The 56756-nt window shown below is 38.2% G+C and overlaps 2 protein-coding genes across 4 annotated transcripts; one reads left to right on the forward strand and one right to left on the reverse strand.

Moving 5' to 3' along the window:
* Positions 1–347: 347 nt before the first annotated feature.
* On the reverse strand, positions 348–36815 carry LOC102301639 (zinc finger protein 638). Of its 3 annotated transcripts, XM_005952145.3 has the most exons (32): positions 36744–36815; positions 26679–26708; positions 24793–26583; positions 21575–21636; positions 20826–21089; positions 20518–20705; positions 20024–20223; positions 19646–19780; positions 18794–18892; positions 18637–18698; positions 17119–17779; positions 15557–15706; positions 14847–14975; positions 14168–14206; positions 13640–13768; positions 13429–13555; positions 12512–12682; positions 12400–12434; positions 9136–9291; positions 8904–9038; positions 8443–8481; positions 8205–8345; positions 7385–7473; positions 7248–7271; positions 6435–6567; positions 4144–6279; positions 3995–4055; positions 3231–3344; positions 2870–3148; positions 2430–2546; positions 2207–2328; positions 348–2125 (listed from the first exon to the last, which is right to left on the reverse strand). In XM_005952145.3, the coding sequence occupies exons 3-32, from the start codon at positions 26308–26310 to the stop codon at positions 2051–2053; spliced, it is 7590 nt and encodes a 2529-aa protein (XP_005952207.1). In that variant the 5' UTR covers positions 26311–26583; positions 26679–26708; positions 36744–36815; the 3' UTR covers positions 348–2050. The 3 variants fall into 3 exon arrangements, with proteins under 3 accessions (XP_005952207.1, XP_005952208.1, XP_042072769.1); XM_005952146.3 differs by having other exon boundaries at positions 13640–13765; positions 24793–26708; XM_042216835.1 differs by lacking the exon at positions 36744–36815 and having other exon boundaries at positions 26679–28130.
* Positions 36816–47893: 11078 nt separating this feature from the next.
* Positions 47894–56675, forward strand: LOC102301345. The gene is made up of 11 exons (XM_005952144.3): positions 47894–48039; positions 48129–48301; positions 48421–48561; positions 48925–49063; positions 50752–50932; positions 51442–51583; positions 52096–52239; positions 53511–53557; positions 53640–53672; positions 54979–55055; positions 56182–56675. The coding sequence occupies exons 1-11, from the start codon at positions 47926–47928 to the stop codon at positions 56290–56292; spliced, it is 1302 nt and encodes a 433-aa protein (XP_005952206.1). The 5' UTR covers positions 47894–47925; the 3' UTR covers positions 56293–56675.
* The last annotated feature ends 81 nt before the right edge of the window (positions 56676–56756 follow it).

Raw genomic sequence — 56756 nt, forward strand, 5'->3', positions numbered from 1 at the left:
CTGTCACTTATTGAGTCAAGCATGAGCAAATAAGGTGAAGTTACTTTTGTCATATGAGGTCATTCTGAAGAGCTTACTCTGTGCTGCAATAACCCGATGGATACATGGAAAAAAAATAACATTTTATTGTTCAGTGTGCAAGTGCATTTTCATTCTGTTACATTTGAAACACCTGAGTAAATGTCATAACAAAAAAAAAAAAAAATAACATTCCAACTTTTTCTAAAGACACACTTAACATAAATATTTATTTATTATTTCTGTTACTCCAATAGAAATAATAATTTCTGTAAGTCTTCCATTAGGTATTTAGCCCATTTATGCAAATAAATGCTATACTTTTTTTCTACACACTACACTACAATCAGTCTAAAAAGTTGCAGTCTACAAGGCAGATGGATGAAGGCGTGGCTCATATCGCAACCCGTATCATAACACAAAATGTGAATCCTCACGTGGAATTGAAATGCATTTGTTTACTCACCACTTCCTCAGTGGGAGACCGCAGCCTGGTGGCTTAATGATATTAAAAGCTGTAAAGTATCTCCAACATGGCTCCCTCTTCCAGCACAAATATGACAAAATTATACTCGAAAAGTGGAAAACTTATTACCCAGCCAGTCTGCTCAGAAATCATCTAACAGTGAACTCTGACAGAACATCCTCCCACACACAGACACACTCTCTCTTCCCACATGCTCACTCACACTCACACGTGTGGGGTGTTGACCTTGAACTAAATCTTGCATGCCTAACATAAGCGGAGAACACTGCACTGACATGAGTGACATGTTAATTATTGTTTCTTATTGTTATATGTTAATTATTGTGTAACCCAAATATTTTTTCTTTTTCGCAAACACTTTTGAACAAGTTAAGAGACATTACAAAGTTAACAAACATGGACCCCAAGATTAATTTACTGTAAGAAGCAATCTTAACAGCAAAAATTACAATACTGGCAAGATGTATTTTTTCTTAAATCACATTATGACATATCATTAATGTCATCTGAAGGAAAAAAATATTGACCTCACGTCACCACGTTCTCAAGTACAAGTTACATTCACAAAGTTGTGTGTCCATGTCGGCAATAGCCCATCAACCTTTTACGGCAGATTACTATTGCTATTAATGTTACAAACATAAATAATTTTCATATTTCGTAACATATGCTTGAGCCTTTGCTCAAACTGTAATCCAAATGATTATTTAAAAGATAACAGTGTCTGTAATTAATACTAATTATTATTACTGGTATAGTCATACAATGAAAGCAATCAGAATTATTTTTGACCAAATATAAATAACTGGCATAGAAACAGAACCAGCCACCCTAGGCATGTAATCTCTCTAGCGTGTCCTCGGTCAACCCTGAGGCCTCCTCACATCTGAAAACATCTTTATTAAATGCACTCATATTTACACTGTACGTATAGCATTGTAAATAAATCCAAAATAACTTTTGAACACTCATTCGTCCATTGGTCTCTCATCAGCATGTGCAGCATAATAATCAGATTTTGCTGAGCCAGAGTGTAAAAAAATATCTATCTTATTATTTTCTTAAGTAGGCCTATTTTCATTTAGAATACATGGTTCCTGGCCATAAACACACACACATGAAACCATACTTTTATGACAATGTGGTTTTAAACATAGGCAAGGTTATTTACCATAGACACAATTATCTACTGTTAAATTCAAAATGGCTTAAAGAAGTTTAAGGCCTGTGTTATTTCCAGGTTTTCCCGAGACTAGGAACAGAAATATTTTTTTTGGCATTCACTGATTGTAAACTCTAAATCCTTCATGGTCAAACTGTCGACACTGTTATACACTGAGGCGCCTAAAGAAGAACATCTGAAGTAAACAGTCAGAACTGCAGCGCCGTGCCAACAAATCAAAGATGTCACTCCGCAATTTACCTACTTGACAGCTTTGGCTTCTTATCATTTTGCCCTTTATTTCTCAAAGTAAACAAAAATCTAGCTGTCAAAGGAGATAGCGGCCATATTTAAGCATGGGCTAAACAACTACTCATTAACAATTAGACCGAAGAGGAGTCTTGAGACTTTCTCGTTGATGTTCTTGAAGCTGTTTGTCCAACTGTCTGGTGATGTTTCTGAAAAGAAAAAAAAAGGTTATAAAAGGGAAGCAAAACATCTTTTTATCCATTCAGTTTTGTGTATGTGTTTTTGCATACCTGCAGGTTATTGTAATGTCTCTGGCTTCTACAGTGTAGGTCTTTGGCAGTGCTCTCAGCTACATAGAAAACTGAGCACAGGCTACATAAATACCCCGTTTTAGGGACAACATGCTCTTGACCTGATAAGGAACAGAAAAAGGAACAGAACGTTACAAAAAAATAACTGAGTAAATCTCTGGAACTAAACAGATTTTATTTATTATTTGTGTTTGTTTCTCACCGAGTGGGATGCTGGGGTTAAAAGGCGGCAGGTCCAAGTTATCAGTGACACAAGGAGACTGAGAGCGAGATCGCTTTGCTTCAGGTTCGACAAGATCACTTCTTTGTTTCCCAAAAGCTGAAGAAGAAGAAGAAGAAAAAAAACTGTCAACAAATCCTTTAAACCTGTCAACAAATTATTTTGCAGCTATTGCAGAAACTAATTCAAAGGTATTAATTAAAAAAAAAATTGCTTTGTACTGTAACGCTGAAGTATTAACTTTTTTTCCAAACAAAATGACAAATTTCAGTTGTTCCAAATCTTCTGATTATGACAGAAAAAAATACTGGCAACCAGGAAAGCTGCAACTTTATAATTTTATCGACTTCAAAATTGATTTTTAGAATGATGCATTTAAAATCAGCTCGGTGTGAATTGTGAGCGAAAGCAGTTCCTTGAACCTTTACGGGCGGTCCTTCTCTGTCCTTGCTTCTCCTCTCCTAGTCTCTGGCTATCAGCATAGTCAGAGCTGGACTGCTTCCCAGCAGATGTGGTTTCCATACTGGATTGTCTATCTGCTTCCTCCAATTTCCAAATCTCTGTTTGGCCTTCACTTGACAATCCAGACACCACTTGGTCCGGGGATGATAAGAGTGATAAGGAATCAAGTGAAGAGGGAGGCAGTGATTCTGTTCTCTCATCTTTTGTGCTTTCTTGCTTCAATCTAGTAGATTTTCTCACTACAGGAGAAAACAATAAATTCCTTTAGTTTCATGTTGGTCTGACATGACTATGTAACAGATGTAGTTGTTTGTGTGTTACCATGTGTCTGTCTTGTTCTCTTCTTGGCTTGACCGCTTGTCCTGGTTGTTACCACTTTTTCTTTTTCAGCAATCTCCCACAGTTTATCAACCGTTACAAAGCTCCCATTCTCCTCTAATGCATGAAATCAAATAAAGACTCAAATTAAACTTGAAACCTTTTACTTTCATAACAGAAAACACTGTCCTATAGGTGTGCCACAGAGTACTACTCTGGGACTACTATTTTATTTCTGTAAACAAATTATTGTTAATTTTCAGTGAAAATAATGTTTAACTTTATGCTGAAACTGTTATGTATAGTGAAAGAAAGTTTCTGACTTACATTAACTCTAAAAACAGAAATGTTTCGTAGCTCCCAAAACGTTCTCTGAATTTCAATTGCAAGTTACTTTTATTATAATCTCATTTTTCTTCATTTACTTCCATTAGTTTCACATTGCAGATGGCAATAAGAAAAATAATAAGAATAAGCAATACTTTATTTATTCCATATCTGGTAAATTCTTTAAACTGACTTAAAATGCAAAAGTAAAGTAAGATCTTCAAGAAGATCTAGTCTTCCTTTTGGGCTAATTGCCTATGACTTTCCATTAATAAATATGTCAACAATAACCCAGTGTTTAGATAATTAACAGTTATTCAAAGTATCTATCTGGAAGTTTTTGAAATTTCCCTGCAAAAGAAGTCTGGATTTAAATACAGAATATAGCAGACCTGTGCCATCATCCTGTTTGCAGTAAGCAGATCTTGAACTTTTCTCACCTTCATATTTAGTTGCTTTCTCCTCCCCGTCATCACCTGCTTCATCTATAGTCACAAAAGCCTACAACAAGACATGCAAAATATTTTGCATTAAAGTTTAAATTATCACTACAAATAAAAAAGAGCACATGTTTAAAGATCAACTTTACCTCTGGGTTTGAGGACTCCACTGATTGATTATCTTGGCAGTCTGACACAGACGGCAGAGTGCCTTTTTCATCATCTATAGTTGACTCTTCTGTACTCTGGTCTCTGGTAAGCTGATCATCGGCTATCTCATCCTCAACAGAGTCAAGAATTTGATATGTGTCCTCTTCAACAGCTACTTTATCAGACGGATCATCTTTCAGTGGATTTCCTTTTATAGTTACTTTCTTTAGTCTTCCCCTTTTTGCTTTTTCTGTGAGCATAACAGAATCATCCGAGCCCAATATTTTATAAATATCGTCCTCCTCATGTAGGTCTCTTATGAAGTGACTTCTTCTTGTTGGCGTGCTCTCTTTTACAGGTCCTTTCTCTTTTGTCTTTGGAGTTTCCTCCTTGTTTGGCGCCAGTGAATCTCTGGCAGGTGTAGGTCTGCTTCTTGTTTGTATCTTGTCTTTTTTCAAGACTTCTTTGGTTGTTCTTGTCATGATGGTTAGTGGGCCACTAGAAGCCTTGTTCTCAGTGGAGTATAAAATCTCATACTTAGCATCCTCTTTTCCATCACGTTTGTTAAAAGGCTCTGTTAATGTCTTTTTATCATTGTTTCTTCTGACAGACCTTCTTCTACCAGAACTTTCTATAGAAGAGTCATCCTGAATCGATTTATCTTCAACAGAATCTACTATCTCATAGACCATCTCCTCAGCTGCTTTATTGACCTTCTTGACGGTGCTGTCATTTCTCTCAGTCTGGGTCTGTTTCTTTGATGATTTGCCCTTCTCTTCACCCTTAGATGTTCTGTTTTCTGGTCCACTCCTCCTTGGGGATCTATAAACTCTTTTAGCTTCATCATTTTTCTTTGTTCGTTTTACATTCTTGTCAGCTTCTAACTCTGTGTCTGTGGTCACTGGCTCATCTTCCACAGAATCAATTACCTGGAATGAATCATCCTGTTCTTCTATGGCTTCTGTTTTTGATTTAGATACTTGGTCTCTGAGAGTTTCCAGTTTCTGGTTGTCTTCTTGTATTTCAATCTGAGCCTCAATTGAATCCAAAAGCTCAAAGCCTTCTTGTTTAGTGTCATCCACTGAGGAGCCTCTGTTGTCCTGCTTTTCTAAAGTTATTTGCTCAGGATCTTTGGAAACTTTAAAAGATTCTTCTAAAATCAATTCCTCTTTTTCCCCGCTTCCATCTCCACTGGTCCTTGGAGTTTGGTTCCCACTTGAACCCAACACTTCATTTTTATCAGCTGAATCTTTATCAGAATTGTCATCTCCTGTCATTTCCTCAGACAGCTTATTTACTGTGGAACCTTCATCTTTGACCAGATGACTGTCCCCTTCAACTGTAGTTTTTTGGTCTTCTGTAACAATTTCTAACATATGGAGAGAAGCATCTGTTTCCATTTTACTGGAGCCCTCTGTGCAGACCTCATAGTTTCTCTCAAGCAGTCCATGTACTTCCACAAGTCCAACTGAGTCAGTTTCCGTGTCGTTATCTTTGTTCCGGTCTTCAATTATCTGCTTATCACTTTTCTCATTGAGTGAATCAAGGATTTGGTAATTTTCATCATCCCCCTCATCCTCTTGATGTTTGACATTATCCTTTTTCCTGTCTTCTCTTTTGTTTTTCTTCAACTCTTTTGTGTCATCCTTAAAATCGGTTAGATCAGTCTCTACTGTTGCTTCAACAGCTACTGTTGATGCCATCTTTGATGTACAGGTTTTATGATTTAAGGATGAGGAATTTAGCGTTTCTTCTGGAGATTTGAACTTAGGATATGTTTTCCGATCAGGGGAGGCAGGAAGTGGAATCGACAGTGAAGAATGGGTCTTTCTGACCCTAGAAGAAAAGGTGCTTTTCTCAGTGGTTTCAGTCGGCTCAGATAAAGAGGAAAATGAAGAGGCAGAGCTCTTAGAGTCTCTTGAGGACCTTGTTAAGGTCTGTTTTAAGGTAGATGACGCATCTGAGCTTCGCCCTTCTCTTTCCTCTCTGGAGATCTTTTTAGCTAAAGAAGAACGTTTGCGGTTGACATCTTCTTCTGCTATGTCTTCACCAATTTCATCAATAACAACAAAGTCCTCCATGTTGAAATTTTCATCATGTTGCTCTGAAGATACAATTTCATCTACAAAATCATCCTGTCAATGAAAAGAGAGCAAAGAACAAACTCTGAAGCACTAAAATGGTTGGCTTAATAATCACTGCTGAAATACTTTGTGTAACTTCAACATCCTACATCTTATATTGAAATGCAGTTTTAAAAATAAGAAACTTTGCAAATGTTTGCACTAACTTTATCCTCGCTCTGTGTACTGCTTCCTTGAATAGTTCTTGTGAAATTGTGAAATTCAACAAAGTGAGTGTCCAGGTCAGGGTTGGGTGTGTTCTCACTGAAGTCTTGTAGACACTCTTTGAGGCTCTTCAAACTGAAATTAAAATGAAATAAAAAAAAAAAGAAAAAATTATAGTAAAAGCTGTTTAGTTCTCAAAGAATGACTGACTATAAGATGAATTAGTGAAGCAAGAAATGCAACATCCAAGTTCTCAGCTAGTATTCCTGAACAAATAAGAGGTGCGACTTTTTTTTCTCTTTTCATTACTGATTAAATGAATCAGTTAACCTCTCCAAAAGTTGATTCTGTTGATCTGGACATAGCGTTTTCAGAGGTAGTAAAGGTTTCGTCACCCAATCTTATAACACTTTTATACCACTCAGATGAACAGAATCAACTTTTGGAGATTGACATACCTGGATGATTGAGCAGGCATCAAGAAATCATTTAACCTACTTCCAACTGCGCCAAATTATATGAAAAACAAATTTTACTAGACTTTTCTGGTGTAATGTTGTGTTGTAATGCAGTGTAGTTTTTAAAAACATTTGTTCAACCAACAAAAAACTAATGGTATTTAGTTATCCACCCACAGTGGCTCAAATGTTCACTGAATATTTGATGATTCATCCTCACGTGCCTCTAACTAAATTTGAGTTGTTTTTTTGAGATGAACCAGTAATCATACTGAATACAATTTATTACTACTGCTGAGATGTTTCGGCTCCCTAAACAAAAAGACTTAAAGAGTAATTACAGGAAACAATACTCACGATTCAATGCGTCCAACTTTGCTCCTGTATAGGAGAAAAAAAGGAATGGGTTAACTCAAGAATAAGTAAAGACAAGCCCAATCTTATAGACTCTTTTAAATACCGTATTTGTATTTATCTTGCCCTAACAAACATACCAAATCTTGTTCATAGCTATGTAGTCTTTTGAGAAGATATTCTCCAACACTTTTGTTACACCACTGGATTCAGCCATTTCAATGTATATCTGAGGTAGAAGAAGAGAAAGAACCAAAGGAGGAAAAATTAAAACAAGAATAAAATATATGTCTCTAGCCAAATAGGAAGGTATTACAAACACAGGTTTGCTAAAGTAGGTAGGAACATAACATTTGGCAGACAGTCCCGTATTTTTTAATTCTTTAAGAATTAAAATGGATGAATGAAATTTAAGAGCAGCAAAATTATTTTGCTCATCATGTTTTTTGTTGACACATTATTCTTCCTCTTGCAGCATTAAAAATCAGAACTTTCAACAATCTTTCATTTTGTGCATGCTGTCACAGCATTATTACGTTGAGAAGAACTGCTGGTCTCTTATGCAGAAAAAACGGACAATTTCCTAAAGGTGCATTTGCAGAGGTGTTCAGTACCACAAAACCCTTTGCACAAATTTTTCCAAACCAAATGGATTCAAATTGGTCTCAATAAGATGCTAATAATCCTTAAGCTTACGTACTTTTGCCTATCAAAAATGTGTAACAATTAATTAAAATATGATGAGGTTCTAGGTCACATTTATGCACCCTTATAATGTAGTTCGCATCACAGGTTTCACCAGCTTTACTGATTTACCTTTTTGAAAATTACATTTAGGACTTTCTGAATATTTTACAGCTGGTTTGAACAAAACACAGCAGAAAAAGATCTGCAGACACTGTCAATCGCTGTGCTCTACACTAAAATGTAAAATAAATGCTACTGTTTGAACTATTGTACCCTGTTGGCAAGCGGCAGGAATCTGACAAAAGAAGCAAAGGATGCCACCACATCCATGACCATTGTGACAAGGGACATCAGCATTTCAGTGGTCTCCACACACAGCAGTCGCTCCTCCAGAGAGTCTGAATCTGGAACGTGCTGAAAAACAACCAAGAGTTGTTGTGAAGGATGTGGGAAAAACAAAAAACTGCAGCTTTACATCAAAACAGATTTATTCAGGTGACGAGAGACTTACAGCATTGCTCCATTGCATCATGGTTCTGTACATTGTCTCCTGAGAAAAAATTAAATGACAAATGTTAAAATTTTAAAGAAAAATGTTATCGCGTATTGTTTTTAAATTCATAAATATACAACCAAACTTGTGATCAGAGTAATTTCTAAAGGGTGAAGAATAAATGTAAGATTTTGTTTCATAATTAAACCTTATTTAATGCCGATTCGTGCATTATGCATTTATTGACAATTACTGACACTTATCGACGGATTATTAAAGTTCAGTCTCTGACAAAAAAACAAAAACAAAAACTTTAATAAAAAAATAAAACAAAAAAATAAATATCTTGGTATTAAAATGTGACAAAGTATCATTTAAGTAGGATCAATTATAGTATCCAAAATTCCAAAATGTGGGTTTGCTTGGGAAAAGCAGGATGGTATCGTGTTGATCAGTTAAGCTTTCTCCAGTTTCCATACCTGACTGGTCCCAGGATGCATGTCCTGTAACACAAAATGGATGTCGAGCACCCGGCCTCCAACAGAAATTGGATTTTTAATGTGATCTTGGACAAAATCACAGCACGCATTCCAGTCACTGAAAAACACAAAAGCCTGGAGGCAATTCAAGAAGGAAAGATTAAAGACCATGACAAAGTTCTATAAATGTATAAATATCTGTTTGTATCAGTCTGCAGCTGCTACTCCTTACCCTCCTCTGCAGAGGTATTACTATCAAGTTGTAGAACAGTACAGTATCCAGGAAATAATGCTGCACCAGCATGGTGACGTCCTCGTACTTGTAGTTTTCTTCTGGCAAACCAGTCAACATGATTGTGGAGAACCTGGAACCTTGAGGCTGAGCTTTCTACAAGACACAAGATTCAAAATCAAAAGAATCTTGAGGGTTAAAGGAAAATAAGAACTGTAACACCTGTACAATATACTGCCTTTGATGAATGGGTTACATTTCCACCCAGTGTGTGTTTGCACATCAGATATAATTTTGCTAACTTCCTATGCACAGTGGTTGCCAATGGTTAGTTTGGAATATTAAAAGTTACTCGCTCCAAGTTTGGGTCAACTTTAACAATTCAAGACAGTAATTTGCCATGTGAGATAGCGTGCAGGTTCTGTAATATGAGAGCCATAGCCAGCATTAACTAATATAAGCCCTGGTCTCCAGGGGAAAAAAAAGTGTATTATCCATATGAGCATTGAAAGGTGTTGGCTGTTGCCACCTTGTCACAAAATAGTACTGTGTCTAAAAAGTCTGTTATTGCTTTAAACGTGAAAAAGATTTTTTTGAGATTGTTTGTAGTTTATACTAATGATGGCAACTTTTCTGCAAACACTCGCCTTTGACTAACCAAGTGGTAATGACGCTTTAAAAAGTATCATGTAAACTTTAAACAGAGACCATTCCTTTCAAAGTAAAAGTCCTGCCTTGCAACTGCAACCAACATGTTTCATAGTTTCATTATGACTACTAGTAAGGGTCAAGTGTTTGTATATACTCCACATATACTACAGGCAACTGTGGCAATTCATTACCAACAAAAGAAATCACAAGGAAGTATTTTTTATGTGGCACTTGTGGAATTGAACAAATTATTTTACCGCTACAATATGATCTACAGCATTAGCATTGCCTTAACAATATAACAGATAGCTTTAAGAGGGCCTTCAGATGTTTAAACAAACAGGCAACATATTAACCTTTATTCCAGGTGCAGTTATAACTATTTGTACAAATTGAGTTAGAGCTATGGAAGGATTGCCTACAAGCTTACAAAACATACATGACTCAAGTTATTCATTATTATCTTTTATTCATTTATATCTTTTTTTAATTAAGCTTTGAGTAGTAGCATTTGATTAAAGCATTTATTCAATATATTCCGTATATAGTTTCAGTTAGATTGTTATACATATGAGAGTGGCTTCTGTCTGGTAAAAGGTTGTGAGCTTTAGTTGGTGAGGTGAGAGGTGAGACAGAGTGCAATTGAGGTCGAGACACACACACACACACACACACACACACACACACACACACACACACACACACACACACAGTAGGTAGAATCATATTTAGGTAAGAGTTCAGATATATTTCGCTTGTAACTGCATTTTGTGCCTGCATAAGTGACACTTTGTTGCAGGACGTGCGTCTGATGTTCCAGATATAAGCGAGAGCAAGATGAGCTACAGGAAACACCTGGCGTGGAGACGGAGACAATGTTCTTTTCAAACTGTGTCAAAAGTCATTGACAGAACGTTTGTGGTTTTAACTTATGCATGTGTTGTATCTGCTTAACGCAAGAGGGGGCGTAATAATTAGGGCTGGGTATCGTCACTGATTTCTAGAATCGATTCAATTCCGATTCACAAGGTCCCGAATCGATTCGATCCACGATTCGATTTAATTCGATTGATTCAATTCAATTCAATTTGAATCTGGGAAATTTTGACAGTCAGAAATATTATGATTCAGATCAGTACATTTACATATTTTTGTATCAAGAAAAAGGAAGCTGACACACGCAAGACTTTATCAAAGGTGTGAGCATCACAGCAGATGCCTTTGTGTCAAAGTACCTGAGGATAAAACACAGAAAAACATGAAGGTGATTTTCCTGGCCTGGGATTTTATAAAAATTTTCTGCAGTACATCAAAAACGAAAGAAAACCATTAATCAACACATGAACATTGCCTCTGGAGTTACAGCGGTTTTATTAGAGACACGGCTAAGCGTTTTGCATAATTTAAAAAAGTTTAAATTTGTTCAGTATTGAACGGCAGAAATTAGGTTTTCTTTTCGGAAGTATATATATTAAAAAAAAAAAAAAAACGTCGGCCGACAGCGCTGTAAACAACGGTAGACTTGTGCGTAACAAGCAAGCAAATAATGCAGAAAATAGATTTTTAGATGGGAAACTGTTCTTGAAGTACAGAGAGAGAGGGAGAGAGAGCTGTGCATCGTGATCAAAGCAAAACAGTAAAAGTCAGAGTGAATACATGACGATGTTTATGTGAATCTTCTTTTGCTGCTGGTTCAGTCAATATTGTTTGGAGAGAGATAAAACTAACAGCTTTAGAATCGGCACATAAAGGGCGTAAACACAAAGCACCGACCCGCCGACAGATCAGAATCAGCGAGCTGTCGGCTTTCAGCCCCGACCGTGAGAAAGGCGACATCTAACTGATTCTGAACCGCGGGTTGTGCTGTGTGTTTAAGTCTATGTGCAGAATCCCTGTACCTGCTCTCATTTATTGTCTTAGCTGTTTGGTGGTTGTTGAAATTTTGTGAGATTTCACCAGATTCTGGCATTTCGGGCAAAATAAATTTATATTAAAAAATCGATTCAGGATTTTAATGAATCGATTTTACGTTATCCAAGCCAGAATCGATTTTACGTTATCCAAGCCAGAATCGATTTTAATCGATAAATCGATTATAAAAACCCATCCCTAGTAATAATACCCTGATGCTATAAAACAACTGCTTGTGTATTGTTAGGAGGAGATCGACGCTGATTGTGTAAGTGTTCATCTCCCCACGTGTGTGTTCATTAAAATCATCGTTTGACCTAACCCTCCTGGACCAGTGTTGTTTTGTATCCCTCCTCAATACTTGAATCCATAACACACTGTATACTTTCCTGTGACTGATTCTACTTAGCAACTGTCTGCAACCTCCAGGAACATTGACCAACCAGTGAGGCAATACACATATTTCCTAGGGACCGATGGATACCAAGGGTTCCCTATCAGTCTTAAAGCCTGTGTGACTGAGGCCTTAGACAGGACAAGCTTCATTAACATCAGGAAGTCAGGAAAGATCAAATTTTTTATGTTGTGTTAATCCATTTTAAAAAAAAATCAAAAAGAAAAACAAGAGTTTGAGACTTGTTAAAATGTGCACATTTAATATAAAATTAAATCAAAATTGATGATATGAGAAGACAAGCTTACCTCAATGTCATTTAGTCCATTGACAGTCAAAAAATCTAGTAATGAAAAATGAATATAGTCACAGTCACTTACACACTGGATATAAATTATGTGTTTCAACCGTTTCTCTCACCTGGGATGATGAACCAAGGGGAGACGGTAGGGAACACAAAGGGATAAGTGGTCATCGTGACCCAAAATGGTGAAGTGCTGCCCTGTGGAACACCAAAATTTGCTGTTGGGACAACTGCCCCTTCAGTAACATTCTTGGTGTCTGGCAATGCTTTGGATGCCAGTCTGGGTGCTGCACAAGCAAAAATAAAGTGACTGTAAAATTATCTGAAGAATTGCAAAAACATTGGTTCACAATAGCTGTGTTTTAGTTTCCTTTGTGACAATTATGCTGCGATTATTACCATCACTCTATGGCTTTAGTTTGTTGTTGCTGCTGCTAATCAAATGGTTTCTTTTCCCTTAATGCTCATTATATGTAACTTCAAATTCAACTGGCAAGATACCAAAGACCAAACTCCCTCTGTTGCATCTAGAGGGAGATCCAGAGTCAATTTAGGCGACCGCACACAAAAAAAAAAAAAAAAAAAAAAAAAAAAAAAGATAAAATGCCTTTAAGTATATTATATATTAAATATCTCAGAGTTCTGAAGTTAAAGTTATATTTCTGAATTTGAAAAGAAGTCTTGATTAACCCAGTTGTTGTTTTTTTCAGCAGCCCTAATTCTCTTTTGAACTTATCAATGTGTGCACATTTATCATTGCTTTTTACTTTCAATTAGGCTTGGGTTAAAATATAACAAATTAATAATTATGAGCATTACGAATGAAAATACTTGCCCAAATGAATCACAAACACAAAATAACTGATAAAAATTTGTAAAACATTATTTTTAACAGTAAGCTAAATTTTTGCTAAACTTTATTTAACCACATGTTACCTATGTTTATTGTACTGTGCTACCTAAATTTGTTACAACTTTTGCAAAGTGCAACTTATGTGTATTTTTCTTATTGTCATAAAAAACAAATACTTACGTTGTGATGTGCTTTCAATTCGTGGTATTTTCAACCTGTACACCGTGTGGCAAAAGCCCCGTCTGAGGAGGCTGTACCAAACTCCGAGTCGATCAGCATCATAAATTGAATTAAATTCGACAAACACCTGGATAACACATAAAAATATTGGAGATAAGATGCACAGAATTCGCCTAAACATGAATGTCTAGGTAAGTGTGTGTGTGTATACCTTGTTGAGGAAAGGCAGATAGTTTTTCACAGAATCAATCTTTTTCAAAGCTTTTCTGAGATCCTTGGCTTCCCTTTGTGAGATGTTCTTGATGTAGATTATTGCTGATCCATCATCAGTCATCTCCTGCTTCGAGAAAAGGTACATTTTCAAACTAACCAGAGACACACATACATCAGTACTACTTCTCTCCAACTAAACACGACTGCTGATGGTTTCCAAAGGTTTTAGCACAAATAAAATATTTTTACGTTCCCATGATATCGTGATAGAAAGATCAAAAGTATTTCATACATTTCAAAAACTTTTAATGACAAATAAATCAAATGCATGCAAATGCATGTAAACATGTATTTATTTATTTATTTGAAAATTAAACAAATTGTATGAAAAACAAAATTTCTGCCACTTCTAAAACTTTTATCCATGGTTTTATAGATTTAATGTGATAAATTGTAAACCACCAGCAGTAATTTTAATTCACATTTAAAAAAAAAAAAAAGAGTAATTTAATACTATATTACTTACATAAGGCAATTTTTTCATGATAGATTTATAAAATCCAAACTGAAAGAAACAAAAGGTAGATGGTGGCAATGGTAAATATCCAGCTAATGTAAAAAACGAACAAACTTCAGATTCAGTGCATTGAAAATACAATTTTTTTTATTTATTTTGTTTTATTTCACAATTTTAAATTGTGAAATAAAACATATTACTGACATTACTTTCTATACTACTTTCTGATTGTAATATATTAATTGAAATCTATATGGCCTAAACAATGTTTTTTGTTTTGTTTTTTTTATAAATGAGATGGCTGAGCTATTACCCTAAGTTATCAAAGCATGACAAAAATCTTATTCTTAGGTTGATTAGGTGTCTTCTCCTGTTTTTACATTTATATCTTTTTTTAAACCAGATTTTCGGACTCTCAACTTTGCTCAGGCACTACATGAACCCAGACTGAAAAGGTCACACCTAGTTCTACTGATAGACACCATACATTTGTTAATGAAATTTGATTCTGCTCAATGCTTTGAAAAACAGATATAAAATTACTTTCAGTCTAACTTCCTTTAAATAAGAACCATAGAACCAAACCATGGGATGAAGGTCACGGATAATTTATATAAATGCTTTGTTTTAAAATTACATTTTTTAAATGTTGCAATAATAATTAGCAGTATTTTACACTTCTGCTTACTGGATTCATTGGAAGGGCGTAGCTCAAGGGCTTCAAATGAAGTGCAGACTTATTGAGAACAAAGCTGATCTTCTTTGTGGCTCTGATGATGTTTTGCATGTCTTGCACAGTAGGCATGAGCACAAAGGCCTAAAAAGAAAATTTAGAAAACACATTAATTAGTATTCTAATCAGCTACAAGCTCTGATAAAGGAACAAGGAGAGATACAGCCAAAAGAAGTGAAAGTAAAAAAGAAAGTTTCCCAAGTCCTATGAAAAACTAAGTAAACCCTTGGTGCTTTTATAGGAATTAAGAGTACAAGTAGCACTCAGGTGCTGCTAAACAAAAGTGTTTGATTAAATCATATCACTAATTGGAAGCATTTCTATAAAGTAAAAGTTTATAAAGATTTTACAGGTAGAAGTAAAGAAAAGAAAAGACGGTATTGCAATGACAGCGCCAATGCCCAGACCTTAATCGGATCGAAATGCTGTGGAGGGACTCTAAGAGAGCTGTGCATAAATTAAATTTCTATGAACAGTATTAAGGTTGTAAATAAGAGTGGGCCAAAATTCTTCCAAAACAATGTGAGAGACTGATAGTCATAGAGAAAGTAACTACTTCAGGTTATTTCTGCTAAATCATAGGGTTTACTTCATATATGAAAGGATTCCTGTGAAAACTTGTCGAATGTCTGTATATGCAGAGCATTAATAAACCTGGTGCCTACCATGCGCATCTGAGGACTAACGTAGATGTTTTCGTCCAAATATTGAAATCCGAATGGGATGAGTAGATTGGCAACCTCCTCTTCTGTGTAGCAGTCAGCATATTCATCATATTTTGGCAGGTAGGTGATTAACAACACTTTATTTGTAAACTGGAAAAAAAGTGATGGTTTGGGTGATTTTAGATTTTTAGATTAAAAAAAGTTGGCATATTAATTTTTTTTTACATTAGTACAAAAATACATAAATCCAGGTCTGTTTAAAAAAAATAATCACTCCCATTTGTAAAAGCTTTACATTACTTGTACACTCTTCATTGTTTACTCTTATGTTGTTTTCCATCTCCGTATTGAGTAAGTAATGAAGGGATATTGTGACGTAATTATATAGACCATAAAGTTGGGGTAGGTGTAATGAGAGTAATGTGTTTGCAGTAATGAGTAGAGGATGGAAACGCTTTTAGGTTTCACGACAGAGGTAACCAGTGCTACAAAAAGCATCTGCAAAGATATAATAGTGTCTCAAAGGTCAAAGGAGTGTTACTCCTGGGACCAACTTGGAATTTGCCTGCGTAATGTAAGCTACATTGGTACATAAGGTAGATTGTACTGGACAAGACTGTCTATGTCAGTCTGTGAATCTAAATCTATCCCTCTAGAAGACAATGAACCTTTCATAATGCGATTGTTAAGAGGACTATAAAATATTTAAGCATAATACGAATTAAATGACACCTGTTTTCATTTAATTGGAACACAGGTGGATAAATTGACTAAAAAAAAAGCTCAGTATTAACGTTATCTATAGTGCAACTGGCATTAATTACAGTGCTTAAGGATTGATGGTGCTGAAACATCCAGTGGCGTCAGCCTTATTGATGTATGACAATGTAGGGGTAATACATTAGACTCTAGACTTCAGCTTTTGATATTAGCAGATTGCCAGATTTTGGATAGAAAACGCCGAATTGGGTGATTGTTTGCTTTCCAATTTCTTAGGTTTTATTACTACTCTGTTAGTAGTTAGCAAATGTTTGCAAACAAGCTGCTATCTGTCATTCAAACTGCACCAATCTGCTACCTATAGGGAAATTGTAAAGAGGTTTTGAGTCAGCACACTCATTGCAGCTGATTTCACCAGGGACCACTCACAAAGTAGTAGTGGAATAAATTTCCCTTGTGAGCATGTTTTATTTATTTATTTATACTATCTGTGCTCAGTGGTTATATCATATCCAATATAGCGGACAACTCTTAGGCTGTCCAAATGATCTCATTTGAGAAACCTGATAACTCTTCTTTCAGAAGCCCATAATACCATGATAAGTCCCATAATAATAGCCCATAATAAGTTGTAAGGTCTTTAAAAACCTGTTGATAACCTGTATATTACTACACTTCACACTATTTAGGGTATTTTCTTTGAGTGTCATCTAAGAATGACGAGAGTGAATGTGATTGAACCAATGTATTAAAGAACGAGATGCAACTCCTAACATATTTGTAAAATGGGAGCACATGTTTGAAACTTCGTGATGAATGTAAGTGCTTTAGAGAAAACTTACATTTGGTCTTAGTGCTTTCCTAAAACCTGAACAAGCTGAAGTGAACTTTGTGTACATTTCATCCAGCTTCTCCCCAACAGTCAGGGAGGTAACAGTGGAGTCTCCTGTATTTCCAGACTTCAGTGGTTCTGTGTCTGTTGCCTCAACATTGGCTTTGGTGAAATCCTCCTGCTGCATCATCTCATTGGATGTTAAACTTGTTGTTGCACCAACCTTGTCTTTGTCGTCAGATACCACTGCAGATTCTTGGGCTGCCGTAATCGAGCCCGTTTCTGCTTCAGAAGCCACCACTGAGCACCAGCTTAGCTGAGAGATGGTTTCTGTGACTTTGTTTGGTTCAGTAACGTTCGTGTTTGTAAATGTTTCCACCTGGCCTGACTCAGTAGGTGCAACCACAGATTCAATAGCACTGGTTTCACATTCACTGGACTCAACTGTTTTTTCAGAGCCACCATTGTGAGGCAGAACTGAACTTCTGAATGGAAGTTTTGAAGCTGCTTCTTTTGCCTCAACCAACTCCACTCGTCTTATTGCAGGCACATTACTGTTTTTTGCTGTTTTCATTTTTTTTGAAGAAAATGAGACCAACAGAGAGGTAATCCTTCCTGTGGAAGTGGATTCAGTGGTTTGAGGTGCAATAATACCAAACTTGGAAGATTCACTGTGAAGGAAACATGTAAATGGAAAAAAAATGAGACAAAAATAGAGAAATACAAGGAAATGTTTTGAATGATACGGTCAACTCTGTCAGACAGTCCTTCCTTTGTAAGGCTTTATATCCAAACATATGATTTGCGATCAAACATTTCTGGGAATCAGCAAATAAAATAAAGTATACCTGATTTAAATTTGTTTGTTAGGTGTGTATGGACTGCTGATTTCAGATTACTAAGTGGAAGTCCCATTCAGTCCACTTGCTTTGTGCCTCTGCTTCACTACTCCGGTGTTTTAAAAAGTAACAATTAAAACCTAAATTTAACTTTGGGGAAGTGTATGAAGTTGCAAGGAGCCACATCTAAAAGTCAGAGTTAACAGTAAAGAAATCCCCAACTATTGGATGGCCCCCCAATGAAAAAAACACAACAGTGGGACGGAAGAACTTCCTTTTAACAAGAAGAAACCTTCAACAGATCCAGGCTCAGTGAAGGGCAGCCATCTGGTGCTGTTAGGGCTGAGGTCTGATTTGTAATTTTTAAAGACTGATAACTTTTTGATGGCACCTTCTTATACCTGCAGAGTTTATGCTAAACAAACTGTGATCTAAGTTAATAATACTGATTCCTTCCTGTGATTAAAATAAACTTTAAGCACTTTTGGACTAAATATTGATTGTAATAAGGTACAAGTTAAAAAGGAGGTACAGCAACTACAGCAAATTCTAATTATATTGAATCAAACAAATTAATTTTTTCCCCTCTCACAGAGGACACAAAATGCCACTGGTATAGATGAATATTCATAATTATGGGGGGAAAGAAAAAAAAAAAAAAAAAAAAGTACATGTGAGGCATGTCTTACTGCTGAGGGCGCTTCTTTTGCTCTGTTGTACAAGTTAGAAGAGGTCTCTTAGAAACAGCATCCTTTAAAAAAAAAAAAAAGATTTATTTTGGATTACTCTGATTACTGATTGTGCATACTCTCAAATTAAAGACAAATAAAGATAGAGGTTAAATACCTTTCCTTTCACAACAGCGACTTGCACTCCTTTCACACTGAGTTTCTTCATTTTTCTCAATTTTTCAGCATCTTCCTCCTTCTCAAAACACGCGACTGCCTATATATAAACATCCAAGATGATCGCTTACTACAATTATGAACATCAGCTCACAACGTATTCACTAACAAATTCCTAAATTTAAAAGGTCTTTGGAAATCTGCTTTCTTTAGTTAGAATTAGGCATTGTTACGTTTATTCACTTTCTTTCTTAAGTCTCAAGCCTTTAAAAGCCACATCCAGTGAGTTACTGAACTGCTGTTTTAGCCCTGCAAAAGTAACTTGCACATGTTGATCCAGAGCAGGAAACGATATTCCAACACAGAAAATTTAACCCTTTATTGATTACCTGTAGAAGTAACTTTACGTTGAATATCAATAACGTTTTGTTTGACACATTCTGAAACAGATTCGACAACTTCAAGATGGCTCTTAAATTCTGATTGGGATTTATACATGCAAGTCATTAACCAGCTTCATTAAGAATACTGACTGCTCAGCACGACACTCTAGACCAAACAGCAGTTCCTTGTTAATGACGTCAGTGCAAAGATGTTTAGGATAAAGATTTTATGCCAAGTAGCAAAACAAAAGCAAAGTAGAAGGGCACTCCATCATCTCCAATATCAGTATAAAAGCAATTGCAAATTTATCATTTAGTGGGTTTCTTCCTCTTTCCATGCTCCGCCACTTCCCACGTAATTAAACTTTGATACCTATCACATACTTTGTTATTGCTAATGTGGAAAGATGAAATGGTACACTTTTACAGCAAAAAGACATACACACTCTTTTTACTCTAACTGTACATACCTGCAGTTTGGCCCTCAACAATAGAACTGACTTGGTTTTTCCAAAAAAACCCACAGCAGCAACCACATCATTGTATGAAATTGAATCATAAACCCCTTCCAGCCTCACCATGGTTGGAGGTAAAGGTTTATCACACTATGAAAACAAAATAAAACAGAAAAAAGACAAAGTTACACCAAATATAGATGTGATCATGACAGGATGAATCCAGCTGTTTTTTAAATATATTATTTGTTGTAGATGAACACATCGGTGTCCAGCCTTTACAAAATCAGCAACAACTCCTGACACATTGTTACTGATCAAGGCATTGAGCAGTGACTCACATAAACAAAATTACCATATGTTAACTGCCTGTAACCAAACAAACACACCAACCTTAGGTTTTGCAGAGAAAATTGCCCATCTCTTCTGGAAGATAGGTTTAGCTTCGGGGGTCTTGGAAGTCAATTCCCTTCTTGCTGGATGGCAGGATGACAATGAAGGGGCAGCAGTTGATAATGGCTCATCCAGTAAGACAGGAGCCAAATTTTTCACCACCATCTCCAAGTCAGGCTGATCGGGCAAAGACTGAACATCTGCAGGGACAACGATGGCAGAAAAAACAGCCTTTCACTGTACACTACCAATATGATTAAATACAGAGCTACAAAAGCACTTTATTGAAAACAACACAAGTTATTTATTGTTATTAATTCAATTTTAAAGAAAACACACAAAAAAAATATATCTGGTTGAGGCTGGTTTCCTCTATCTTTTACAGTATAAACTAGTAATATATTTGTGTTTAGCAAGTGTAAATTAACCACAGAATAACCAACTTGTGCACTTGGTTAACTTATAAAATACAAAATGTTTGCAATTTATCAGACCTGGAGTGTCCTGTAGCTTCATTGTACTTTTCAATTTCTTTGGTTGAGGGGATGACCTCTCCATTGATGGCTGTCTTTTAAGGCCTCTGCTAAGTTTCTCATCTCTTCTTCTCGGGTCAGACCATTGCTCATGGCTCCTCAGGTCTGACTGATGACGGTAGGAGTTGGGGTTTTTATAACGTGGTGAGCTGGAAGGACAAATCAAATTCAAAATTTCTAAAAATGACAAAACGGCTGAAAGCGATATTAGCAATATTTCTGACATGTAAAAATGCTGATATTAATGTTTGTCTCCAACTAGTGAGTACCTGTGAGTATGTCTGGAGCTGTGTGGGGATCGTGATCCACTCTTGATTTTCTCTCTTCTACCCTCAGAGCTGTGGTGGTGTTTGTGAGGGCTACGTGAATGAGAAGAATAGCTACTAGGGCTAGCCCTTCTTCCATTTGAGCCATGCCTTTGGCGTGGGCTGTGTGAGCGAGAGCGAGAACTCTCATGTCTGGTTTTCTGATGACGATGCTGGGAAGTTTCAGCAGATGTGGAGGGCATGGGATTGTTTTCTGTGCCTACATCACTAAAGGATATTAATAAAGAAATGAACGGGTAAACAAATAAAAAGGAAATGCTGCAAAGCTTCTGTGATTGGTTTTTGCCTGATGACAAATATTGTTACCTTGACAATGGTACAACACTACCATCCCACTCTGGGTACCAGTGGGATGAAAATAAAATTTAGAAAAGCTATTTCAAACAGCAACTATTAAAAACCAAAAGCAACTACAGGAGGTATCCTAAAGAATGGTTTCTGAAAGAACTGATTAACCCTTAAAGATTATCAACAATGTTTTTGGGTGGCTCATATTCTGTCAAATAAACTGCTTTAGAGGACCTAAGGTATGGAACATATAGCACACCCTAGAAGTAGTAAAATAAAATTACATCAGGAGGTTTCTGTCGAGTCTACCCCACAAGGTCTGGAAAAACTGTGATTCTCACTAATCAATCAAAAAAAAGGACAAAGATCTTTGAAATTTGTAGTTAAAAGGAAGACAGACTGACTGTATCTGGAGGAGTTTGCAGTTTTCAGTATGAATGCTGGTATTCTGGTGTAAGATCCAATCCTAAGACACAAAAAACAAGAAGAAATGTAGTGTTATCAGTTTTAATGCCGCCAGCCTTCAGTTCAGTTACCATCTGAAAACACAAATAAACACAACTGTGGCCTCAAGTCCCTTACGGCTCAGTCATACTAAAATGCAGTAGTAAAAATAGCAGGGGAGAAAAAAAAAAAAACACTGCTGGCCATCCAGTGATTGCACCGATTTTAATTTTGGTTTTTTTGGTCCAAGTAGTTGGTTTCCCCCATAGGTTGAGTGTGCAATATCCTAAACCTCTGTGTGGCCATCTTTAGTCACAATGTAATTACACAGGTTGCCCAATGGAAGGTAACCAGTTTACAAACAACTACAGTCTATTATGGATTGACTGACCCATGATCACAAATTGCCTGTGACTCATTTCTTTGCAATAAGGTTGGGAAACTGTTCTAGTTATAGTCCTACATAAAAGCTGTTGCCTATATGACTTGGAGTTAGGGCTGGGCTATATCACACTGTTCACGGTAATACCGGTGTAATGTTGGGCAACGATAAGAAGATGAAATATCGCGATAGAACAGGGGTGTCAAACTCAAATACACAGTGGGCCAAAATTCAAAACTGGAACAAAGTCGCGGGCTAACGTTAATATTTATTGAAATATATTTATTCCTCTAGATATAAGAATGAATCTTTTCTTATGGACTCAAACACGTTTTGCTGAAAAACTGAATATGGAACAAGCAAAGCTTAATACTAAACAATATATATATTAGCTGTATAATACCAGTAGGCCAGCTCTAATAGTAATTTGGTATGGCTTCGCGGACCAAATGTAATTAGGCTGCGGGCCAGAGTTTGACACCTATGGGATAGAATATGGGTAAAACGCGCATGTGCAATGCCTTTGTTTACATACGCACATGGCGGCGATGCAGAATGAAAAGAGCGAAAGTGGATCATTGAATGAAACGGATGAACCAGAATAGGTTTGTAAAAATGCTGCAACTTCAGTGTGGAACTGGTTTGGCTTTCAACCATTAGATACACAACAAAGCACTATTTTTGGTAGAGCATGCTAGCGGGCCGTCGTTATTACCGTGTTTATTGGGAAATACAGCACACTTAAAATCAATCCTTTGATTTTTCTGAAAATCAACAGTGCCCCTTATAATCCCGTGTGCCTTATGTATGAATTCTGGTTGCGTTTACTGACCTCGAAACAATTTTATGTACACGGCGCTCGAAAATCTGTCAGATGTTTCAGTATGACTTTGCTAAGCTACGAAGCCGCACCGCTTGATGGATTGTCGGAGCATTACGGCTATCGTAGGCAGGAGCCTCGCGGAGTGATACGTACTGTGCTTCAACATAATATTACAGTATTGTGTGTGTGTATAGCCTCTTTTTAAGTTTTGTGGATATTATACATGGTTATGCTGAGGATATGTCGGCCAATTTCCACTGGAAATGCCTTTTGGTTAAACTGTCAGCAAGGAATTTGCATTTGCACTGTAATTTTTTTAATATAACTTTAATGCACTTAAAAAAGCTGCTTGTGTAAGTGAAAATACATTGATGTTTTCTCTTTTTTTTGCACTAATAAAGTTGTGGGGTTGTAAAGTATTTTGTCTAGTGTCAATTATATCGTCAGTTATATCGTTATCGCAAATTTTCAAATGTATATCGTGATAAATATTTTTGGTCATATCGCCCTGCTCTACTTGGAGTTACATTGCCACCCTGCAGCAACTAAATCTGTTTGTGGAGGAAACTTCTGTTTCAGAATTATGAGGTTCTGGCTGAACTCTTAATGTAAATTCAGGTTTATGTACATTTCAGTTTATATAGACAGCAACAGATAAGCATTTTTCTATCATTTATCTATCTATCTCAGTTGATTGGCATATTACTACAATGAGATGGCATATAATTGCTAATTCGACCCCATTCACACACAAACTGGGAGCAGAAAAGTTCTGTCTTATTGCCACTTTGTTATAGTATTGATACAGCAACGTTTTGAAGACAGCAACTGGCTTAGTAATCCCCATCTTCGAAGCAACTATGTCAAAGGCAATGTAAATTCATTGTACATGGCCCAAGTAATTTGAGTCGTACCGCAGTCTCCTAACACTGTTTTGCCTAGTGTGACTGCAGCATTAGACAGTCAAATTTTGTTCATCACTATGATGCCCTGCGACATTATGCAACACTAACTTGGACGTATATCCAGGTTGTCAAGGAAACAGCACTAAGCAATAAACCTCAAAAAGCATGTCATACATTTGTATAGACAAAGACTTTGATTAAATTTTGAAAAATATGATAGATGATAATCATAGAAGTAACTACAGTTCAGTTCATAAGTTTTTGGACAACTGCTAAATTTTTGTCATTTTGCCTCAGTATGCCACTAGATTTGATGTGGCTGAATTCCGATTCATTTTCAGACTTAATTAATTTATCTCAAACTTTTTCAGAAGCTCAAAAGTAACTTTACAAATGCACATAGTCTTAAAAGATAATGACTTCCTAAAGTCCTGAACCCATACGAACTCCCAAATACTGTTTCCTTCTTTGAGATGCTCTGCCTTTACTGCAGGCACCTTCAATGGCTAATTGTTTGTGTGTCTCTCTCTTTTTTCAATACCTATTTTCTTTGCCTTGAGAAATTCTTGAGTTATTTCGTTATCCATTTGCACTGTGAAAACACTATCTTTGCAGTTCTGCATCATTTGGCTAAAAATTGAGCGGGGAGTACAGCACTGTACAATTAATTCATCTGCTACCTCAATCAACAGTCACTGAGACTATTCTCCTCATTCTACCAGTAGCCACACAATTCCTCTACAATGTTTGTCAAATGTGACATTCTTTGGATCATGAACTGTTCCTTTCCTTATATTGTTACAAAATTTCATATTGTTTTTGTTAATGGGTACACAGCTTACAGCTTGTGGTGCACACCTTACTGGAATACTTTTGTCAATATTACTGATTCAGTGAAACAATGTTTAAAATCAACTGAAAGTACCATTTATAGATTTTTTTTTCAACAAACAGCCATCAGTTCTTCCAAATGAAAAGAAAATTAAATTGAAACTCAATCAAAATAACGTAATCTTAAAAAACTTGTCCTCCTAAACAAGGGCAAACAGAGTATACTCTTCCACCCACCTTCATATGAGCACATTGTTGTAAACACAGAGAACAGGTATGTGGAAAGATTTTTGGTGTGGCTGCAGCATAGTCTTGCTTCATGGCCCTTGTTGGGAGAGCCTTTGAAAGCTCCCTGTTTGCCAAGCACTGCTTATTGGAAGATGGAATAGTTATGGTACTTCGGGGGGAAGAAAGTAGAGAAACTGGTTTTGCAGCAGCATTCATGATCTGTTTACTCTGCCTTCTTAGCTGTTGTTGAGTCCACTTATGCTGCTTCTTGTTCATCGGTTCAGCAACCTTAGAGTCTTGTTCTTGAGTTGCACTCTCTTCCTTGGTGTGAATGTAATCATTATCGGGATGCACAACACAGACCACACTGAGAGGTGGCTGAGTTTTTAAGGCTGACTGCTGATATGTCTCTGGTTCTTTAAAGAGAACTAGCCTGGAGACCTCAGACATCTTAGGAAATCTTGAGTCTGTGTCCTTCTTCGGTGGAGAAAAAGAGCTGATGATTTCTTGAGAAGACCGGCTTGGTTGGATCTGTTGAGCTGCATTACTGCCTTGAGAAGTCACACAGACTTGGACTGAGCTCAGACTGGAAACAGTATCCTGCAGGTCAAATGGTGAAACCATCGTACTGGTTTTCCCTTCTATCATACTTTTTTGGAGTGGTTCTCTATTGTGGCTGCTACTCTCATAACAGTCCATCAACAACATACTTCTACTCCCACCATTGCTAGCTCTCTTGTCACTGCTCTTCCCAATCTCATCTACAGTATATTTGGCAGTGTGTCCAGAGTCAATCACTTTACTTGGTTGAACAGTAGGTGACATTTCATCCTGCCACATCTCTTCTCCTCTTTTTGTATTAAACCTGTCCCTTCTACTCATACTGGTGGTTGGCTGAAGATCTGGATTTGGTTCTGATTGAACTGCATTTGTACCCCTTTGATTGCGTATTTGTTGTAAGATAAAAGGCAGGTTACTAGGGGTGATCTGGTCTTCGGGGTAAGAAATCAGATATTCCAAGTCTTCTTTTTCAAGTCCAAACTGCAAAAGGATGTTAGCAGCTTCTTCTGATGTGTACTGAGGGTACCTGGACTCTGCCACAGCCACAGGTTTGTCAGGCAGTTGAGAGTCATAATCACCTAAACCTGGAATGGATTGGATATGACATTCTCCTTCACTCAGAGCAGCAAATCTACTGTCATGACTGCTTTTATTTCTATAAGAAGCCGGTGATGCATGGAATTTAGAAGAAGAATCCTCAATTTCACTTTTGTAGTTTGGCAACCAGTCCATACCGCTATCAACATCAGAGAGTCTTTGAGAGAGCGAAGACACTGGATTGCTTGTTTCAGTGATTGATGAATGAAACTCATCACTAGGCGTGCTAGTAAAATGACTGTCCTGAGAGTCAGCCAGAGTCATAGACCTGTTAGGGTCCCCACTTGCATGTACATCCGATAGTCCATACTGCCCCTGGTTGGAACTTTGGTTCCCAGAGGCATGGGTGTTATCCATGGGATGGGACATGATCTTATCACCCTCCAGAAGGTTATGTAGGGCTGGGGTAGTCAGGAAGGAGGATGCTGCAGTTAGACATGGAGATGGCGTGCTGAATATTGTTGGTAAGGTGCTAGGTCAACAGGCAACTACAAGAGTGCCATTTATCTATATCAGTGCAAGGTGGACGTTCAAAAGAGTCAACTCCAAGGTAACTTCTCCTCAATCACTAGTGGGATCCCTGGAAACTCTCAATGTTGTGGCCTTTGTAGAGGCCCTGGAGCAGAAGAAGAGATACTATCCCTTAAAAATAACAAAAAGTTGAAAAATTAAAAATGGAAAATGGTGTTATTGAACTGGTGTGGGCGTCAATTTCTTGGATCGATGGAATTCATCACCTGCATGGTCTTGTCCTGATTTGCTCAGTCCTGCAAGATAGAAATGATGTCATTGATATCATGTCAGGGTCTTTTCTGGGGAAAAAAAAGAAAAGAAAGAAAGACAGACAAAAAGCAAAGCAGGCAAAAGCATAAAATGATAGGTAAAGAGAAGAAAGAAGATCATATGACATAGAGAATACATTTATTTAGTCTTTCTTTCAATGAGACCCACCTAAGTATGTCTGACAAAGTATTTCAATTTCTATCTGTAAGAAAGAACAATGCCAATTATGATCAATTTACTAGTGGACAAACCCCTCTCTTATTCTAAAAGCTTCAACCAGCTAGCCTTGGCCTCTACCATCTCATGCTTCTCTGGCAGCTGGTTGTGGAAATCCTCAATATTGTGCAGTTGCTTTCACAGGGAAGATCTCATCTTACGACTAGACAGACTCCAACTTGACCTTTTGGACTGGAGCTAAAGAGGTTCCCTTTCTGGGGAGATCTTTAAGTTTGAATTGCACTCAAATCAGCAGATGCAAGACCAGTTTACTTTTCTGAAGCAGAACAAGGATCAGCTGTGATCCAAAACCAAGCAGCTAATTTTACTGTTCTATTCTCAATTTGTCACAAGAAAAATTGGAAATTGCATACAGATATTTATTGAATAAAATATAAACCTACATGAAAATACAGAATAAGGCAAACACAGGGTTTATTTAATTGACAATATTGAGTATGACCACAGGCTGAAATGGAGTCGCAAACCACGAGAGAACCTCCGCTGTGTTTTACAGATAGCTATAAATGACGACTGTTATACCTCTCTCCTGATCTCCTGTGGATGCATTGATGACGGGCTGAACAAAAAAAAATTTCAAGTTTGGATTCACCACTCCATAAGACTCACTGCAACTGACTTCCAGTCCAGTTCTTGTGTAATCTGGCATACCTCAGCCTTTCCTCCACATTTCCCTTTCTTAAAAATGGCATCCTGACAGTCACCCTTCCCCTGAGACCATTTCTGATGAGGCTTTAGTAAGCAGTAGATAGATCAGCTGAAGTTCCAGATGTATCTCTTAGGTCCTGTGTCAGATGTGTTTTCCTAGTTTTTAGTTTGTAGGTTTCCTACTTTCCTAAATTTTTAAGGACACACTGTATGTATAAGTGTTCAGCTAAAAGCTCTTTGGGAATTACCTTATTGGTGCAAAAACACAGTTTTATATCTGGAAACAGTTTTATCTTTAGCTTTGTTAGTTTTTTCCAGATTGTGAAGAAATTATATAAGAAAATATATTTTTGTGAAAAAGTTCCTATTTTAAAATGGGTCTTTTAACCTGTCTGTTATGAGTGAATTTTTTTCATGCGTGAATAATTCATAGATCCGTCTTAAGCAGTGTTGGTCAAGTTAATTGAAAAAAGTAATCAGTAACTAATTACTGATTACTTCCCCCAAAGAGTAATCCCGTTACTTTACTGATTACTTATTAGTAATTAGTTACTTAGTTACTTTGTAAAAAACACGATTTACAACCTGAATAGGTGATAAAGCGATACATAATCCATCATACAAAATGTAATCAAATGGAAACGTCTGTTTTTAAAACTTGTTTTATTAGTTTTAGTCTTTTAACTTTATGCATCAAGCAAAAAATTAAATTATATGCAACATTCTCTGACTGGAAGAAATTTGTTTAACATTTAAACCTATTTTCTGCACATTCCAGCACATAAAATAAAATATTTTTTGTGTTTACACTCACTCTTTCAAATAGATGCAAGTAAAACACAGCAGAAAATAAATAAAATCAAAGACTCAGCGGTCCTGTTGCTCTATTTTCACCTGTAAAGCAGGAGCGGGTAGGCGGAGGTTTACCCTGGTGCAGGTGTGCCGCGGTCAGTTGAAGAATCCGCGAGTTTCTCTGTGAATTTCCCATTACGTCGTAGCGCACTCGGTGCTTGCTTGGAAGTTTAGGGGGTTTTTTCGCTGTAAAAAGAAGTTTTCTTCCCACGCACACACCGGACACTAATGTTTTTGTCACTTTTTATGGAATCAAACTCAAAGTAAGGTCAGTACTAGGGCTGAACGATTATGGAAAATAATCTAATTGCGATTTTTTGCCCCAATATTGCGATTGCGATGCGATATGCGATTATTTTTTAAGGTCTTTGTCTTCTGTATTATTAAACAAAGACAAGCAATACATCATATAGTATGGCCAATACTATATTACATTAATTTTAAACTGTTCTTTCCTGGAAGACAGACCTCTGTTATGATGACATGAGGTGATGCATGAATTGATGACTGACATTTTTATTTAACTTCTTCAATCACAACAGTATATTTGAACATACACAATAGTTTATTTTTAGCTTACAAACATCTGAGCATAAAGTGCTGACAAGGAACCCTGGTGTAAACATTAAAATGAAAGTCAGTACAATGTGCAGATTGCAGAAATATACATAAAAAAAATCAGTGGCTTTACCACACTCAGTTTTTCGACATCTGTGAACTACTAGACAGTCATTCAATTAAAAAATAATATTAAATAAATAAAACTAATAAATAAAAAATACACACATCTTACTGATCTCTGCAGTCAGTAACATTACACATAAAGTGCAAACATAATAGCAATTGTATAAACACACACACAAACACGCCTTTAAAATTTAAAGGCGTGAAATTGGACGGTCAGAAGGCTAGTTCTGATTAGCGTCACCGCTGTCTCGGTGGAGTTTAATAAACTCGGCCGTCTGCTTCTTGCTATCTAAAATATAACCAGACACTGGTGTAAATTCTCGACTGTCTCATACTTCTGTTTAATCAGTTTTCTGTTTGACGTTTAGTCAGCTGTGTGAAAACCAAGGAGGAACCCACCCGGGGGATTAATAAAGTTTTATTTTATCTAATCTAATAACTTTAATCTCAGCCAAACCGATTTACTCACGAACAAACAAAACACTGAAAAAAGCCCAACAATAACATTTTTAGGTTGTCTAAGTGACTTATATATTACGTTTAACCCGAGCAGCGAAACTCCGCGGTGATCTGAAAATGATGTGCCGGGAGTTGTGCCGTTCTCGGCCGCATCAGTAACCCTCGAGCTCCCGGCTAGCTGTCGAGCTGGTGGGTAGCAGACGCCTCTGAAAACGTCGAAGCACTTTTGCAAATATGGGATATCTTGATAAACCGAGCAGATATTTGATGTTTACACAACTACTTTCTCGCCTGAAAATATGTTAAAAGTTTATTTTGTGACCCAGAAAGATTAGTATGAGTAATTTTAAAACTTAGTAGCGGCCGCCATTGCTGGAAACTGGAGTTTGGCTGGGCCGCGCTATGAATTCTGGGATATGGTAGTAATTTGGACAGCCTTCGGCGCGTCGCTGTGACGTAATCGGTCTACAAATGCGGCCTCAGGAGGATGCAGCCCATGAATTTGGACATGTCCAGAGTATAATCGCAGCCTTTGCGGTTAGAAAATTGCACTTGATCATGTCGCGATATTATCGCAAATGCGATATATCGTTCAGCCCTAGTCAGTACTTCCACGCTTTAAACGCTGCACGCTCATACTCTCTCCCGCATTCGATATATTATCCATTGTTGATCTGCACACAGCTGTTGTCACGAACGTCGCACTCGCATACGTCACTGTCATGACACATTCTCGCAAAAAAAAAAAAAATCACGGTTAATAATCCCTTACTTTACTCGTTACTTGAAAAAAGTAATCAGATTACAGTAACGCGTTACAGTAATGCCTTACTGCCCATCTCTGGTCTGAAGTGACTTAGCAAATGTTTAAAACACCTCTGAAAATGGTCAGGTACAAAGACTGGACTGAAAATGAGTGTGAAAGAAGCCAATGTCCAAAGCAGAACTTTGAAAGACCTTCAGAAAGTGTGGAAAACTATTGCTTAAGAGCACTTAAAAATGTTAATACACTCTGGCTCCTTGGAAGCAAAACATAATGAAATGTGGCAAGATGAATAAAAGACATCCCATTTCACATGCCAAGAAAGGAAGTTATTTAAAAAATAAATACATTTTCCACTTACTGCTACAAGATTACCTGAACAACCGTGACATTTTTTTCTATGTTGCCTAATCAGGATTATGCAACCCTGAATATTAATTCATTTCCTACACCAAGTGCACACATCAACATTACAACCTGACTTCTGAGATATAACAGGATCATCTCCCACAATGAGACACTCTTTAATTCCTTTAGTAGTTTCATTTCATGGGAAATAAAAATGGCTGCCAAGAAAAAGGTTTTCTGAACACGCCACCTGAACAGACCAGAGGCGCTTACACTGTTGTGGAAGTTTCTATTTAATAAAGCCTGCAGACAAATGGTGAGCAGTAGCTAATATTCTTTCATCAGAAAAGAACAAAAACCCAAGCTTGGTCAGAGAAGCAAACATTGCTGGGGCAGTTGATTGGCAGAGTCTCTGCTTGAGCCCAGAATGGCCCTGAGTTTAAATACTTCCTACAGAAACAAAAGGCAGTACGCAGCTGTTTTCACACCTTTGGTCTTCACACTCCCTTGCTATCTCTTACAGTGGTTGAAGAGACAAAAGACTCCACTACCTTTACTCTGCTTTTCCTCCAACTTCCTGAGATACAATCACCCGGCTTTTCAATGGCATGAATGTGTTAGATGTTGAGACCTTTGGAGAATGTGAATAATACATACATAAAATGCAGTGGTGCATTTTCCACAGTGACAAGCCAAAATGCCTGCTGCTGAAAAGGCTTTTAGTGAAACATAACACACTGTATTTACAGTTGAATATTGGGGTGGGGGGGTTATAATAGGGCTGGGCGATATATCGAGTTTTTAAAAAATATCGATAAATTTTTATACGAGATATAAGGTGTGACAATATCCTTTATATCAATATAGTCTATGTTACGTTATAATTATACTTGTGGAGCCGCAAGTTTGCCTCTCTTTCGTCCACTTTCGTCTTTACGCAACATTCCTCGGCCTCGCCCCTCCTTCACTGAACACAGCTCCCCCCCCCTCCCCCATCACTTCACCTGCAGGAAGCGACAAGATGGACACGGCAACTCTCCGTTAACGAGTTACTGCACATCGCCCCGTGCGTGGGGCTGGACGCCGTCAACGTGTTAGCTAGCTAACCACGCTAACGAGCTAACCACGCTAACGCCATGCAGCCCAGAGGTGCTGCACAGCCTAAAATCCTTGCATTTTCTCAAAAGTTGACAGTGCGCCTTATGTATGAATTCTGGTTGTGCTTGATGGCCGCGAACCAATTTTATGTGGAACACAGCGCTCAGCAATCTGTCAAAAAATGTTTTAGTATGACTTTGGTAAGCTACGGTGCTGCACCGCTTGATGGATTGTCAGAGCATTACGGCTACCGAGGAGCCTTCGCGGAGTGATACGTACTGTGCTTCAACGTAATATTACCGTATTGTGTGTGTATAAGGACTATAAATGGCACCTGTTAAGAGACGTGGTTACGAAGAGGATTTCAAACTCCAGGCTGTCAGTCACACAGTAGAAGTTGGGAACAGAGCAGCTGTGAAATCTGTCTTTGTTATTATGCTCAGCGTCGTTTAGTTTACATTTTGACTGCACAATTGTGAGCTTTTTGTTATGCACAAAAACAACATTGTTTTCTTTTATTTATGGAGCATTATTATTTAATAAATGCTCATAATTTATTTTTGAGTAAATCTTATGTACATCTATGCTCTATGTCAATAAAAGTGCCTGTGTGACATCTGGGACACAGCTTTGACTAAGAACTCTCTTTTTGTTCTTACTTTATGGCTTTAAAAAAATATCGAGATATATATATCTTATATCACCGTCCAGGTAAAAAATATCGAGATATGAATTTTGGGTCATATCGCCCAGCCCTAGTTTATAATATGGCGGTTAATGGGGGTAAGAATACAAAATAGAAAACAGGCCTGGAATAGGAACAAAGAATTGGGGTGCAAGGCAGGAGGGCAATCAACCCCCACCCCAAGGGCAGGGCAGGACACAACACTTACTGAGGGTGAGGGGCAGACAAAGGGCAAACGTACACTATCTTAAAAGGAGATGGGGGACAGGGTGTCAGCACCCCTGGCCACTGTACCAGTGTTTTTCCTATGTGTGTTTTACTGTAGGGGGAGGAGATCAGAGGTTATGACTTGTGTGGAATTCTTTAGATCAGCCTTTAGAATAGGACTGCAGTGTGCTGATCTCCAGATGCATCTATAAGAGTAATGGGAAATAAAAGTATTGTGTGAAACTTGGAAACATCTCTGCGTGATCTGTGATTGTCCTGCTAAACCTCAGTGCTGCGTTCGATACTGTCGACCATAATATTCTATTAGAGCGATTAGAACGTGCTGCAGGTATTACAGATTCTATTTCTCTCTCAATATCAGACTTGATTTAAACTTTGCTGATCAACTGGGCGTTTATAAAATATGCTGTGGCAAATAAATTAGCAGAAAAATAAATGGCCGAAGCCCCAAGATTATCTTAAAAACACTATTACTTAAAAACAAAGCATTGGTGTTATTCCTAATTTATTTTCAACTCTTCTCATTTGAGCTCAGAGTGCATTAAGCTTTGACTGGTGAATTGAAATGATGTTAGCAAAACCTTATCTTTCTGTCTGTGTAATAGAGCAAATAAAGGCTACAAGGATTTTGCTTTGGTTCCATCTTACATAATGTCTCTCAGACAAAACATAATGAGTGAGCAAGAAAGAACCCAAAGCATTGTTACCTGAGCTTTTCAGTCACTCCACCAGATTTAAGAAAAAGATATAACTCACAAACATACAAAGACAGAAGTGTTAGTCTGTCAGGTGTGAAACACCTTCAAACTGCTGCTGCTTTGCCGTTGGCTTCCCCCATGTAATAGAAATTTGTTGTTCTGACGTGCCCTGATATCCTGCACTGTATGCTGAAAGCAGGGAGTGCACCAGATTCCTCTTTCAGTTTTGTTTCACGGTCAGCACACCGTGCAGCTGCACCTAGTTCTAAAACAGCTGGGCGAAGACAGCACAGTGAGAAGTTAACAGTCTGCTACATCCTTTGCATCCCTTTAAAAGAGGTTTTCTTTGCCTGATCTGACCCCTTAAGTCAGATTGCAACCACACTCTCCTGCTACCTGCTGCTATCACACATGCAAACATGCAAACAAAGCAAACAAAACAACTCATACATTAATAGGCTGGTTCTCAGGAGGATATGTGGGGCAAACCATTAATATTTGTACATTTACAGTCAGATGACATACCAACACAGTGTTGCTCCATCACACTCACAGAGAAAAACAGGAGGGAAGATTAGGAAGAGAGACTAGTGACATAACAGAAATAAGCTTTCTTTAATTTATTTTATTTTGAAAAACAACATGTTTTGCTGTCATTTCTGCTCAATGGGATTAAACTGATGCAGTTCAAATAAACTGAGTTTCAGATCCCACTGATTCTTCTGAGACAGTATGTTGAGCTTAATCAAACAGAGCCTGAATGTATTTATTCTATTTATTGTTTTTTGGTAGAGTGGTTTTATTCTGGCCTTGCAAGAGAGTGGCAAATTGTCGAGGGTGAACGCTACCACTCGCCCTATGGTAGCTCTGACACTGATACTAATTTTGATGTTTACCACTGTGAGAATCCCCTCTTTTTTAACATGTTTCTCCAAAACCTGTATATGCCTTTAATGACAATGGTGCCTTTCCAGATGTGCAAGCTGCAAATTCCATGGGCACTAATGCACCTCCATACTGTCAGGCTTTTGAACTGAGTGCTGATAACAAGGCAGATGGTCCTTGTCTTCTTTATTCAGAAGGACAAATTGTCTATTTCAGATTTGACTCATCTGACAGCAGAACATTTTTTCCACTTTGCCTCACAGCCCATTACAAGTGGGATGACATGTTTACACATGGCTCCTTCTTTTAATGAGCATGCTTTAACCTGCATTTGAGGACTGTATGCTGTGAAGCACATATGTGTTAATGAGATTTGAAAACCATTGTATGTGTTGTTTTTAAACATTTTGTTGTTTAAATTTTTGCAGAAATCAAGGTTGTGAAAGACAGTGATAAACTGTGAAACAGCAGAAACCTTATCAGGCATTCTGGGAAAATGCCTATGAACCTAATGACAATGTGTGACAGAAATGCTTACTGATTATCAATGATGCACTTACTCAAGGCCAAATTTGCCCAAAAGTTTGAACTGCCAGGAATCTCAATAGTAGACAAACCAAGCAAAAACACCCAGGCAGAAAATGACGACTGCAAAAGAAGTCCCTAACTCATGTGTCCCCCTCCCAGGCCAAATTATAGAAAGACAAATCCTTTGAAAAATTGCAAGACATAAAAAGTGGGTAAAAGTCACAGTGAAAAGTGCAATGCTCGACTCTTTTCCATTGCACATCTGGATAATCCTATCGAGCAGTAAATGTAAAATATTAGGTTATTTCTGAATTATAGATTGAGGTCAATACAGCCTGTTGTCAGATGATCATAGTGTAAATCCAGCTTCCTGCTTGCTTAAAGACAGCACTTACTAAAGGCAGGGTGCCATCGTTTTTTAAAATCAGTTACATACTTAGATGTGCTCATAGATGTTTAGTGTGCTCAATATGCAAGATTTTGAATTACAACATATTCTAGCAGTCTTTACATAGCCCATCATCAGTCATCAGCTACAGACTACAAAGTAACTAATTTTGTTAGTGTTCAACGTAAACATCCAAGGTAGGAGGTAATGGTTAGCAATGTTTTATAATTAGCAGTAATTAATATTGATGAAATGTTTTTTATTTGAATTTAGAAGCAGAACATTGGAGGTTATCCAAGTCTTTAAGACTTCCCTGCAGTTTAACTAATTACTGTGTGTCATCTAACTCTATGGATGGCAAAAGCTTGGGATCATCTACATGGAAATGAAAAAGTATAATATGCTGTAGAATGATATAGTTTCCTGGGGCAGGATTGTATGTTAAACAGCTAAAATAAACCATTAACGTTATAAGTTGAGAGGTTAAAACTGTCAGTCAATCACCACTACAACTGGCAAAAAAACCTGTCCAAATAAGATCTAAAACACCAAACTCAACCATTATTACAAATTATGAGGACTTAAAACAAGAAACACTAAGTATAACATATAAATAAAGAATGATATTAAATGTACATGAGGGACAGCGTGTAAAATGTTAGCTTGAGTATACAAATCAGATGCTTAAAATGTTTATTCCAGTAGAATACTTTTGCAGCAAGACAAATCTTGCATAGACATCACACACATGGGCAGAATACGGCCTAAAGGCAGAAAACGAACCATTCAGTAAACCCCACGCTGTTTTAAAATGACTGACACAATCTCCAAAACAACCTCATATCTAACGCACTTCCAGTATTGGAGACTCCACTCATAAGACAATGCAAATGCTCATAAATAGTAAATACTGGGCTAAGATTTTCTTCATGTAGTGATGCAAGTCCTTATCCATTTTAGGGTGTGGTGGTGCTGGAGCATATTCCAGCTGGGTCAGAAGTACACCCTGTATTTGCAGCATAATGACTTGTGTTTCATCACTGGTCTATGCAATAAGAAACTGGTACATCTGAAAACATTTTCAGTTGCTTACTGTCTGGCAAACTTTTGACTCTAGGTTGATCTGACACGTAAAGTTCAGTATTATTTAGCAACATGTTTCAGTTCACCACTAGGGTGCTTGACCCTAGTGGTGAATAGTGGCCCTCCGGAGAAGACCTAAAAACTTCTTTAAAACTCCAACAGGGGTGATACCTTATTTTTAACCTAATCATAGTTTAATATTAACGTTTCATTTGACTTTATTGATCTTTATCATGTTTAAAAACGACCGCAAACGCCAAACTCCTGAGCCAAGTTATCAGTGGCACTGTGATAAAGTTAGCCTTACGTTTAACAACAAAACAGACGCGGAACACATTTTTCATAGTGAGTCTAAAGGCTGTAACAGACCAACAAACACCGACTGTGAGTAAAAGAATGAAACTCGGGTTGTTTATGGCATTTGTTTCCTACCTTTCGTTATGGCTTTGCTTTCCTGTTGCTTTGATGAGCGGAAACTTCCTCTGCTGTCTGTTCCGGTTTGATAGACGAGCCTTCAAAATAAAAGCACGACCTCTGAAAGACGTCGTTTCTATGACACCCCCCTGCCTCCCCCCCTCCAGCCCCTCCACACACACACACACACACACACCACACACACACACACACACACACACACACACACACACACACACACACACACACACACACACACCGTAGACAGTAAAGATTAAAAATAGACATCGAAGAAAAGCCGAATAAAAAAAGAATGTTGAAAAGAGAGAACTAACCAAAACAATAATATTAGCACAATATGAGCTAATGAAAGAAATGAAATAAAAAGACAGGACCAAGGTGGCTGTGCAACGGGAAATCCAAATATTTTGTTAGGAATTGTATAGTTTTTGGTGAAACCCCGTGCCTACTGATCATGTCAACGATGAACTGCGATAAACAAAGCCACCTCCTGCACCTATTACTTTTCACTTGTCCAAACCAGGGTCATGAGCGGGGACACTACGTCCATGAACCTTTTCTCTGATCGTCCTCTTTTCCTCCTGCCTGGCAGCGCCATTCTCAACATTTTCTTTTCATCATATCCACTATTTCTCCTCCGCACATGTCCAAAGCTTTGGATGCTTGACCTAAGGTATTTAAATTCACGTACAAAGCAGAAGTACCCATTTTTAATAATAATAATATCTAAAGTCAACAGTGCAATAGACCTCAATACTTGAAATGTGCAATTCACTTGTATTTTTATTTTTTTTATTCCTATTTATTCTATTTATCCCCTTCGTATATTTTATTTATATTGTCTCTGTATTTATATATATGTGTGTGTGTGTATATATATAATATTCTGTAACTCTGTAACTTCGGTCGTTGCTGTGCTTTTTTGGAAATCGAATTTCCCAGAGGAACCCACCCGAGGGATTAATAAAGTTCTATCTAATCTAATCTAATCTAATCTAATCTAATCTAATCTAATCTAATCTAATCTAATCTAATCTGATAATTTATTGTTGGATTAATATTACAAAATCTGTAATAAATTATTAAAACAAATTAAAATAAATTGCATGGTAAATATACTAAATTAGAAGTAGCCAAAGCAACAATTACTTAATCATCTTGATTATCTAATGAATATCCTTTACACCAGGGGGCAGCCTTGTACCAGTGTTGAGACTTTTTGCAACTGTTCTTCTAGCAAGTCTTTTTTTCCAGCCCCGCCCCAATCCTTCCTTACAGGTGCTTGTGTATTCACACTCTGTTGATGTGTCTACATGTTTTACAGTTATTTAAATCACAAATATTTAAAATAAGTACAATTTAAGTATGTGTATTATTTTTATTTGTGTAAATATTCCCTATAATATAAAATGTAGCTTGCTTGTAATTCTTGAAATTAATAGGCTCAGATAAGTATAATATGTTTGTCTGTCTGTCTGAAGGACACAGAGGGAGTTTGGTTGTGTTCCAACCTAAGCTACCATAAATGTTTTTACATACTCCCCAAAACTTTGACTAGACTAGACTAAAATTTTGTTTGATTGCGTTGCTAAAATAATTTTTTAAATAGCTCAAACAAAGAAAGTCCTTCTGTTCCCCAATGGCTACACCCTAAAATATGCTGGGTTAAAATAACCCAATTTGTAACCCAGTGCTGGGTCAAATATGACTGAGCCAACGCTGGGTTGTTTCAACTTAACAGGGTTGGGTCATTGGTTTGACCCAGCACACTAGGTTAGGAAAACTATCCAAAAATTTGGGTTATATTGACCAGTGTTTACAGTTGAGGTTAATAAAAAATTGGATCAAAACTCAGAACCCATCTCATACTTTCTTTGTTCTATATACAGTGATTTCTAAAAAGTTTGTCAAACAGAGCAACCTCACCCTCATTTCAGATAATAATTGTAACAGATGATATCAAGCATTTTAAGTAAAAATAACTTTCTTCATCACAAGATAGCTGGTGTTATCTGTCAAAAGACCTTTAATGAGTAGGTAAAGTTCTAGAATAAACAGAATAAACAAATAAATTGCACTGCAATTGCATATTAAAAATAACTCCATGATTTTCAAACTCTTAGAATTCACTTTTTACTTACCACATTTTATTTCATAGTAGTGGAGAAGTCCAGTAATGTCTGATCTTGTCACAGTCTAGTTGAAAATGGCAGTTTGTGAAGAATAATGTGGCTTCTTCTGAGGCTTATCTTCAATCCAAACAATCGGGTAAAAGTTTGACCCAATATTTGATCAAAGCTGCCCAACCTATGACCCAACTGAATTAGTCAAGCTGTGGAGTGAATTGAAGAACCTGGCACATTACCAACCGAACTTCTGAGTGATGACTTTTGAACCAATATTTGGTCACAATAACCCAACTTACAGTGGCTTGCAAAAGTATTCGGCCCCCTTGAACTTTTCCACATTTTGTCACATTACAGCCACAAACATGAATCAATTTTATTGGAATTCTACGTGAAAGACCAACACAAAGTGGTGTACACGTGAGAAGTGGAACCAAAATCATACATGATTCCAAATATCTTTTACAAATAAATAACTGAAAAGTGTGGTGTGTGTAATTATTCAGGATCCAAGAAGAAGACCATCATTTCATGCAGCTACCACTTTGGCGCCAGCTGTGGTCTCAAGGCTGGAGCCGAACAAAAACACTCTGATAACAGACTGTGCATAGACTGTTCTTCTTATCCTACTCAAGGCCACCTGGGTTGGCTGGAGGACTGTTTACTTAGCTTGGCAGGGCGAAGGACACTGTTTCAGCTGAACTCTGGCCACACGCACACAATCATACCCTGATACACACTCATACCCTCTCCCTTTCCAAACGCCTTCGATGCTTGTTCCCTCCCGGTGCAGATGGTCAACTGGACCAGCGCAGACATGCTGCAGGACCGGATGCGCCGTCCACACCGGCTCTCTCTTACCCTTACCCGCCCCTGTTGCTTGTCTTGTGTTTCTATGGTGTATTGACAGTCATGTGCTTTTACACTGGGGTGGTTTTTTTTCTGTTCTCAAACTGTTCTCCGGTTAGGAGCTCAGTCTGAGTGGAGTTTTTTTTTCTCCTCCTCTCACCTCATGTTATATATTTCGTTGTTTTTTCCTATCAGCCTACCTCTCTGACATGTCTTCCCAATGTGATGTTTGTGTAACGGTCAGAAGGTTCCTTTGTAAGTGTGCATGCGCCATTAGCGTGCTGCCTGCTGTAACCCATAATTTTCTTCGGGATTAATAAAGTATTCTCATTCTGATTCAGCAGGGACAGGGAAGCTGGTCAGAGTTGATGGGAAGATGGATGGAGCCAAGTGCAATCTGTCATGGTCCTGGGTCATTGACCCAGCGTTTTGTGTTTCATTTTGGTTTCATCTTGTGTTTGGTGTTTATTCTGAATTTGTATTAGATCTTTGGGTTTGGTTGTCGTGTTTATTATCCCTACCTGTGTCTTCCCTCTGTGCTCCGTTCGGGTCCCTGCGTTTGGTGTTGTTAAACAGTCTGTTTCCGGTTTTACTTTGTAGGTCTGCTTCTTCTTATGTCCATTAGTGTCAGCTGTGTCCACCCCTGTGTGTCATCTCCTCATTACCTGATGTGTATTTATAGTGTATGTTGGCCTGTGCTCCTCGTCGTGTCGTCTGTGTTCATCCTCTGTGTTTCTCAGTGAATCCTCCGTGTAACTCCGTCTTTATCTGTGTCTCTCCGCGTCTCTCTGCCCAGCATTTCATCAGCTGCCATCTCTATACATCTCCCACCGTTCTTATGTTTTCAGGCTTGTTTGTTAGTTTTTCCCAGTTTAGGTTTATGTTCAGTTCTGCCCTCACCTTTGTTATTTTCAATGTACATAAATCACCACTCGCATCTCCACTGCCATCTGCATCTTGGATCCTCATTCACTCCACCACACGACTGCGACCCCAGCCGTGACACAATCTTGGAAGAAAACCTCTTGGAGTCTGCAAAAGACTTGAGACTGGGGCGGAGGTTCACCTTCCAGCAGGACAACAACCCTAAACATAAAGCCAGGGCAACAATGGAATGGTTTAAAACAAAACATATCCATGTGTTAGAATGGCCCAGTCAAAGTCCAGATCTAAATCCAATCGAGAATCTGTGGCAAGATCTGAAAACTGCTGTTCACAAACGCTGTCCATCTAATCTGACTGAGCTGGAGCTGTTTTGCAAAGAAGAATGGGCAAGGATTTCAGTCTCTAGATGTGCAAAGCTGGTAGAGACATAACCCTAAAAGACTGGCAGCTGTAATTGCAGCAAAAGGTGGTTCTACAAAGTATTGACTCAGGGGCAATGTTCCCTCTAATTTTTCATGTGTCTGAGCGAACACACAAACTCCCTGAGCGGTCCCTTGGACCACTGTGAGCAACAGCAGACGTGTGCACTGTGGTCACGCCAGCATCGAATCCATCCAAGTTACATGGTTTATTAAAATAATCAAATTACAGCATTTACATTTATGTTAGACTACTTTTAATTAACTGCTTTAGCCCACTTACAATGAAAATTAAAAAAAAATCTTGTTCATGACCTGTGTAGTATGTTAACACTATTGGAAGTAAAAATAACTTGAACTCCAATTTTGAAAACACAACTTTCTTTTTTCTATAAAGCTCTGACTTGTATTATGAGTATGAGTCTGTGGTCTGGGAGAGAGTCCTGTAACTCTCTGTCTGCAAAATACAGTATATAATGACCAATGTTGGGCAATTAATTATAAGTTACTTCTTCAAAAAAGTAACTGAGTTATGAAACAACAAAGTTTTTTGCAGCTGTTTACCTAAAAATGCAGCCAAGGTGTTTTTAAATAAACATTTCAAACTATTTACAGAACAATCAGCTGTTCTGCATCAATTTGATGCCACACAAATTATTTGTGCCACTCCAAAAAATAATTTCTGTCCACTATGAGATAAAGGAGAACAACAGCCTGATACCTGCAGGCCTGACAGGAGATGTATCACTGCTGTAACACCTGTAACATTCAGCAGTCGCCTCATTGTTCTGACACACACAACAAAACTATTGACTACACTACACACTAACTACACAAGATTTGCGCTAAACGTTGCAAATCTCTCACATCTCAAAACACCGCCGTCACTCCTAAAACTTCCCCCTTCCTAACAACTAAATGCCATGTTGCCATATCATTTTTTGATTGGTTGACATGGTACATTTTTCCACCAATAGGAAAGGGTGGGGTTTTTTTGTTTTGTTTTTGTCACAGGCTCAGAGTGCTTTCGAACGTTTTCCTTATAAAACGCAGTTTTTACCGTTTCTTCCCGCAGTAAATATAAACAACAATAGTATTCAGGAAGAAAACCAAACATTGCATATATATATATATATATATATATATATATATATATATATAGCAGCTGGATAGCGTAGTGGTTAGACTACACGCCTTTGGAGCAGAGGATCGCAAGTTCGATTCCTGCCTGGGGCGTCTGTATCCAGTAAGGGTCCTAAGGCTAGACCCCCTATGCTAAGCGAGCCTACCGCAGACATGAGCGAGACAGATAAATATGAAGGCATGCCGGCTCGGACGTCGCCCGGATCAACAAGGTCCGCGTCAGGTGTTGAGGAACCAGGGCACCCTGACGAAAAGTGGGCTACTGGAACAAGAAGGCATCGGTGGGCAAGAGACGAAAACAGGGCGTTGTTGGAATGCTACTACGCAAGTAACCCCGGCGGAAGGGGCTACATGAATAGGATGACGGACCTATGGATTCTTCGATACCCAACATCCACAATGACGGCGAAACAACTAGTAGCTCAGTGTTCCAACATTCGAAAGAAGGGACTGCTCTCACAGCTAGAGATTGACGAGGTACAACACAAATGCTACGGCAAGGAGGAGTCAGGACGCCAGGTCAGGGGGGAGATATCATCACCCCCACCCGAGATTGGGTACATAGCCCCAAGTGCGATAGGAGAAGGATCGTTGAGTGCGAGAGGAACTGACCTGAAAAATAGGATAATGGCCAAGCTTGAAACCTGGATCCCCCGTAGCCGGTTACCAAGATTACGTGAAGTACCCTCAGAAGGTCTGCTAGATGATGTTAATGCAGCACTACGGGCAATACCTACAACCACGATTACCGACACTAACAAGCTGATCTACAATACGGCAGCAGTGATCAGTGAGATGCTTGGCTACAAGTTGAACAGCCACAAGGGGCAGTACCCTCCATGGAGAAGGAGGCTAGAGGGCAAGATCAAAGTAGCACGGAGGGAGGTTAGCCAACTAACGGAGTTGCAGAAAGGTGCGACAAAGAAGGTGCCTAAGAAATACAGCAAGCTGTCCATACCTGAGGCCTTGGAAACTGCCAAGCAAAGACTCACAGCCTTAGCCAGCCGCTTGAGGAGGTACACCAGAGAGATAGAAGGCAGGAGAATAAACCAGCTGTTCTCCACAGAACCAGCAAAGGTGTACTCTCAGTGGCAAGGGAACAATAATAAGAGAACAGCACCACCAAGGCTGGAGACGGAGCAATACTGGAAGAGCATATGGGAGAAGGACGCAACCCATAACGGCAATGCTCAGTGGCTGTGGATCTGAGGGCAGACCACAGCGACCTCCCTGAACAGGGTCCAGTAACCATCACAGTGGCAGATATCCAAGAAAGGGTCTCCAGTATGAAGAGTTGGACAGCACCAGGGCCCGACATGGTTCACGCCTACTGGCTAAAGAAGCTGACTGCACTCCACGAGCGTCTGGCAGCACAAATGAACCAGCTGCTAGTTAACGAGAGACACCCGGAATGGCTAACCGAAGGTCGGACGGTCCTGATCCCCAAGGACCCCAAGAAGGGACCGGTCCCCTCCAACTACCGACCAATAACCTGCCTCAGTACTACATGGAAGCTCCTGTCAGGCATCATATCGGCTAAGATGAACAGGCACATGGGTCAATACATGAGTGGGACACAGAAAGGAATTGGCAAGAATACCAGAGGGCAAAACACCAGCTACTGGTAGACAGAACAGTCAGCCGAGACTGCAAGACCAGACTGACCAACCTGTGCACTGCCTGGATTGATTACAAGAAGGCCTATGACTCAATGCCCCACAGCTGGATACTGGAATGCCTAGAATTGTACAAGATCAATGGGACCCTAAGAGCCTTCATCAGGAACTCAATGGGGATGTGGCGTACAACACTAGAGGCCAACTCCAAGCCCATAGCACAAGTCACCATCAAGTGCGGGATCTACCAAGGAGATGCTCTGTCCCCACTGCTGTTCTGCATAGGCCTGAACCCCCTCAGTGAGATCATTAACAAGACTGGCTACGGATACCGACTACGGAACGGAGCAGTTGTCAGCCACCTCCTGTACATGGATGACATCAAGCTGTATGCCAAGAGTGAACGAGACATCGATTCACTGATCCACACTACCAGGCTATACAGCAATGACATTGGAATGTCGTTCGGACTGGAGAAGTGTAGTCGGATGGTAACAAAGAGAGGGAAGGTAGTCAGAACTGAGGGGATTGAACTACCAGAAGGCAACATTGCAGACATAGAGGACAGTTACAAGTACCTGGGGATCCCGCAGGCAAATGGGAACCATGAAGAGGCCGCTAGAAAGGCTGCAACCACCAAGTACCTGCAGAGGGTCAGGCAAGTCCTGAGGAGTCAGCTGAATGGTAAGAACAAGATCCGGGCCATCAACACGTACGCCCTGCCCGTGATCAGGTACCCTGCTGGGGTAATAGGCTGGCCAAAGGAGGAGATAGAAGCCACTGACATAAAGACAAGAAAGCTCCTTACCATGCATGGAGGGTTTCACCCCAAGTCCAGCACCCTGAGGCTGTACGCTAAGCGGAAGGAAGGGGGCCGGGGACTGGTGAGTGTCAGCACCACAGTCCAGGATGAGACAACGAACATCCAAGAATACATTGGGAAGATGGCCCCAACTGACCGAGTGCTCAGTGAATACCTCAGGCAGCAGAAACCCAAGAAAGAGGAGGGAGACGAGGAACCATCATGGAAGGACAGGCCCCTGCACGGTATGTACCACCGGCAGATAGAGGAGGTGGCTGATATCCAGAAATCCTACCAGTGGCTGGACAAAGCTGGACTGAAAGACAGCACAGAGGCACTAATCATGGCAGCACAAGAACAAGCTCTGAGTACAAGATCCATAGAGGCTGGGGTCTATCACACCAGGCAAGACCCCAGGTGCAGGCTGTGTAAAGATGCCCCAGAGACAATCCAGCACATAACAGCAGGGTGCAAGATGCTAGCAGGCAAGGCATACATGGAACGCCACAACCAAGTGGCCGGCATAGTGTACAGGAACATCTGTGCCGAGTATAACCTGGAAGTCCCGAGGTCAAAATGGGAGATGCCCCCAAGGGTGGTGGAGAATGACCGAGCTAAGATCCTGTGGGACTTCCAGATACAGACGGACAAAATGGTGGTGGCTAACCAACCGGACATAGTGGTGGTAGACAAACAGAAGAAGACGGCCGTAGTGATCGATGTAGCGGTTCCGAATGACAGCAATATCAGGAAGAAGGAACACGAGAAGCTGGAGAAATACCAAGGGCTCAGAGAAGAGCTCGAGAGGATGTGGAGGGTGAAGGTAACGGTGGTCCCCGTGGTAATCGGAGCACTAGGTGCGGTGACTCCCAAGCTAGGCGAGTGGCTCCAGCAGATCCCGGGAATAACATCGGAGATCTCTGTCCAGAAGAGCGCAGTCCTGGGAACAGCTAAGATACTGCGCAGGACCCTCAAGCTCCCAGGCCTCTGGTAGAGGACCCGAGCTTGAAGGATAAACCGCCCGCAGGGGCGTGCTGGGTGTTTTTTTTTTTTATCATATACCGTTTACGTGGCCTATCAACACAATTTAAAAACTGGTATAAAGTCCACACCTTTTCCGTCAATTGTTCCGTCTGTCCTGCTCACATCTCCAATGGTTGTACACGTTGTCATTAACGTGGCTTCACTCCCATCAGCCGCTTTGCTAGCTAAAACACGGTGTCGGCACATAAGGACGCTGTCATAGCTGTCAACCACGTTACTGCGTATATACGAATGTGAATGCATTATTGGCTGGACTATGGGATAAGGTGGCATCGTTCTAATCCCATACGGGAGCAGCCAGTCACTTACTGACTAACACTGCAAAACAGAATTGTTAAAGTATTAATTTTAATTTCAATTCAGGTTAGATTTTTTTGTGCGCAACGCAGATTTTCTGTGCGCAGAGAACCGTGCCAGCAGTGCGCAATTGCGCACGTGGCAGGACTTAGAGGGAACATTGCTCAGGGGCTGAATAATTACGCACACCCCACTTTGCAGTTATTTATTTGTAAAAAATGTTTGGAATCATGTATGATTTTGTTCCACTTCTCACGTGTCACCACTTTGTGTTGGTCTTTCACGTGGAATTCCAATAAAATTGATTCATGTTTGTGGCTGTAATGTGACAAAATGTGGAAAAGTTCAAGGGGGCCGAATACTTTTGAAAGCCACTCGATGTAATAGAAATTTCCATACATAAAATGAACAGCGTCTTTTTTTCATGATTATAAAATAGATTTCTTGTAGCTACTTTTTCCTTGTCTTGTGTCATATCATAACTGCGTGACATGTTTATTAAATATCTTTGGGCTAAAAAACAAAAGAAAAGAAAACTAGGGCAAACAAAACAAAGTCATGTATATAGAGACAATCATAGAGTAGCGATGACAGATGGACTGCATGTATTGTCTAAGTTGGGTGTGTGCATGTGTGACGTCAAATGTACATATGCGGGAAGAACAAAAGGGGCTTTTGGTTTTCAGACAAAAATATTTAATCATATGAGGTTAAAGTTCTTCTGTTCTTTTCTTCTGTTCTAAATGCTGTGGATATGAAATTCCTTTGGTAGTTCACATGGTGCAACAGCAGCCATCACACAAACCCCAATGAAAGGGAATAGATTGAATTTATGCTTCCCGTATTGTGCTTAAGCAAACTTTTATTACTTTTGGTGGGCTTCAGGTATGCTATGTGTACAATTTAAATTTAAATGCAACTTTTTCACCATTCATTACACAGACACTGAGTTTTCGTTATCGTCTGGATTCTCAATTTTTTATTTGTTTCATGGTCGTCAAGCAATCAAGACTATCCCTTGAACATCGGGTGTTCTGGAAATAAGTAAAAAGCAGTTAATTTGGGAAAACAAAGCAATTTCTTAAGAAGTAAAATAATTTTGCTGAGCTGTTTTAATAAAGTAGAGAAAAAGTGGATTTCTGCATCACCAATGGTGATGTAAATAAAACAAAAAGCAGCTCAAAAGCAGTAATGCTGAATATAAAGAAGAGAAAAAATAGTTGTTCAAAGCAACCATTTTCACATGGGGGACAGAAACGTCAGTTTCATGACTTATAAATTTTAAATTTATATACAAAACATTGGCACGGCTTCCCATGTCTCCAAGTAAATGGACTTTGGTTAGAGACCTGAAATACTGTCGTGGTGAACACAAAAAACTTACATGTGTTGAGTTTCCCTCTGTGTGTGTGTACAACACTGTAGTTTTTAATACTGAGAGCAGTGTGTCAGGATTTTTAAGATGAATCATTATCAATTTCAAACTCAAACTCAAATATCTTATTTTAATGCTTTTACTTTACAATATAAAACAACTTGAGGTGACTTGTTGTTTACAACTTATTGTAAATCGGGGCCCATATAAATAAAACTTTATTGAACTGATTTGTTTATCAAAGTTTTTGTAATTACAAAAGGAAAACGTTTTCCTCTCGTTGGGCATTCTGAAGTAAAAGGTCATTACTGACAAACATTGCTCTTGCATAAGATGGAGGGGACATTTCAAGTAGGGCATACTGTAATAACCAGAAAACTCACACCGACACCTCTAACCAACCACTGCTGAAAGAGTTTACAAAAATAAAATATAAAATAAAATTAAAATAAAAAACGGAGACCAAAGATCATGTCTAAAGTTCCTGGCAACCGGATTAGCCCTGCCTTCACAGTACATTATTGTCAGACAGACAACCATGAAACTTTTCTCGTACTACAACATGCCCCAGCCTACTTTTGCCTAATGACTTTCTTTTGTGCAGAGACTTTATCACATTCATCATGTCGCTCTCTGCACTGGTGCTGCTGCTGCTGCTCGTCTGTGTCCAGGCTAATTTTTATGGTATAGTGGTGAACTACTACCCAAGTGGCAATAATTCAACAGGAGCTTCCACTGTAAGTACACTTTCTTAAAAAATCAAGTAAATTTACTTTGTGAATTTTAAAATTATTTAGGTAAACATGTCTTCACTGTAAATCTGCAGGGCATTCTTTATTACAAGTTGGGCTACAGCTTCTGCTTGTACAGTGTGCCCTACTACATCAATGGTCAGCCACTTGTGCTACAAAAGGTCGATGAGCCGATAAGTGGAGAGTGGTGCCAAACTGAAGGAGTCATCTCTCAGTATTTTTCCAGCAACTCTATGTTTTCAATTCCGTGAGTGCACCCATACATAATTACATATGCATAAATATAGTCTTTGTTGTTGATTTGTCACTGAGGGGGAATGAAATTTAATACCACAACTTCTGAGAAGTCATTCATTTCTATTGCAGGGCCTCTGGCATAGACTGGATCTTTGGCATCAAAAATGGCATTGTATCATTTAAAATTCAGGCTCTGGTGGAACTGAGGATCCGCTCTGACATTGGCAAAGCCAACACATCACCACAGACCACTATCATACCAGCTATCAGGTCAGCCCTGTTTGTGGCTCCATTTCTTTTTTAGTAATTATACAAACATACATACATTCATACAATTTTATGTGTCACTTCTGGTAAATTCATTGCCTTTCAGACACGGAAAGTTTCTGTGTAGAGATGGATAAGGATAGAGAAGTCTTAAAGGGAAAAATTAACCTTTGGTCCTCCTTCATTAATGCAATTTTGAAGCTCTTGAACCATAAAAACCTGAACAGTGTCCAGGCTGTGGGTGTACTGAGTAGTTTTCAAACATGAACATATAAAAATGGTGTCAGATATTTCACAGAAATGAATGAATGAATTTGATTATTTTATATTTTTTATTTATTTATTTTTATTTTAACTTTCTTTCAGAGTTCCATCAAACTGTCCAAGAAATTTGAGCCTGTTGATGTTTGATCCTGATGGAGACATAGTGAAATGCAGAAATGGAGATGCATCTCTCTCAGAGTGTAGTCCCTGCACACCACCGTCTGTCCTCAGCCTTTCACCAGTAAGTAACAGCTATTACTCTTTTTGTCACACGGGACATGTTGGCATAAACATGAGTCCTCGTGTACCAATCTATACTAAATCTGATTGTAATGAATTTTTAAAACGATTTTGTAATAAGGTCGCTGCCATCAGGTCTAATATTTCTCCATCATCCTCTCAGTATCACATTTGCACTTTGCTTACTTCTGATGCCTGGTCCTCTTTTGCTCCTGTTACCGTACCTTAGAGGACATTAGTGCTCTGCTTGGTCATATGAAACTGACTTTAAACCACACTGACGCACTTCCTCCATCAGTTTTTTTTTAGTGTGTTTGACTCTATTGGCACCTGTATTCAGGAAATAATTCATTCTTCTCTTTATACCTGCTCAGTTCCCAACTTTTTTTAAGCAAGCTATTGTTAAACCAATATTAAAGTTTAGGTCCATCTCTTCCAGACAGTTACAGGCCAATATCATATTATTTGTGTCAAAGAAAAATCGGTTGCAGAACAACCTAACAACCTTTTGGAGAAAACAATGTTCTAGACATTTTTCCAGTCTGGTTTCCGCAAATTGTACTCCACTGAAACGCTTCTTACTTGAAGTGTCTAGTGACATTTTAATGGCAGCAGACACTGGAGAGTACACCGTTCTGGCTATATTGGATCTAACCTCTGCTTTTGATACTGTTGATCACAGTGTCATGATAAATAGGCTTAAGGATTTGTTCGGGATTACTGGTGTTGTTTTAAAATGCTTTATGCCGTATCTATCTGATCTTTTACTGTCTTTATGAATCAAGTGTTGTCCGAAACATCAGCTTTGCCTTCTGTGGTACCTCAAGGATCTGTTTTAGGTCCGATCCTCTTTTTGCTTTATATATTCCCTCTAGGCAAAATTATCAGATGTTACAATAATATTTCTTATCATCTCTATGCAGATGACATTCAGTTATACACTTCTTTCAAAGCTTCTGAGTTATATAAATTGGCTTGTTTAAATAATTGTCAGGAATCAAACAATGGTTAAACAACAATTTCCTCCAGTTAAATACAGATAAAATAGAAATTTTGATTGTTGCTCCTGATCTTATGATTTCAGAAATTAAGCAGGATATCAGTTTTTTAGGCTCTTCCGTTCAATCAAGTTTCGGGCAAGTCTTGGACACCCAAATCAAGAGACTTGGGTCTCATATTTGGTTGTTCAATGTCTCTTGAGAAAAACTTCAAACAAACTAATTTGAAACTGTTTTTATCATCTAAGAAACATTTCTAAACTCAGCCTACTGGTGTTAAAGGCAGAACTTGAGATGATTATTCATGCTTTTATTTCTTCTTGATTGGATTATTGTAATGGTCTTTTTACTTGTTTCAACAAATCAGCTTTGGTTCGCCTTTAGACTATACAGAATGCTGCGGCAAGACTTTTAATTGGCACAAACAAGAGGTCACACATTATTCAGTTTTTTGCTTCTCTTCTTTGGCTACCAGTAAATGTAAAAAAAATTAGTTGTAACTTTGTGAAAAGTTCTAAATAATTAATTTTTACTTACTTACTTGCAATGATGCTTGATCATAGCATCATTTCATATCATATCTGGCAGAGTTGGTATAAAAAACAAATCAAAACCCCTGCTTTTTGTTAATTTAGATAAGTGTAAACTCTATGTGAGGTGTCTTCATGGTCCAATTTCTGTCTTCTTGCAGTCGTCTTGTACTCTGTCATTCAGCCCCACAAACAGCAGTGATGAAGGTCCGTATGCGGTACAGCTGATGATAGAGGACTTTCCCAGACAGAACATAACGTTGACTCAAACCAACGGGCCACAAACAATAATAACAACCAACGACGCTATCAGCAAAATGCCAGTTCAGTTTGTCGTGAGAGGTACAAATAATTTCTCCTGGCTCCTGCTTAATGGCCCTGTTATTTTGGCCTTTTTTTCTTTTCACTCTGAAGCTAACATTACTTTATCCTTACTGCAGAAAATCCAGAATTTTTTAAGATTTAAAAAGCTTGTCTTTATGGCTGCTTATGAACTTGGAAAAAGCTTTCTCTTGGCTACCTGTAGATGAGAAAAACAATCCTGGTGGACCAGTTAGAGCAGGGGTAGGGAACGGTAGTCCTTGAGAGCTGGTGTCCTGCAGGTTTTAGATCTCACCCTGGGTCACCACACCTGAATCAAATGATTAGTTCATTACCAGGCCTCTGGAGAACTTCAACACATGTTGAGGAGGTAATTTAGCCATCTAAATCAGCTATGCTGGATCAAGGACACATCTAAAACCTGCAGGACACCGGCACTTGAGGCCTGGAGTTCCCTACCCCTGAGTTAGAGTTTCTATCCTTAAAAAATGTCTTTATTATTGTCATCACTGCTTTGTGTGTTGCTTCAGTGGATCCTGCAGTGCCATCGTGCACAGAGGGACTCTTTCTACCCATGTTCCTGCCTCCAACCCCAGCCCACAGAACCCAGCTCTACACCTACGTCAATCAGACTCTGGCTATCAGCATCAAGGCACAGACACTTAACTCCACGTAAGTAGATCTCTAAATATATAATTAAAGGCTTTATTTGTTAAATTACCAATGATTAACACATCCTGCAGCACTGACTGTTTCAAAAATTAAAATGTAGCTTTAATGCACAAATCAAACCTGTTTTTCATTTAATCAGATCATGAATCTTATCTTCTGAGTTGTGTAACTTTAACACTTCTAACTGCGCTTCTACAGACAGGTTTGACAAGCCAGCAACCCAACCGGTTTTATACTGATGTTAGGATGTACTAGCACTAGGTTAAGCTAAGACAATTAAAGAGAAACAAGAATAAAATAAATAGCTTTTTAGCCAAAATTGCTTGATTTTTACAGTAAATAAAATCTAAAATAATTATTTCAAAAATTATATAAAAGTCTGATATCTGGTCAAAATTTCACTCTAATAGTTGAAGCATTTACAGCATGTCACAGGTAAACACTTTTTTCTTATTGTAAATCATAAACTTTTTAAAAACTCACTTCTTTCTTTCTTTTTTTTTTTTTTAAAGGATCTCTGAGCTGCTGTTCAGCGCACCGCACACAGTAACAGAAAGTCAAACAGGCCCAGGACAGTTCACACTGACATGGACGCCATCTAACTCAGTAGCTGGACAAAGCCACCCCATTTGTTTTGTTGTCCAAGCTGTTTTAGGGTCAGTATCCTGTTTCATGAATACGATCCTACACAAAAGTATATTGAAACTTTCATTAAAACAAAGTGAAATGGAGCACATGTAATTTGCACATACATTTGAGTCTACTTCTGTTCCAATGAAACTATTTAACTTTGAGGACTGACTGGCTTAGTTCATTGCCTGCACTTTTTAATTTTGCTTTTATATTCACTCCGTCCAACCTTCATTCCTGTAAATCTTTCAGACGCAGGCATTTTAATTATCGTATCAAAACAAATGGAAGGCAGACTTAGAAAAGAAACCAAAATTCATTGAAGACAGTAGACATGGGTGTGTCAAATACCTCTGAGGAATTACTCCATAACAACAGAGACATACCTGAATGTGTGTGACAAGATCAACTTGATAGTTGAAAGAAGAGCAGAAACAGATAAAAACGGCAATGTTTTATAAAACAAGAACTGCCTCAGTAAGTAAAACAATGAGAAGAAAGAGAAAGAAGAGCAACACAGTGAGTCCAAACACAGTATACGGTCCAGCTGCAAACAAAGCTTTTTACTGTATTTGTGATAAGAACAGGAAGACTGGCCAAGTCAGTTTCCACATTTAAACCTGTAAATACTAAATGCAACATAGGTTAATGTGCCAACTTATAACTATAACTAACTGCAACTAACTATAATTTAATGCTAAAAACCTAAGTTTTTTCAATCTGTCCAAACTAATAAGATACCAAGTCCACAGCAACATACAAGTCTCTCCTTGTAAAGGCATACACATGTTATCTTTCCTTTCATAGCTGATTCATTATTTGGTGCACACCATTTTGTTAGTGTCTGATAAGAAAAACACTTAAAGCTTTTGTCCTTTTGAGTATAAAATCATGACTGTTAAGTGTTGAAGGGTACTGAGCCCACATTTTACCTGCTGAAATCCTGCCTCACTGGAAGAGCATTTCTAACAAAGATAGTAACGTTTAATGGTTTGGAGACTTGATGTTGGGACTGCATTAAATAATTGTGCAACAAATAAGTTTGATTTTATTTTTTATACTTGCAGAGTTACATGTAAACTTACTGATGCTAATTTTTTTAAAGCTATTCATAAGGCACTGCTTTTCATGTTCTTTGACTTCAATCCAAATCCATCAAACTGTACCAAACTGAAAAACATTTTTATTTAGATATGTAACTGTAAGATAAACTCTCTAAACATTAAAAAAATGTATATTAAAAATAATGTAAAATGCATTTTGATAAAGAATCTCTTGTACTGATTTATTTTCACAGGGCAGCCAAGTACCACTCTGAGCTTCGATGTGTCATTGCGACCGTTGGTGAGCAGTGTTTTAACGTCCAATACCAACAGCTACACAACTGATACAGTTCATGAGTAACCTCTGTTTCACCTTTTTACAGCATTGCCAACTACATCACCCAATACACCAGCGTGTGAGTATGAAGGCCTGGACTAAATCAAAGTTAGCCTGACTTATCAGATTTAGAGAATAAATAGAAAATAGTAGAAGAACAGAAACTAGTACTTGCATTAAAAATGAAGCAAACCAAATGGAGAGTCCAAAATGAATTGTGCTGGATCATCTTAATTTCATTTTCATCTTTATCACAAAACCTCCACTAGAGGGTGGAGTGGTATGTTAAAATCTAGGGCTGGCCAGCTTAGTTAACAGTGTTGGTCAAGTTACCTGAAAATAGTAGTTAGTCACTAATTACTGATTACTTCTCCAAGAAAGTAATCCCATACTTTACTGATTCCTTATTTTCAAAAGTAAGTTACTTTATTAATTAGTTACTTTTAAAAAACATGATACACAACCTGAAAATGTAATAAAGCAATAGACATTTCAGCCCAATTCTATTTTTTCTGCATATAGAAAATCTGTTTTGTCTGTTTTTAAAACTTGTTTTATTACTTACATTTTTTTTTTACTTTACACACATTGCATCAAGCAAAAATTAAGGAAGAAATTTGTTTAACATTTAAACCTATTTCCTGCATATTTCAGCATATAAAATAAAATATTTTTTTGTGTTTACACTCTTTCAAATAGATGCAAGTAAAACACAGCAAAAAATAAATAAAATCAAAGCGGCACTAAATCCTGTCGCTCTTAAATAACCTTTTTAACAGGAGTGGAGCAGGTGGAGATTTGCCCAGTGCCACAGCGGTCATGTCAATAGGGGGATCCGGGGATTTCTCTGTGAATTCTACATTCTAGTGGCAGCGAACTAGGTGGTTGCTCAGATTTAAAGTTTAATTTTTTGCTTTAAAAGAAGCTTTTCTTCCCATGCGGGCTAATGTTTTTGTCACTTTTCACAGAATCAAACTCAAAGTAATGTCAGTATTTCCAAGCTTTAAACGCTGCATGGTCGTACTCTGTCCCGCACTCCATATTAACCATTGTTGACCTACATGCGTCTGTTGCTGACATGGACGTCACACGCTCGTGCATCATTGTCATTAGACACTCTCACAAACAAAATCACAGTTTAGTAACGCAGTAATGCAGTGTGTTTAAACAAGTAAACAGTGAATGTAACAGTAATTTAATTGCTTTTTTGAAATAGTAATCACTTACTTTACTCATTACCTGAAAATAATGTAATCAGATTACAGTAAAGCATTATTTTTAACGCACTGGCGACCATCTCTGTTAATTAACAAACTACATAAAAAAATAACAACCCAAACGTTCTTGTTGGTTTAGAGACTAACATGGTGTCTTTGTGTTTCTAGATGTTGCAGCTCTGAAAATGAAGTTGTCTTCTACAGTGGACTTGTCTCAAATCAATAGGGATCTCTTCTTAAATCAGGTTAGAATTTTTCTTATCCAGAGTTAAACTGACCCCTGTGCAAACTGACCTCCTGCAACACTAACGTTTTGGACATGTGGTGTATACTTGTATACAGCGAATAACAAATGTATTAGAACACATGTCATGAAAACCAGAAAACAAAATTATCTTAAAAGTCTGCAAAAGAAAACTTGCTTAAAATTCATATTGGTATTCATTAAGAAAATAACAATTTGTATTCACTTTTCAAGTAAGTAAAGAAAAGTAAAATTTATTTATATAGCACCTTTCAAGATAAAATCACAAAGTGCTTTACAGAGGCAGAAAACAGACATTAAAATCTAAAACAAAACAAAATCAACCAAAAGCGAGTTTAAACAGATAGGTTTTTAACTGCTTTTTAAAAGACATGACTGAGTCCACAGATCTCAAACTCAAAGGGAGTGAGTTCCAGAGTCTGGGAGCCACTGATACAAACGCTCTGTCACCTTTTGTTTTTAACCTTGTATGCGGGACAACCAGCAACCCCTGGTCACAAGACCTCAGGGACCTGCTGGGGTGATAAGAAAGAAGAAGATCACTTAAGTAAATTGGAGCTACACCGTGCGGGGCCCTATAAGTCATGATTATGATCTTATATTGGACCCTGAACTTGACAGGGAGCCAATGCAGCTGAATCAGCAGGGGAGTGGCATGGGAGTATTTGTGATGCTTTGTCAGAAGCCTAGCAGCAGCATTCTGAACACCCTGCAGTTGTTCCAGGGAGGCATTGCTTAAGCAAGTAAACAAGGAATTACAATAGTCTAAGCGAGATGAAACAAAAGCATCAATAATCATTTCCAATTCGGAACGTGACACAATGGGACTCAGCTTAGCGATATCATTCACGAATTTCAGCTGGCGCACTGGACTTCTCTGAGAAATCTCTGAGCATAATTATGCTGTGTGGCAAGAAATGTATTTTGAGTCATTTAAAAGTCTGCACTCATGACTCACGTTATGACATATTTCAACAAATATACATTTTCCTCAACATAAAAATATTAAAACTGTTTTGCAGATGACATCTCAGATCCACTTTTCAAAGAAAAACCACACTTGAGAGAGCGGCGATGTTTTCTCACTGCTCCTTCTTTCTCCCCAGATTAAACAGAAACTGCAGTCATACGGACTGCCAGATGACATCAGTCTGCGCCTTATAAGCAGTGTGCCACAGATTGGCGTAACTGCAGCGTCCTCTAATTCTACAACATGAACCTGAAGTCCTGCATCTTCAGTCTTTCTGTACCAATTGGAAACATCTGTGTGGAAAGATAATACAAAATCTTACTTATCACACATAATTTTGCATTCAACCTGTCTGTCATAAAAATTGGTGATAAAACATTATTTGAAGTAGTGTTAAATTTTTAAAGGAATCATTCAAGATTTGTAATGTGTGTAATATAGTTCTAGATAATTCTGTTTCTTATACTCTCAGTGTATATATACATGCTTTTTTGGCGTCAGAAAGCGGTTCTTCCACATCTTAGCAATCTGTAGTTAGAAAAAAAATCTAACAAACAAAACAGTACGATTTTTGAAAACAATTTTTTTTCTACAAAATAAGTCAAACATTTTTCTTGTTCTCTAATACGTACAGTGGCTTGCAAAAGTATTCGGCCCCCTTGAACTTTTCCACATTTTGTCACATTACAGCCACAAACATGAATCTATTTT

This window comes from Haplochromis burtoni, unplaced genomic scaffold, assembly GCF_018398535.1.
Source record: "Haplochromis burtoni strain Fernald_Lab_line unplaced genomic scaffold, NCSU_Asbu1 Contig_1280, whole genome shotgun sequence".
Taxonomy (NCBI): Eukaryota; Metazoa; Chordata; class Actinopteri; order Cichliformes; family Cichlidae; genus Haplochromis; species Haplochromis burtoni.

Bases quoted from the DNA above. Each gene is read 5' to 3' on its own strand.
- LOC102301639 (XM_005952145.3), bottom strand. From the start codon at position 26,310: ATGTCCCATCCCATGGATAACACCCATGCCTCTGGGAACCAAAGTTCC. The intron at 19,781-20,023 runs GTTGGTGTGTTT...TTGTTTTCATAG, and splicing joins TTTTCTCTGCAAAACCTAAG to TGTGATAAACCTTTACCTCC. The intron at 18,699-18,793 runs GTATTTAACCTC...TTTTTTTTAAAG, and splicing joins TCGCTGTTGTGAAAGGAAAG to GATGCTGTTTCTAAGAGACC.
- LOC102301345 (XM_005952144.3), top strand. From the start codon at position 47,926: ATGTCGCTCTCTGCACTGGTGCTGCTGCTGCTGCTCGTCTGTGTCCAG. The intron at 49,064-50,751 runs GTAAGTAACAGC...GTCTTCTTGCAG, and splicing joins CTGTCCTCAGCCTTTCACCA to TCGTCTTGTACTCTGTCATT. The intron at 50,933-51,441 runs GTACAAATAATT...GTGTTGCTTCAG, and splicing joins AGTTCAGTTTGTCGTGAGAG to TGGATCCTGCAGTGCCATCG.